The sequence below is a fragment of the Pelecanus crispus genome, chromosome 2 (assembly GCF_030463565.1).
Source record: "Pelecanus crispus isolate bPelCri1 chromosome 2, bPelCri1.pri, whole genome shotgun sequence".
NCBI classification, from domain to species: domain Eukaryota; kingdom Metazoa; phylum Chordata; class Aves; order Pelecaniformes; family Pelecanidae; genus Pelecanus; species Pelecanus crispus.
Genome location: NC_134644.1, coordinates 11772359 through 11844447, shown reverse-complemented (window position 1 = coordinate 11844447; position 72089 = coordinate 11772359). Strand labels below are relative to the sequence as shown.

Genomic DNA, 72089 nt, shown 5'->3' with positions numbered 1-72089 from the left:
TGGCTGTACTGACACTCCAGCAGACTTACTGCTTCTGATGTGTTTGAGAAAGACTTTACGATTAGTACTGATGCCATCTGGAAGCTCATCTCCTGTCCTATTCTGCTTTTTCACGTGTAATACATGGAGTTTTATCATTTTTCTCGTTTTCCTCATTTGGGCACATATTCAGCTTTGGCAAGGTTCTTTCTTTCTTCTAATAACCTCCCCTACCCTTCTGTTCAGCCATGCTGGATTTCTTTTTATCTTTCTTGTCGTGGTTTAGCCCCAGCCAGCAACTCAGCACCACGCAGCCACTCGCTCACTCCCCCTGCCCCGATGGGATGGGGGAGAGAATCGGAGGAGTAAGAGTGAGAAACACTCCTGGGTTGAGATAAGAACAGTTTAATAATTGAAATAAAATAAAGTAAAATAATAATAATAATAACAATATAATAATAATAGTAATAACAATATACAAAGCAAGTGATGCACAATGCAATTGCTCACCACCCGCTGACCGATACCCAGACAGTTCCCGAGCAGCAGTCGCAGCTCCCCGCCCAACCCCCCCCAGTTTCTATACTGAGCATGACGCCATATGGTATGGAATAGCCCTTTGGTCAGTTTGGATCAACTGTCCGGGCTGTGCCCCCTCCCAGTTTCTTGTGCACCCAGCAGAGCATGGGAAGCTGAAAAGTCCTTGACTAGCATAAGCAGTACTGAGCAACAACTAAAAACATCAGCGTGTTATCAACATCAGCGTGTTATCAACATTCTTCTCCTATTAAATCCAAAACAGAGCACTGTGCCTGCTACTAGGAAGAAAATTAACTCTATCCCAGCCGAAACCAGGACATTTCTAAAATGGAATGCACTTGCCCTGAATTCCTATATGGTGTCTTTGAATAGCCTCTTTGCTGCTTGCCAGAGCTTCACCCTTTGACTATTGAGCTTCCTCCTCTTTATGTAATTCTTCTTTTTGAAAAAAAAAAAAAAAAAAAAAAAAAAGACTGGCATTCTTGTTTATGCATCTCCTACCACAACTGAAAATGAAACCAGTATCTGGGCCTTACCCAGAGACATCACTTATCCTTTAACCCAAGAGGCTCAGGGGCATCACACTGCATAGGAAGTGACTGTTGAATATCATGCTACAACCTTTCCATACTTTATCATTCCATGAACATTTATTGCATTTCTTCATTCCATGAGCAACCATCTATTTCTTCAACTTTGTGCTACCTCCTTGAATTTGATTATTCCCTTATGCATCCTTTCTGCAGTGTCATGTCTGCATCTTTCTTCCCATCAGCATTAACATAATCAATGCACTCAGCCCTTGGCAGAATGGGACGCCCTTCGTATTTCAGAGTTGCTACAAGCAAACAGAAAAACATACCATTCACTTTCAGAAACACATAATTCTTTTCAGAAATAACAGAAAGGTTATTAATTTCAAATTCAGTTAGATAAGTGACCTCTATGACCAATATATTAAAAATGAAGAAGTAATGAAGTTGCTGTGGCTACTGCGGTCCAAATCATAGCCACTAGGTATCTTCAAATCCAGATACTGACCAAACATTGCACTCCTCAGGTAAGCCAGCATCATGGCTTGACAAGTGGGAGTTGGCAAATGACCTTAAGAAGCTGCTGCGGAAAAAAAGAGTAAAATTACTACCATATGCTATCTAGCATCCAGCCAGTACAAGGTGGATAGACAGCAGCGCAGAAAGGCCCGATAACAAAATAACAAACAGTGGAACATGAGTAGATGACACTTTGAATCTGAGCCCTGTAATTGATCATCATAATACAACCAAAATGCAGATCAGCAGCATAGGGTGATGACTGTGGGACAGAACTACAGCAAAGACTTATGGGATGTGTGAGTTGGGGGCTGTTTCAGTAATAGAGAAGTAAATGAGTAACTTCAACATATAAGTTTAGTATTGCTTGAAAGCTGGTGTTAGTATTTGATCTTACAGTCTTTCATGTCTTCCTGTGCCACTATGGACTGAGATACTTCTAGTGAATAGGTGCACTTAGTTCAAGTATAATGTAATTTGGAGCTCATTTACTTTAGGGCAGTCCATGTAATCAAAGCTCTGTGATGAAGGCTGTTTTTCAAATAAAAAACATCAACATTAAAGGTTTGTTACCAACTGGCATATGCAAATGCATTAAGAAAAAGGGGAAAAAGTGGAATGACTAGGAAGGGAAACTGGAAACTGCACTTTGTATGCTCTTGCTATGCTCTATTTGGACAGAACTTCAACATTTCAATCCAGCCTAAAAAAAAAAAAAAGTAAACCTTAAAATCTCTGCAGACAATTGCTCATAATCATATCCTAGGACATTCTGAGCTTGTTCCTTTGGTTTGGGCTCTTGTCTTGTTTTAACTGCTTTGTGCCCTGTGACTTCGCTAACAACTGTGGAAGGAATATGTAAAATACCATCAAATTTGGAAAAATAGGATATTACAACCACTCCAGTCATTTTGCACCAATGTAAATCACTACATAAGGTGCAAGGCAATAAAGACTGAGCACCATTGTATTTCCATAGCCTGACCTTAATATTAAATCCTATGACTGGTGAGTCAGTTTCTGTCTGGTATTTTGACATTTGCCTCTCACTAATCATTCTGCACAATTCTAATAAAAACAGTATATATTAAAGCAGGGAAATTACATCTCTTAGGATTAATTTCTAAGTTTCCAATCCAAAATAGTATTGCGACTGGGGAAAAGTTGAATTGGCATTTCAGTTCAGGAGACCTGGTTAGCTAATTGCTGGCATATATAGTTAGTGCATATCATTCCACAACATATGAGGTGCACGACACTATAGCTGCCATATTTGAAAAAGGAGGAGACTGTGCCATCATTTCTCTGATGATCATAAGCCCAGCCAGCTACGTGCTCACCTCAAAAAGAGCAGTGTGATTTACAGAAATTTTAGGTTTGTGCAGTATTCACATGGTTTCACAGCTACGTGCTTGATTGTGTTCCCAGCTGAAGCCAATGGGGCTGTTGTCATAGTTCTCAAGGTGAACAGGGTTGGGCGAGAAATGCAGGATTAAGGCTGACAAGGCAATACTCAGTTTCTCTTGAGGGTTCAGTGATTCCAGTCTGAGCTTCCTCAATATCCACTGCAGCTACACAAACCCAAGGACACTCAACACCTCTCTAGAATCAGAGCAAGAGATTTTGGAGCTAGATTCTCAGGCCTTAGTCAGCACTTGCTAAAGAATGATTCAGGAAATATGGGGCAAGATCCAGCCCACAGACATACATATTTCCAGCTTAATCATAGAATCATAGAACTGTTTAGGTTGGAAAAGACCCTTAAGATCATCCAGTAGTAAGCATCTAGGGCCTACAGGCACTTTATTACATCTATTCAAAGCCATAGTTGGCAATACCCATCTTTTTTGTAATACCACAGCAATAAATGCACTTTCCTGGGAAGTGGAAAATGTGGGTTTCCAGAGTCACGTAAGCCTGAGAGGGTTTGAACCTATGACTCCTAGCTGTCCAGTCTACCAGGCTCTCTGCTCAAAGATGTCCTTCATGTGTCCTCTTGAAGCTGGGCCATTATGCAGCCATGAATTTGGCTGTCATTTTCTAACCATCTATTTCTAACATCTCTCAAATGAGTTAGCTCATCTCAACCAAAGAGAAAGTATCAAAGATGTAATTTTCCTCCGTATTTCGTGAAAATGGATGACCAAACAGAAGAGAGGCTTGTCTGTCACCACCACCAAGTGACAAAGAACAGCACAATCTCAACCCTCTTCTGGTCTCAGCGTGCCTCTGGGTTGGTAATCGGGGCACACTCCTGCTCATTCACAACGAGGCCTTGATTCAGACTGAACTAGGGAAGAGGTGGAAATGAAGTCCTTAGCAACCCTGAGGCTACTGGGCCATGAGGGTTCATAGCTACTTTCTCCTACTTTAATGCTGCTTTTTGGTTTTGGGGTGGGTTTTTTAAGGAATTAATTCTGCTCAACTAGGCCTTTGTTTTTCACAAAGCTTACCGGATCCTGAAGGACAAAGGCATCTAATCTCTAGAGAAGGACAGAGCATACATCTGCTCCTGATATTTAATTTTGCAGACAGATGCCTGCTCACTCAAATGCCCGTCTTTCTTCACCCGCTAACACTGGCAGCCTGTGTCACAATTGCCCTGCCTTTTCCTGCTTTTCAGACGTTTTCTGTTTAACTTGGGCACCTGAAGTGGGTGGTATTGATTTTGTCTATGGAACATTCCTGTGGATTATAGGGGCTTGTTTTGTCAACATGTATTTCTTTTACCCTCCTGTTACATTGGAAAATTCTTCATACAACCTGCAGTAAATTCTTCATATTCTTCCATTCTTGACTAGTGTCACTCAAATCATATTACACTGGATGATTAGGCTGCACGTACCACCTTATGCTGTTGAATTTTTCTCTTAATGGAGACAGCCATTTTAGAGTGTTTAAAAGTTTGATTACACTAAAGATGAAGTTTCTCCTTTCATATCTCCTGGGTAGACTTGAGCTAAGCAATAGAAATCAAGCCCTATATTGATAACTACGCTGAAATCTCATCTCTCTTCTTTCTAAAATTCTTGCTTTATTTATATCCCGTTAGGTTGATGGTTATTCAAAGTTTTTGACAGAATGATGTTCTGAATTTCTAAAGTATGCAGAGCTTCAGTCTTCTTCCTGAAGTTTTGAAAAAAAACCCCATGGTGTAAACAATATTCTATCCTAAAGATACAAAAAGTTAACAGTCAAACCAACCTCAAGGTGTAACTTACTCTAACTAAAAATTCACTATATATTTACTTGGCTCTATTTCAAGATTTAAAATAATGCAAAATTAGCACTCAATCTTTTGACTGTATTAATGTAATTTCTCTCTCTCTCCCTTTACCAAGACTAGGGGTGGTTTGGATTTTTCATCGCTTTTTTAATCATCCTTTAGTACAAGTCTTAACATTTCATTTTCCCATTTCTGAAGAAGAGCCCAGTACAGGGTTGCTGATACAAATACTCCCAGATTACCAAGAAATGAAGATCCAGATCCAGCTTTTGTAAATTGGCCTAAAATCTGCTTTGTACCAAGAAAAGGTTCCACTGAACAAAAAAAATCTCCAGAAAGTAGAGCCTGGTAGAGACTTTTTTCCCCTATAGCAAAATTTATGGTTGTTTTGAGAAGCCCCAAATGGAAAAACTTATCCAAAAGCTAAATATTTGTATTTCTGCCAAAAATAGTCATATTTTTGATGGAAAATAGAAATTTTCTACAAAGGTAGGCACAGAAAACTACTTTTTCTGTGTAAAAAGACAAAAAATCCAGCAACCAATTTTCTGTAGAACAGTGATTTTGATGGAAAAGTTTGGAAAGGGCTTGGAAAAGACCTCTAGAAAACCCTGGTCTAATATTGGTGCACAGAGCTACATTATAGAATCATAGAATGTTTTGCATTGGAAGGGACCTTAAAGATCATCGAGTTCCAACCTCCCTGCTATGGGCAGGGACACCTTCCACTAGACCAGGCTGCTCAAAGCACCATCCAACCTTGCCTTGAACACTTCCAGGGAGGCGGCATCCACAACTTCTCTGGGCAACCTGTTCCGCTGTCTCACCACCCTCACAGTAAAGAATTTCTTCCTAATATCTTACCTAAATCTATCCTCTTTCTGTTTAAAACTGTTACCCCTTGTCCTATCACTACACTCCCTGATAAAGAGTCCCTCCCCATCTTTCCTGTAGGCCCTCTTAAGTACTGGAAGACTGCCACAAGGTCTCCCCAGAGCCTTCTCTTCTCTAGGCTAAACAACCTCAACTCTCTCAGCCTGTCCTCATATGGGAGGTGCTCCAGCCCCCTGATCTTCTCCATGGCCCTCCTCTGGACCCACTCAAGCCATGCCTTTCTTATGCTGGGGGCCCCAGAGCAGTACTCTAGGTGGGGTCTCTTGAGAGTGGAGTAGAAGGGGAGAATCACCTCCCTCGACCTACCAGCCACACTTCCTTTGATGCAGCCCAGGATGCGGCTGGCTTTGTGGGCTACAAGCACACATTGCCAGCTCATTTAGTTTTTCATCCACCAATACCCCCAAGTCTTTCTCCACAGGGCTGCTCTCTATCCACTCATCGCCCAGCCTGTATCCATGTTTGGGATTGCCTTGACCCAGGTGCAGAATTATAAAATCCTCTTCACTGACTGATCAAATTCTATCTTGAAAAACAATTTCTTTCTTTGCCCTCACTGTTAAAATAGTTGTCCAGAACAGCTACCTGGATATCAATCTATGCATTTACTCTCACCTAGGTTAATTCACCTGTTATTCTGCCAAATTTCCTTTAGTCTACATAGTTCCTTTCCTGGTGACATATTTAATCTCAGCTTATATTTTATCAGGCTACGGAACCAAGCATTCTCTAAAATCCTTAGGTCTTCATTTATTTGCTCTGCACCTGCTGAATTCATCTTACTTGACTGTGGATTGCTAAATTTATATGCAATGCTCCAGATAAGATCTGACCAGTCCTTTGCATGTTACCTAGCCTCATTATTTTTCTAACTCTATACCAAGTATCTCTCCAATATATCCTAAGATCACGTTTATTTTTCACAGTCATATCACATTAATACTCATATTTGCCACACACTGACATGTACACACAGGACTTCCTGCTATTGCCCTTTAGCTTATGGTGGAAACACCTGTTCATTGTTCATTAGCACATGACCTTCCATTTTGCTCTATTACATTTCCAACTTTTTTCTAGTGCTTAATTTTCAGTTGATCCAGTTCCGTAAGATATCCAGATACTGCTTACTGTTGACACCACCTTGAATCCTTAGCAAATTTTGTTTTGTCAAAAAAGAAAACAATTACTAAAAATAATAAAATAGGACCCCAGCCTGATCTCTGAGGAACTTCACTGTTTTATCCTCCTATTTGCACATCAGCATTATTTGTCAGGTTAATTTAACCACATTTTGGCCAAATAATTTTTTCATAAGCTCCATCATTTCAACTTTAACTAGCAATTTCTATGGCACTGTATCAAATGCTTTACTGACAGCTATCTAGAATAAAGCTAATGTCTTTTTGTTGTGTAGAAAATATGTCTTAGTAAAGAAAAGTATTGGATTATGCTGGTACTGACTCCTCTTGATAAATACTACTTTTATTTTATTCTATTTTTCATTTGCCTTCCCTCCTGTACCTACTCTTCTCTACTTTTCTAAAGCCTTGTCTGCCATTCTATCAGTTATGTTTTTCTGCCTTTTTTGAGTTTTGTCTCTACAGTTTTGTGGCAAAGCCTATCCTTTAGTTTAAGTTGTTAAAAAAGAATATAATCATAATAACTAACCACTACAAAACCCCTAAAACTAATGGGGACAATTTTTTCCTCTCATTGTATTGGAATAAAAAATACTTCAAATTTGCAGAAAAAAAAGATTTGATTTCTTCATGTCCAGTAAAAGACTCAAAAATCACTGATCAAACCTGGAGCTTTGTAGTAAATCATAGCTAAAATGACATTAGCCAAGTATTTTCCATTATGCCAGATACCCAAATTATTTATTTTAATTTATAAATTTAAAAGATCAGATTCTACTTCATCTGTACATGTGAATGTAACAGAATACCTATTAATTTAATGTGTTCAACAAGTATTAATGGAAGGACCTGCCTATAATGGAAATAAGAAAAATAGAATACCCTGGCCAAGAAATTGGAAAGGTTTATTATACTGAAGGGACTTTTCTCACTCTTTTGGAATTATAAAAGACCTGGGAGTCTTATAAGTTTGAGAGAGAACAAAACTGCATACTTTACACCAAGTATTATGGACTATACTCTGTGTCTTTGGTGAACAATGTCGCTGTGCCATATCCTGATGGAAGACTTCACAGTTAAAGACATCTCTTCAATCAAGCCATTTAAAAGTCTGTGAGTCCCAAGCTTAACATATGAAAAAGAAGTCTCTTTGTTTTCATAGAATTTCTTTGTGTGTCTAATCTGCAGAAACATACTTTTGAGTAGCCAAGCTACTTGCACATTATAGAAAGACCACTCTGAAGAGTTCTACATATCACTGTGTTGTTGGTTAGGAGTATGTGCTGTTTGGATGCACTTGGTATGCTGATGTTGGTAAACTGCCATTTCGCAGGCCACTGCAATAAAGCAGTTTGTGGAGCCGTTTGAGCATAATCACTAGATGATATGCTCTTAGCTACAGCATGAAGCTACTCTTCATGCCTAGAGACAGCAGGGCACTCCTGGAGGTGCTGAAACGGAAGAGAATGAAAAAGTTGAGGTGACACTTAATGACGGCCTTTCCTTAGAAAACTCTCCCTCTGCATGGTATTGCTTCTTTGTCTAAGAAACAAGCATAGGGTTCAAGAGATTATGTAGACATAAGACAACCAGTAACAACAGCAAAAGTTCGAAATAACTAGGAGGATTTTCTGAACACGTCCTGGAGCTGCAGATAAAATACATTGATGAGTTTCTTTTGTTTATTCAGAGAAGCTGCATTTCACCTTCTCCTCTTACTGCACCTACTACATTTGGTGCAGGAGGGTCAACTGTTGGACAGTAGCAACACTGTGCTGCTTCTCACGGGATGGTGTTGTAGCCATATGGCCCCTGGAGCCTATCCAAGGCCTGAATTCCCATTGTCATGAGTGGGACACAGATCATTTGCCCCACTCAGGCCTGGCACCTTCTTTGTTGTGATTCCATCTAATCATTGAAAGAGGCTCAATAAGGTCATCTATGTTAATAGTTACCAATGCTAAAATTTTGGGGAACTTTAATCTTCTCCAGTATAAAAGGTCCAAACAGCACGTACATTAAAGTTACAATTGCTTTTTCTTGGAAACTCTCTCTAACGTCTATTTCAATGGTTTGATAAAATCTTCCCTTAAGCATTTGGACTACAGTAAAAAAGCCTAATGGATGACAGTAGAGAGTGCCTTTGGGAGATTTAGGAATATCTGATGAAGACCTAGTATCTTTGCTAAGTGTGAAGACTTAGCATCCCTTTTGAAATGAGGCTTAGTACAGTGTTATGCATAAAGTGAAAGCAAAAAATCTCTCTGTGGTCTCAAAAGCAGGACTCAAAACATGTGAAATAGCTTGAGGAGTTCAAGAGACAGCCACCCTTGAAAGAGGCATGTTGTCCAAGACAGCTTGTACACACTCTTTGGGGGAATCCTTCTAAGTTTTTCATGTGGTTCAGGTAGTTCTGGCAACTGTATGCCATGCATTGTGTAAACAATAATTGTTAGATGATTGAACAAAAGAAAATCTTTTAAACAATGAAAGCAATGTTCTTTTAGTCTATACATGACAGGAACATGATTTGTGGCTAGAATACAAATTGTTACAACATCTTGAACTCCACAAACAAATAAGGATTCAGCTCAAAGGGGACTGATGTCGTTGTTTCAGTATGGAAAGCTGTCAGCCTCTTCTCCATGGGCCTGACCAAAATCACATCAGCTACTTATTCCCAACACTGTGTATCAGAGGACTCTGAAGAGACAGATGCCCAGGCAGAAGGTACTTGTTACTTATAACTCTACTAGCATGTACCTTTCCTTGGTAGGCAGACTTTTCCAACAGCTAGAATTGGAACAAACCTTTTGGCTCCTGCATGTGCCATGGGAGCAGAGAGCTTGAGTACCTAGGCATTGCTTGCCACTAGGTCCCTTACCTGCTGCTGAACTTTCAACTTTCACTGCCCCCTCTGTAACACCCAGGCTCTGCTGACTCAAAATAATACATATTTCAATCAAACTGCATTTACTTGCACTTGTATCAGGAATAACGTGGCCAGCAGGAGCAGGGAGGCAATTGTCCCCCTGTACTCGGCATTGGTGAAGCCGCACCTGGAATACTGTGTCCAGTTTTGGGCCCCTCAATACAAGAAAGACATTGAGGAGCTGGAGCGTGTCCAGAGAAAGGCAACGAAGCTGGTGAATGGTCTGGAGCACAGGTCTTGTGAGGAGTGGCTGAGGGAACTGAGGTTGTTTAGCCTAGAGAAGAGGAGGCTGAGGGGAGACCTTACCGCTCTCTACAACTACTTGGAAGGAGGCTGTAGTGAGGTGGGTGTTGGTCTCTTCTCCCGTGTAGTTAGCGATAGGACGAGAGGAAATGGGCTTAAGCTGCACCAGGGGAGGTTTAGGTTGGAAATGAGGAAAAATTTCTTTACGGAAAGGGTGGTCAAGAATTGGAACGGGCTGCCCAGAGAGGTGGTGGAGTCCCCATCCCTGGAAGTGTTCAAAAAACGGGTAGACGTGGCACCTGGGGACATGGTTTAGGGGGCATGGTGGTGTTGGGTTGATGGTTGGACTGCTGATCTTAGAGATCCTTTCCAACCTTAATGATTCCTAGTTTTTACTTTCATTAAAAATAATCCAGCCACCAAGCCAAGAAACATGAAATTGCTACTCTACCCTTAATTGGTTTAGTGGTGGACTTGGTAATGTTAGGTTAATGGTTGGACTGGATGATCTTAAAGGTCTTTTCCAACCTAAAAGATTCTACTTTTCTACAACCTCTATTGGGAAGAGGAGATGAATTTCTCTCTGTGTTTGGACTCCATCCTTTTCCTCCATGTCTGTGCAGTCCTTCTGTGCCTCATGGATACCTCCACAAAATGTCTCTGTTCTTTCCTTTGAATTTGACAGGACATTCTTGGAAATGGCATCAAATCTATACTGTCTACATTTATATGACTCCTTGGTTCCTTCATAACCCTGCCCATTCTTTGCTGCATAAGCATATCAGTCTCATTCGTATATATCTCTATATGTCAACAGCTGTTTTAGTTCCATTCTTGTTCTTTTTTCCCCTCTACATCTGCTCTAACAGGGCACTGAACTGTGCTATGTTTAGGTGAAAAGGACTTAAATCACATTTTCTGTGCTTCATCCATCAACAATTTGTATTCGTTTCAGGCAAAAAAACCCACTTAGCTACATCTAAACAAAAATTTGATGCATCTCTTTCATCTGGTGTTTCTTTCATGTCAAAGAGTCACTGGGAACAGCGACAGAAGAAATGGTTGAGAAATAACTGATGATTTTTCTTTTCACCTTAAAATGCTGACTAATTGAAAACAAAACATCACAAAAATCTGACTCTGGACAATCTTCTGATAGAACAGAAAGAAGTTTCAAAACTTCTTTGCCAGTTCTGGGACATGTGGACTGCCTACTACCCGAGATACTAGTTTCTGTCATTCCACAGAAAGAGTAATGATGCCAGTTCCCAAGACTGTTTCTACATAGAATGTTAACACTAATTTGTTAATTGGTTTCCCAGGCTACTCAGCTTCAACAGCTTAATGAATCATTTGCTCGAAGAATCAAACAGTGGGTTTTGGTGTCTGGCAACTCTTGTGTCCTCAGCTGCTGGGGCAGTCCAGCTGTTGGACAGTCTGCCTGAAGGCTCCTCTGCGAAGGGACTGCTGTTGGGTTTATTGCTGAACTGCTTGAAGAGCCTTGACATGCATGAATTTCACTCATGACACTGACTGGATTTAAAGACTGCTTTCTTAGCGGGATGCCAGTCATCACAAAGTGCAAGAAATAACTTCTAAAGGGAGAGAAGACAGAAAGGATTTTTCCAAAGCCTTGCAATAAGACATCAGATTCCTGTAAAATATGAGATTAGAGAAATGGTTTTGAGATTGTTATTTTGGAAAGACCTATAGCTCTTAAGAAATTGCTAGGAGCACCCCCAAACTGCGTGTGTCAATAGCCAGGAGCCCGAAGAGGAACCTTGGACACTGGTCTCGAGAATCAGGGGGGTTGCACTATGCAATTCTCCATTTCCAAGAGGTTTGACCTGAGAGTCTGCCCGGGAATCTCAGAACCAGCAGCATAACGAGGTTCTTCTCCAACCGAGATGCCACAGAAATAGGTGCAATTTGGCATTTCGGTCCACCTGTCACATACAGATCAAAGTCAATCCAAAGGGGTACTACTTTCTGTTACAATGAAAATATTTTCATTACTTGATCATATGCCATCCTACAAGAAGTTTTTCTTTCTACATTAATGTTTCCCTCTGCTCTCAGCATGCAGGTTATAACACTGCTCATTACGGTTTGTAATATTTCTTTTTAATATCACAGAGGTTATAATCAGGTCTTTCTTCTCTATATATGAAACGAATTTTTGCAAATGCAAAAAAAAATGAAAATTTTCTTCAGCTTTTTCCTAGAAGTGTCCTTGGTTTGCTTACAGCTGGTTATTTTGGGTGGCATAAGGCTATTTAGGAGAGTCTTAAGTTGCCCGCTCAGTCCCTTTTAATACATAGTACTTAAATTACAACACATACAAGACAGTGGAAAGACAACTCTAATTTATTTTCATTCTCAGCTAGAAGCCAGCATATAAACCCTGCTTTTTCTATAACAAAAGGCATGGGCTAACATAAATGTCACTCAATTATATATTTTATATGCCTTGTGAGGCAAAATCAAGATCCATGCCTGGTGTAAACTGCCCGGCAATAATACGGAGTTGCCTTAAACTGTTGGTCCTCTATTGAGACCTCGAAAAAAACAGCTTGGGGGGAAGAAAGATTTTGTGATACGGTTGCTGATCTGCCCAGCGACAAGACTGACCGCGCCAGGGATCACTTCGCTTACCCCACATCTGCGTGTGGGCTTTTGCGTGTGTCTGGCTTGGGGGACCGTGCTCGATCATCTTCATGGTTTCACGGGCAAAAGGCATCCATCCCAGTGCTGGCACCGGTACGCTGTCGGGACGGGCACCCGGGCCCCTCTGATGTGTCTGCCTGAGAAGAGGGGGCTGCTCCGGCACCCGGAGGCAGGCAGAGCGGGGTAAATGCCGCCCGTAAGCCGGCAGCAGCCCGGGATGGCGGGGGAGCGCCTGCGGGTCGCCGGGATGGGCGGGGGGCGTCCCGGCGGAGGGGAACGGCTCGCACCTCTTATGGGGGGAGCAACGGCGGCAGGGAGAGGGAGGAGGAGAAAAGGAAGCCGAGCAGAGGGGCTGAGGAGAAGCGGGAGGGAAGGGAGCCGGGGTCTAGAGGAGGAGCTGAGCGCAGACAGGCGGCGCGGGCAGGGACGCGCTCAGGCCGGGAGCTGACGGCCGCCGGCGCGGCGGGCGGGCGGGAGGCGGCGGGGGGCAGGTGCGGGAGCCGCCTACAGCCGCAGGGCGGCGGCCGCCCGCGGGGCGGGGGGCTCGGCGCGGCGCCCCGGCAGCGCGGCGGCGGCCCCCGGGCCCTATGGTGCCGCGGCGGCACCCGGCTCCTGCTCGTCGCCTTCCAGAGTGGCCCGCGGAGCGGCGCGGGGCAGCGGAGCCCGCCGGCCCCGGCACTCGGCTGGCATGAGGAACCTGCCGATCCTCCTCCTCTCCCTCTGCTGGAGCCTGGGGCGGGTAAGTCACCCCGCGCTCACCCCGGCCCTGCGGGGTGCCTCGCCCCTCCGGACGGCGGAGCGGGTGACCCCTGCGGCTCTCCCCGCACACCCTGTCCCGAGGTGCCTGTGCGGGCGCCCCCCGCCCCGGGCTGGCCGTCCCCTCACAGCCTCCCCCGTTCTCCGGAGCGGGGGCGCGGCTCCGCGGCAGCCGTGGCAGGTGCGGAGACTTCGGCCCCGCCGCACGCACTTCGGGGTTCGAGTGACTCCCGCCGCTCGGGTTACCGGCTGTCCCCGGCGGGGATCGCGCAGGGGAGGGCGCTCCTGCCCCGCCGGGACCCCCCCGCCCGTCTGCCCGCCGGCGCTGCTGGGGTCAGGCTCCCCGGCCGCGCAGGCAGCGGCGGGCCGGGCCGGGCCGGAGGCGCAGGCGGCGGGGGGCGCCGCCCCGCACCCCGGGCGCTCCTCAGGGGCCGCGACGGCTCCGCCCCGGCGGGGCAGCGCGGGCCGGGCCCCGTCCCCATCCCCGGCCGAGCGGCGCCGAGCGGGGCCGGCGCCGGGCCCTTGGTCGCCGAGTGACTTGCTCCCCGCTGTTTCCCCCCGGCAGCCGGTGGCCACCAGTAGTTTGCGAGGAGTTTTCACAGAGCGCTGCCCTGGTACGGTCTAGAGCGTCGTTAGCGATCGTAATTATAGCCTGGAGCACAGGAGGCTGAGGGGAGACCTTGCCGCTCTCTACAACTGCCTGAAAGGAGGCTGTAGCGAGGGGGGTGTTGGGCTCTCCTCCCAAGTAACGAGCGATAGGACGAGAGGAGACGGCCTCAGGTTGCGCCAGGGGAGGTTTAGATTGGGTTTTAGGAAAAACTTCTTCACCGAAAGGGTTGTCCAGCACTGGAACAGGCTGCCCGGGGAGGTGGTGGAGTCCCCATCCCTGGAGGTATTTAGAAGCCGTGTAGATGTGGTGCTTGGGGACATGGTTCAGTGGTGGACTTGGTAATGTTAGGTTAGCGGTTGGACTGGATGATCTCAAAGGTCTTTTCCAACCTAAGCGATTCTATGATAATATGGGGAAAAAACCCTGCATCATTAATATAATACATGCAACTGGATAACAACATACAAAGCATGCAGAATATTAAAGTCTCCAAATTTAGGGTGTCTGCTTGTAACATCTTTATATTTTTAAGCATTTCTTCAGTTGTTTGTAAAAGTCTATAAAATTGCTGGAAACAAGATTTAAAAAAAATAAAAAAGTGCCCTCTAAATCTTTCAATTTTTTGTTACTGTAAATTTAAACTAACAGATTATTTCCACCAAAAGTTTGGAAACCATGCTGAAGGGAAATGCAAGCTGCTTGTCAGAAGAAATGTTTTTCCAGTCAAACTGCTGTTCTGGATGCCTTAAAAATTGTTAAGCCACTAAAAACGCAGAGACACTCCTCAGCTGGATTTCCAGCTGCATACCTTTACAATGTGCAACACAGCGCACATGGTTCTGTAGTCAGTGGATACAAAGGGTAACCTACTCTGGGTAAAGCAGAGGGAAAGGTGGATGAGCACCAGCCCTGAAAGGTGGTGAGTGCACTCAAAATCCATTTTGGGGTTCTGGATGCGTTTCAGGATGTGATCAGTGCCACACAGTCTTGAACCTTAAATCTCATTAGCTTGGTGAAGTACATCTGAATGAAACCGGTGTATGTATTAGAATACAGTATATTACAGTTTGGCGTGCATCCCGGGTTTGAAAAGTAATGTTGTGTTACTTTTGGGTACTGGCAAGTTATGTTCTCAAAGTAACCTTCGTTATTAGATCACTGGTACTGAGAAACTTGTGGTTCTTTTGTAAGTGTGAGAGAAGTCACTTATTCGGCAGGTTTCTTAATTGCAGTAGCTGCTTTGATTTACCCCTCATTTTCTTAGTTTAGTTGATTTACCCCTCCATTTACTGGAACCTACCTTTCCAAGACCCAGTAATTATAATACTTTTTCATGAGTAGGAGATCTACTCTTAGTTACCAAATATTTGCAAGTGGAAAAAACAATATTAAAAATCTGTTACGTGAAAGAAAAATGCAATTAAAAACCTTATGTATACATGGGGCTTTATTTTACATGGGAGCTATCTGGAAAGTAGATAATACATAACAAAACACAGATATTTTCAATATGACGCTTGCACATCCTATTATAAGTGCTAGAAATCTTAATTTATGTTAAGGATCTGTACAAATTCACTTTAAAAAGAAAAAAAATCTGCCCTGAAAACATATAATTTCAATAGTCAATATAGAGAAAAGATCGGGAAAAGGAAGTAAGGTTCTGATGTTGTAGATGGTAAAATGAGACATTTGGAGAAGAGACAGATTTTCACAAGTTTTCATAACAGCTCCTGCTGTTATGCTTATGGCTATTATGCTGTATTTTTAGAAGCTGCGCAAGTGGCTTGCCCACAAGGAGACTGCAGAATAACCAGGTTCTCAGTCCTAACTCTGGGTCCTAGGTTCTGGGTCCATGATCACAGCTTAATTAATTAAGTATTGCCATTTAAAAATAATAGCGTCTCATGAATCAGATACTATTACCAGATTCTGCTATTAACTGTCTCCTAAAAAAAGAGAGAGGAAAGGGGAGAGAGAAGCTTGGAGAGAGTCCACCCTTTTCTTGATACTACAAGTGTGAGGATGACTGAAGTACAGCATAGTCACATTTTATTTCACTATGATGTTATTTTGTTTGAGCTAATCTCACTGCCCCTTCAGTTCCAGTGGCGATTCCAATTTTCCCATTTGTCATCTACTACAGTAATTTCTCCCATGCAGTCTCTTATGGACTCTGCATGTTTCTGTATTAGGCTCTGTCTGCTTCTGTAAATCCAGCTACTTTAGTACAACTTCCCGGTGTCTTGTTTCTCTCCCCAATACTGCTATATCCCTGTCTCTTCCCATGGACATAAATAACCCTTCTGAAAATCAAGGAACTGGGGCAGGTCTATAAACGAGTAACAGCAGTAGTGCATTCATTTTTAAAGGAGTGCGTTTTATTCCCGTGTAGCACTTGCTTGAATCATATAATCATGCTTTGGGGCCTTCAGGAGGTAAAATATACATGGTGGGAAAGGGAAGAAAAGCAAAATTTACCATGTCAAAGAGAATGCAGTTTGATCGGTTTTCGTGTTCCGTTATTTGTATTAAACTTTCAGCTTCCTAACTTACTACAAAAGCAAGAAAAGCAAATGTGTTGTTTACTTTCCTGCTTCAGTCTAACTTACAGTTTTTCTGGAGGAAAAAGTGAGGAAAAAGTCTCATGAAACAATATTGGTGAATGCACTAGAAAATTAAATATTTTCTTGTAAATGACAATTGGCCTTGAACTGCTACAGGAAGGAGCCAGTGAATGTTGTGGTAGATTATTTTAACATTTTGTTTTGAAAAGTCAATGTGTGAGAAGCTAAAATGGGCAGTGACTGTGTCTGTAAAATGCCTAGCACATACTTGGGCAAAACCAGTGCCAGTGAAAGTTGTGGATTTCATTATTGCTAGTTGCATCCTTTATAAAGCATTTTAATTCGTGTTTCAAGACCCTGGCCTGTTAATTTGACACAGGTGAATGGTGTCCATCCAGAATGTAGATTTCAGCTGGAGATTCACAAGGAGGAAACAAGGTGCATGGAACTTCTAAAGAATGCAAAGCCAGTGGACTACAAAGGTAAGAAAAGATAAGCTGTAATGTAGAGACAACTGGAGTATTCAAGATTTTCTCCCTTCACTTTCTTTGCTGTTGTGGTTGCAGTTACTGTATTTGTCTGTACTGTGCTTATAATTTTATGTATTTCAGAATTTACACAGATGTTGCATTAGAGGTACAGCTGCAGCAAGCATGTTGTGAGAGGTGTGCCAGGTGCTAGGCACGCACTGGGAGGGACACTACATGGGAGCAGATGCATTCTCATGTTTTAAGCTGTTGCTGCTGGTATTTTCCGACTGGCAGAGAAGCTGCAGGCTGGTGATGACAGGATCAGCAGAAAGAACAAGTCTGAGGAAAAGCTGAAAGCCTTGGATTCAAGCATCTCTCTCTAGCTACGGTTGACAGTAAAGTACTAGTGGCAGGAATGATCTCTGGGTTTCCCAGGCAGAAGATGTTTCAGACAGAAGATCAGATTCACACCCAGAGTACTGTAGAGTCATGAAAAGGAAAAATTGGACGGTAGTGTTACATTCAAAAACCAAATTCTCTCTGTCACTTTATTGTTTTTATTTTCTCTCTACTTAGAAAGATAAATATATAGATACAGATATGGCCTATTGTAATTTAATAGAAGAAAGAAGAGGAGATATAGTTTATTATTTTCTACTTTTAGATTTACTAGATTTCCTTGCTACATTTTCATGTGAGTAGAACATAAGATTATGAAAAAAAATTTTTTTTGTAAGTTGGAGCTGCTGATAAAGCCATTTGTTCAGCAAGCAAAATACAAAGGCGACAGATAAATCCAGACAGCTAAATGTAAAGCAAATCTGTAACATTAGAGTAGCTAGGGCAGAACTTGGTTAAAAGTTTTTTGCTTTTTAGGAAAGTTGGAAGTGTGTATTCTTTTTTTTTTTTATGACAAAGGTATTAATGTTTATGATTACTTATCTTTTGTAAACCGTATACCAGAACTTGTGAGCAGAAAGCAGTCTCTACGCACCTACTGGTGAAAAGGTAAAAGTGCTTCTTGGAGTGCTTCATTTGCATAGGTTACCTGCCCAGCACTCCTCTGGTAACATGTCAAATATTGAAGGGAAGGGTGGGCTTTCAGCGAGACTTAGAAAAAGGGGAAAGAGATTTTAGATCTAAAGGCAACTGAACATTTTTCAGTTCAAAATACAATTTTGATTTTTACAAAGTAATGTCACATCTAAAACGAATCATTATATTTCTGCTGTTAAATGATCTTTAAGTGGCTGGAAGTATTTAATTTCAAATTAATTCTGCAAAGCCATAAGCCTCACCAGTGTCCTGCCTTTTGATATGGTAGTCCAGGTATGTGTCATCTCAGAATAACTGGGCTCCTTGGAACAGCTCTTGCAGTGTCGTTTTTTTCCTTTGGCTGAACTAGGTGATACATAGTGTATTTGCTTTTTCATATTCAGTCCTTTCTGAATGTGCTGTGAAGATGATTATGATACCTCAGGGACCAGCCATCTGCAGTGCCCTTTGAGCAAAAACATGAGTCCCAACTCATGATGCTTTCTCCACCTCTTTTCTTGATTTGAATGTGTAACTCCCTCAGTGCGTACTTTAGTATCAATTTATATACAATAAAATAATTAAAAGGATCATCAACAGTTTGTATTTTACTATAATTTTTCCTTTTGATTAATCCAGATCAGTAATTAGAAAAATTATAATAACAGTGAATAGTTTACATGGGTATCTCTTCCAAGCAAAATCTTACTGGAATAATTGATCTACATTTAGATATTTATGTGAGTGGTGAAGAGAGACGGCTGTTACATAAATAATGCTACTGTGAAGCCAGATGGAGAAATAATTACTAGCACAGCTTAATGAATTAAATCTTGAATTAATAAATTCACTATTAGCTATTATACAGTTTTGAAAGTCAAGCTTTCTTCAAGATCCACTTTTGGGATCCAGATGCTGGGCTGCTGCAAGGGTATTCTTGTGATGCACACCAGTTTTATTTTGGGTTCCCTAGGGAAAGAAAGAAGTTTTCTGTCAATATTTTCTTCACAGCCTCTTCACTGGCAGAGGGGTGCCTCCTGAAGGCAAACTGCTGTGTACGAGCTTCATGTCTTGGAAGGAGACAGCATGTCTGATGGTGTTGATTAGTGATAAAAGAGCAGCGGAAGGATTTATACATTTAATTGAATGCCTGGCTGAAACAAAGTGAATATTCCATTTTGTAGGAGACTGGAATAAAGCCCCTGTGGTAATGAACCCTTTACATGTTTAATGTTATAGGATAATTCATCCTATGCTTCATGCTATGCACCTTTACCAAGAACCTGTTCAGAAGAGCCTATGTTAAATACATGCATTTGCATTTCCAAAAATATTCATTCTCTAGGTGTCCTTATTTTCCTAATAAACTGTCTCTATTCATACAAAGATGTAAGGATTATTTTGAACAGAGACTTGCAGGTTGTCACAGTGATACTCTGACTGCTGATAAAGAAGAATTGCTAATGAAAATTGGCAAGCTGGAACTAGTCCAAGTCCTAGCTCCACACCTAAAACTTGTAGTACATTTGAAACATAATTCATTACAATAAATTCACAAAACCTGTTTCACTTTTTCCTCAATGGGAAACATGGTTATACAGCCCTTGTCATGCCTTTCTAACTTTAGTATGTGCTACCTACCTCACAAGAGCTATAATGAAATCTAGTGGAAGGTCCTGTCTAGAATATGGAAACAAAGGTTCACTGAGGTTTTCCACAGAAGGCTTGGGCCTCCATTGTCAAAATCAGTGGGAATTTTTTCATTAACTTATTGGGCACCTGAGAAGCCTTCACAACTCCATGTAACGTGCTCCAGAATTTGGCTGGCATGTGTAGCTACTGAATTTTGGAGGATCCAAATTTTATGGGACAGGAAGTTTCTCTTTTGGCCTAGATGGCAATTATGTCTGGAATACCTTATCTAATACTTCTCAGCTCCCAGTTAGGGAGACATAAAGGAAAGATTTAAAGGCAACTGTGGTATGTTTTTTTACGTAATAAAATGATGTTATAGTCATCTTACCTGAGCTGCCTCATAACATGGGCTGAAGAATTTCACTGAGTAATTTTTGTAGTGCAGCTAAAATCGTTGACTGTGAAGTCTATGAAGGACTTGCTTACTTCATGGCTTAATAAAGCAACGTGTGTTTTGCAGGGAAACACTGTATAAATACTGTGTAAATATCCTCTGAACAATGCTAAGGATATATTAAAACCACAGGACCCAGTTTGTCTAAATTCTGCTCATTTGCCAATGTCAAACTGTTAAGACATCTGGACCTCCTGCTTTGCACCCTTTGGGGGATTTTCAGGTATTAGCACATACTCTTCCATTAGTAGAGAGCACTACACTCCATCTAGGGAAGTCACTCTCCAAAGATCTGTGGCAGTGCCTTGCTCTCTGTAGTGCTCTCCAGAAAATCTAGTTGTTTATTTTATAAAGACTGCATTGGCTTCCATCTGCATTTGTTTTCTTCTTTCCTCCTATAATTTGACACCCGAGGTATGGATGCACCTTAGCTGAAAGCCTAGGAGAGAATTTTTCTTTGCACTCTCATTTTTGGAGGGCAGATTCATTCCATTCTAAATAGTTCTTAATAGCTATAGGGTTTGAGGTCCATATGGGAAAACACTAATTTATCTTTTACCTACTACCCATGGCTTGTCTCTTAAAAAAATAGAAAGTTCCCAATAAAATACATAAAAAATGGCCAACTGCAAATTTCTGTCTTTATTCAGTATTTAGAATTTTACCTTATAAAGTAATTGATTCATTTCCGTTCACCTTTTAAAAGAAAAGTAAAATCTTACGGTCAAAAATATTAAAACTCAGTCAGTAGACTTTATAACAAGTTTCTACAACAAAAAGTTCTAAAAAGATCCCATTATGAAAAAAATGAAGCCTGGGGTTTGTTTTTTTTTCATTTTGGACTGAGTGGCTGCACAGTTAAATGAGTCTTTTTGGCTCTTACTTTCCAAAATGTGTTGTTGTGAGACCCATATGCCAGACAACATTTTTAATTTTAGATATGGCATCTTAACTTTGAAGAAGGGATGTAGACGGAAAGAGAAATGTCTTTGGAAAGAATTTCATAAACCTCTCAAAGAGAGGCTTCATAATGCAGCTAGTAATGGGAAATTAAACCAGACAGGACTACCAAAATGATACTCTCACTTATTCATAAATTTAAAGGAAGAGGGGCCAATGTCACCATGTAATCTAATCTCCCGAATTACAGTGTCAGTAGAATTTCGCTTAGTGATTCCAGTACTGAGCTCATGATCTTGTGGATGAAATAGAGCACATCTTTCTGAAAGCTCTTTAGAACAGTATATTCGAATGTTGGACCCATGGGAAGTTGTCCCAAAGTTAGTTTATCCAACTAACCTCTGCTGTTAAGGTTATTTCTTCAGTAAGAAAGGTGCCTATTTTGCATTCCAAACGCACCCATACACACACATATATCTCTGTATCGTGCAAAAGAAAGACTGACTGTAAGCGTAACTAAGCCAACTTGATGATCACTCTCTCCTCCACATCAGTAAATAGGAGACGTACACAAATCCAGATGAGGCCTTTCTTTTGCTATGGAAAGGGAATCTCCTCAGGGTTCCCCCTTGCTTAATCCTCCCAATTTCATCAAGGTCTTCCATCAGTTTTTGTTTGTTTTTGCAGCTGTTTTCTCTGTAAAATGAGTCAGTAGTTCACTCTGCAGTGTTGCTTGGAGTTATCCGAGTTAGCATTAAAGGTGGAATTAAATGACATAGTGGGATCATGGAACTTCCTTTCATGCAGCACCAGTAGCTCTTGGCTGAACTACTTTAGCTTTCTTGAATCTCTGCTGCTGCTTTTCTAGCTGTAGTATAGACATGCTGTTAGTTTTTGGTTCACGCATCTTTTTATGAGGAGAGCTGAAGGGGCTGCTTTGAATGTTTGTCTATTTTGGCTGCCATTAATTGAAGTGTCATTGTTAATGACACCACATAAAACTGATCATCCTTATGGTGTTAACAATGTCTGGCCTTTGTGGAAGCTATACTTAATTATTTGAGGGCAGAACAGAGGCAGAGCTGTCTCATCTTTTGAGGAGGCTGGGCGATAGGTGAGAAAGAACCTTGAATGAAAGGAGTTGCCGACTGAAAAATAACCAACAGGAAATAAACAGTGAAGACCAAGAAAATGTCCTGACCGGCCTCATTCAAAAATCTCACATAATGAAGATTACTAAGAGTGACAATAACAAACTTCTTTGGAAAGAAGAGAGGCAACATGTGGCCACAGATGCATTCTAGAATTTTGAAAGTCTGAAACTTCTACCCCCCCAAAAAAACGTAAATAGAAATTCAGCAGTAGACATTAATAAATGGCATTTGGAGCCCTGAAAAAGGAAAGTGCACAGCCATAAGTGAATTTGTTGTGTTTTTCAGAAGATTCTGAAAGAAATACTGCCCCACATAGTTTTGCGTTTGAGTCCTGATAAAGACAGCTGTGGCCATGGCAGTCTACTCTCCATGACATCGGAAGTCCAAATACCACAAGGAAGCAATCTTGAATATCAAAGCAGTAAAAAAGCTCCAACTAATACAACAAATAGCATGTGGGTTAGACATAATCCAAACTAGCAGAAATATATGGTCCCAATACTTTATAGAGACTTTAATATTTTGTGGTGGGGTTTATATGAACAGGAGATTGATATTTAATGATAGTTTTTGAAGAATGTACGGCGTGTCTAAATTGGGGCAACATGAAGATGAAACTCTTACAGCTTTGACTATACATCCATGAATACCTTTCCAGTATAATAGAAAATGGTGTTCTTATGGTAAAATTAGAGTGCTGTCCAGTCATAAAAAAACAAATGCTGTTGTCTCCAAAGAACATTGGACTGGGATGGCCGGGCAGGGCTATACTGGCGGCTTGGGGCCCAGGCAGAGGCAGGCGCAGGCACTGCTGTGACAAAGCTGAGGTCAGGTGCACCCACAAGATGGCTGAAGGCCCAGGCCTGAGCTTAGATGGGACCCTGGGCAGGGGCGTGAGGCTGATCAGGGCCATTAAGGCCTATTAGTGCACTCAGGGCCCTGGCAAAAGTAGACGACAAATAACTTTAGCAAAGTAGCTTGGAGCAACAGTGGTTTTGCTACTATCTTCTTCCTGTTACCTCTTTAAGCAGTTCTGCTGTGTGTTTCCTTTGCTTCCAGTTTGCTAGCTCGCTGTTTCTCCCGCGCCTCCTTTTCCTTTCTTTCTTATTGTGTGAAAATGCAGAAAGAATTTCAGTCCGTGTATGTTAATAAATTCTTATGCAGCCTAAATTACTTGCTGGGGCATTCAGACCTACAGTCTAGAAAACATTGCCCATAAGAGGTGAGATTGCTTATGCTTTGTTGAGTTAAGTACAAAAATCAAAACGTTTCCCTGTTTGAAAAATAAACCCTGGGCTAGCTGACAACTTTCTGGCTGATTTTCAAAGCACTTTCTCTTTGTTTCGTGTATCCTGCACGCCAAGACAGTTTAAAAAATGCTAAACCTCTCTTTGAATTGGCGATTTTTAATGTCCAAATGCAAAGTGCCACCTAGTGGTTAACATATGGATAAAATGTGTATGCAAACAAAACTTTACAGTACAAACTCAGCATTACATATTTTTATAGATGAAGAAGCACATGTAGGTAAGCAAACTTGTTGCTCACAGGCTGGATCTCAGATAGCAGTATGAGGAATGTGGAGGCAATACTTAAGTAACCTGAAAAAAATGAGAAACAAAATGTAGTTTATAGTCTGCTACATTTCCTTTCATTATAAAGTATCTGCAAATGCATCACAAGCATTAAAGACCAAACATTCAAATAAAGTAAGTGATCTCATTGAAACTAAGAATAGCATCTGCAATATCATCTGGAGGAACCAGAGGGAAGAGTCGTAGAGGAGTGACACTGTGGCCACACTTTTGAGTGAGTCATTGAGTAAAGGTTTTCTGGGAAGATTGCTTGTTTCCTTGGATATGCTGCAAATGACACACCAGAGAAATAAATGATGCAAATGAAGAGGGTGAAAAGAGATTGTTATATGTAGCATGCAGGGGAGTTATTCTAGACACCACAGAAATAGAGATGAAGAGCCTGTATTTTTTTTTCTTTGTTAGCTTTATTAATAGGTAAAGAAGGAGGCAAAGAGTAGAGTAGTAGAGATGCACAGGAAAAATCGGGGAGCTAAGACAGATCAAGAGCTGGGCTGGTTTTATATGTGTACATATCAGGGTGAAAGGACAAAAACATTCAAGGTTTCAGAATTTATTGAAGCTGGACGCAAACCAGAGACTAAATCAATGAATGAACATAAAAGCATGTAAAGGTACATTAAAATACTTTTGGGTACTTAGAAATTTTTTTTAATATAATAAAGAAAATTGCAGACATGAAAATTAACATTGGAGCAATTTAAGTTTTACTTAAAATGTGAGATATTTTCTATAGAATTATTGGTAGAATTGTTACTAGAACTAAAACTTAAAACCTTATTTAAAGCTACAAATAAATATGTTTGTATCTTAATATCCTTTGGAGATAGTAGGAAACAGTCTTATATATGCAGGAGATGGTTAAAACTTCCAGAGAATAAGAGCCTACATAATGATTTTATGAAATGCGGCAGTGGTGGATGACAGTCCAGAAACCCTAACACTGAATGAATTAATGGCTAGACAGAGAACAGTAGAGCGTAAGTGAGCAGAGAGTAGAATATCAAGCTTGATCAAGCTAGATATTCTATGTGCAGAGAGAGACACATTTAACATATGAACATAGCATTTATCGCACTTCCATTTTCCAACAGTGTAGGTATTCATAGCACCGCAGGCTGCTCTGTAGTCACTGGGGAGAAACAGTTGTTGGGAGCAATTAATCTGGCCTATTTTCATGTGTTTTAGGGTGAAGTGAATCATGTTCTGTCACCCTCTGACAATATTGCATATGTCGTTGTTGTAAAAGGATACTGTGGTGGTTAAAGAGCAATATCTACTTGAAGACCTGTGAAACTCACCAAGGTTTCCAGTTGTGCCACATCTTGAATTTCCAAGATCAATGGGAAATTAATTGCTAGTTTCAGTTGTGCACAGTTAAGCTTATGCTGTACAATAGAGATATGTTGTTGGGATGGAAGAGGTAAATTGATGCAAGTGTAGTAAGAACGGGCTTGTTAATTGTGTCCCACCTCTGCATAAGGGTGTGTTTTGCTGAGAGAGGACAAAGAAATATAACTGTAATATTGTCAAAAATCTGTAGTAATAGGCAGAAGGGAAAATGAGGAAAAGTGTGAGTTGAAAGCCCAGAAAAGTGCATATTTTTTAACAGTTGTACTTCTAACAGCCCCTAGTAGTGCACCAGTAACACCATCATCTCAGCATTAAGCCCTAGGCCAGTTTTCAGAAGCACACTGTAGTCATTCAGGAACTATAAATTTCAGCACTTTCCTCAGATTTCCTGTACCATAATAAATAAGCCTGTAAATATGCATAAATTGAGGCTTAATATTCTTCTTGGGATTCTGATGACACCCACTCAAGTTTCACTGTCATGGTTGTTGATGCATATGAATGTAGTCTAGATGTAGGAACTATGTCTTTTGTGTTATTTCATCTATTTGATTTAAGGAGTCTGAAAAAATATCATTCTCTCCTGTGCCATAGATACCTGTGAAGTCCTAAAATACTGGTGAAAAACTGAGGTAAAAAATACATTCCCCAGAAAACATTAGTGACTTGTAATGTTTTGAATGTCAAAAACTTGTATACTGATTTCCTTCCTGCAAGCTAGCTTTGAGATCTGATACAAATTGTGTTGATAATTTTTGGTGGGAATAGGACTTGGACCTCTGTTTTTCTGTATAATATTTCATGTAAGGGAAACTTGAATAAGAGTTTTGTGGTTTTTTGTGGTAAAGGTACTAGTGGAGCTCTGAAGTCCATGTTGTTCAGCTGCCTTTTTAGCAAAACATTAGCCCAGTCCATATAGCAGTGTAGCAAAAATTTATAAAGGCCTCTGAACTGTTTGCAGATTACTGTAGCAAATCCACCATTTTACAGAAAGTATACTGAACAAAAGGGAAAATTTGTGAAAGTCATCAGCTTTTATGGGTGTGCATGAACACTTTCATGACTCATCTCAGCTCTCACTTGTTAGTGGAAATGGGGATGAACTAAAAAGGTCTGAAGTCGCACAAGATGCTAATTATTCTTGTGTACTCCAGGGCTTGTTTATGCTGGCTCAGGCAGTACATCCATCAAAGCCAAAAGAGTTGTGTTTTGTCACTATAGTTCTGAGTGCTGGCAGATGAAGAAAATAGTTTCTTTGTCTGTCTTGTATGTCACGTTGTTGATGTTGTTTCTGGCTTAAAATCAATTGGGAAGGAAGCATGACCTGAATTGGCTGAAGTAAATATTCTTTTACTTTGCATAGGCCCTGGTGTTGCATCATAGAAGTGTAGGACTTGATTTTAATCCAGTACTGCAACTCAGGAAGCACCTAAGCACGTTTAAGTTCCATTGACTTCAAAGGATATGAGGATGACTTGCTGAGATGTAAACCTCTTAAATTATACACACATGGCCAAGTCAACATCACCTCAGAAATATCATTACTAACGCTAAAAGAAAAGCCACAAGTGCTGGAGGGAGTAGAAGGTAGTCAGGTAAAAGAGAGCATAGATAAAACCCATGAGTTAATTCTTAAAAAAATGTATGAACCAGCTGTAGGGGCAGATACGCTGGAAAGGACAAACTGCATCATCATCAGTAAAAAAGGAATGATTATGGAGTTTAAGGAGTATTACATTCTGAGTCAGTTGCTAAAAACACTCATTCAGGAGGTGAGGACCAGAAACCTGAAAAGAGTGAAAAGTCAGCGGGAACAGGAACTTCTCAGACAACTGTGGAATACAGATAAAAAGAACGCCACTCTCACAGTTCCTAGTCCTAAGTAAATCTCCCTTACCCTAAGGTAAGGCTAAAAGAAGGAATCCGATATATTGGTCTAGGAGTCAAAATAACTAAAGGAACCAAAACAATTAGTCCTCTTCAGGTAACTGGAGAACTTGACAAGCTGAGGTTAGTCACACAGTATTAAGCAAATAAGGGTGGGACTGATTAAAGACAGGTACCTACAGTCTAGATTCTGCAGCTGAATTAACAACTGAATTAACAACTGAATTAACAACTTCAGGCTCTCTTGGGAAGAAATAAGCATTTTTTAGGATTAAATTCTTCTTACCCATTTTAAGTGTTTGCTTTAGAAATATATTAATTTAAACATGAGTCAGCAGTGCACCCCTACAGAGATGAGGCTTACTGTGCTACATCAGCAAACTGGTAGATCAAGAGAAGCAATTGTCTGTCTCTATTTGGCTCTTGTGAGACTGCATCTCAGTGGAGTACTGTGTCCAGTTTTGGGCTCCTGTGTACAGGAAAGCCATTAATAGGCTCAGCAGAGAGCATGGAGATGCCACTTAGAATATGCAGCATATAACGATTGACTGAAAGCCAGGTTTGTTCAGCCAGATGAAGAGTGACTTGATTGCTGTCTTCATCTACCTGATGGGCTTATAGAGAGGATGAAGCCAGATTCTTCTCAGATGTGAACAGAAAAAAAACCAAACAAAAAAACAGAACAAGAAGCAATGGAAGCAGCCTGCAGCAAGGGAAATCCTAATTAGATGCATGGCAAAATTCTTCATGGAGGAAGTTGCGTGTGTGCAGGTTGCCCAGAGAGGTTCTGATAGGTTGGAGATTTGGAGATTCCAAATCTCCCTGGAGATTTTTGGTGCTTGACTGGAGAAGGCATTGAAGTGAGTATGGGTGAGTGTGTGAGGTAATGAACAGTAATAAATTTGTTGCATACCTCTTTGGAGGTTGATACAGCATACAAGGCAGTGAAGAATAAGGCATTACAGGTTATCTACACAGATAAACTTTGTGAAGTGTTCCCATTAGTAATCCCTTATTTTTGGCATCATCTTTCTGAATATAGAACAGATGCTGCATTTAGAGCTGTATAATCCTAAGAGGAGTGAAGAAAGCCCCAGTCCCCATGAACAAGTGACTCTGGAGAATAGCACTTCCTTGGGAAACTGTATAAAGATGACTCTACAGAATTGGTGACCAAATGCAGAATTTAGCCCATGATTCCCCTCTCATCTTCTTTTTTCATCTCCAAACCCTATTCTTGGTACAGCACAGAGGCTCCCTCCCGACTATAACACTTAAGATGTCTTCCAAAGGAAAGTAAGGTCCATGGGAACGCTATGCCACTGGCTTTCCTTCAAGCTGCAGCTAGGACATACACGCAGGGGCGAATCCAACTGCCCGTTCTGTAACAAACTCTTGGGTTCCCTAGTTTACATGTACTTTGAAAGTAACTTTAACTTTGAAAGTAGGATGGTAGACACTTTAAGTCAACACAAGCTGTCCAAGTTTAATTGCACTAAGATGGTTTAACACAAATACAGAACTTTTAAATGTTCCTTTTCCAGCTTCATTTTACTCAGGTGGCTTGATTTTGGGCATGACCTCACTAGCACAGAGTAAATGAATAGTAGATTGCTAACACTATAAACATTCTGAAGAACAGTATTACACATGGATGTGAGTAGTTCCTAATCCAAGTTTCATGTTCTCTACTGAAAGGAACAAACTGTCCCTTATACTTTCTAATAATCTTATGGAGATAATACTGGTAGGGTAAAAGTTTTGTTTCTCTCTTTAGCGTTAATTACAAATTTAAATTGTCCATTGTCAGTTGCCTTATTTGAAGACATAAATGCCCAGAATTTTGCACATGATGGTTTTTGTTTTTTTGGACAGAACTTGAACTGGGATAATATTAAGTAGCATTTCCTTACTTCTTTGTACTCTTCTTCATATGTAATTCTTCATAAGGCTTATACTCATAAACCTTCATAACTCTTAGAAAGCATGCATTATAAGTAGTCACCTTTAAACAAATAGAGCATGCTTGATCCAAGTGCCCATAGCAGGCTATAGGAAGATTTATGCCCATTCACAAGATACTGCTTTTGCGCCACATTTATAGAGACATCAGCATGGGCAAAACCATAACAAGTAGTTGCAATCTACTAGTAACAAGTTGCTACTAGTACTACCATAAAACATGCCTATAACACTTTATGACCCCCCTTCCTGAAATAAATGTACAGAAGCAGTCTTTGTTCAAATCTCTGTTATTTAGTTTAGACAATTTTGTTAATCCGTGCCCATTGTTCAAAAAATTCTCCAGTCATGATGCGTTCCCATTGTATTTGTGATGCTGAGTCCAATGAACTATTTTTACTTTTTTTAACGTTTTCTTATCTTTTCTTAGCATGATCCCATCAAAATGACATAGTTTTAATGAGCCATTTTGCAAACAATGTATTAACTGACTTAAAAGTAAGTTGATCAACAGTCTTACAGACCCTTAACATTTTCATAAAAAATGCCATCTTTGCAACTTTTTTGAAGGAGACTAGTCTTTCTTGAACTACTCATCCAAAGCTTCCACCAAGTCTTTATAAGATAAATACAGTAGGGTGATTCAGACCAGACTGAGCTTTCAAGTCTGTTACTGCTGGTTTTGTTTCAGGATGTGTTGGAGTTTGGGATAACATCACCTGTTGGCGTCCTGCGAAGATTGGAGAGACTGTCACTGTCCCTTGTCCAAAAATATTTAGCTTTTATTCTGGCAAACCAGGTATTTCATTTTAAGGTGTATTTTTGCTGGCTTCTCTTTGGTATTTTATAACGTAAGATGCTAAAATGAGGGTTTTTTTCAGTTTAAGTTTTTTATTTTCTTTTTAAAGAGATGAAATAATAGATTCTTAACATGATACATCATGAAAAGACCAAATAATTGTCTTTGTGGTCCATATGGTGTTCTTTGAGTCAGATACTAAATATATATTCTGATACAGTGACACTCATCAAGGCTGAAGACATTGCTTGCTCTTTTTGACCTATTTATGTTACTGGTTAAGGCAGCTGAGCCTGACTGACATCTTTAACTGTTGCCAGCAGGTCACATGCAGCTTGTTCCTTCTGTGCTTAGGAGGGAAGCTCTGCCTTGCCTTCATGAGAATAATGAGCCAACATTAACACATAATACCTAAAAATTATCACTATTGCAATTTAAGGTAGTTACTATGAAACCTTTTATTCTGTTTTTTTAATGGAACTTGAAAAGAGCTCATCAGTGGCTGAGACTGCTGAAACATTTAACTGTTTTAAGTCTACCATCTTCTGCACCATCCTGTCAATATATCATACTGTGGTTTAATTTTGCACTTTGGCTTGTTAGTGGGGTTTTAAAAATAGATGATACACGCATAGCATTTCACATATGTATCTCAAAATGCAGCAAGAAAAAACCTTATCCCCATTGCTCAGGTGAGAAGCCTTTGTCATGAAGAGCTGGTGAAAGATGCAAAATATCACAGTGATTTAATTCTGCTTTTGAGGTCTCTGTGGAGAGCTTTTTAATAACATTACTTTTAACATAGAGGCTAACCTGGGGTGTGACTAAAATACCTTTGTTCTCAAAACTGTTGATTAAGTCTTGCTCCAGTAAAAAATAGATAACTAAAACAATCTACAGATGAGCAAAGATTTTCTTCATTCCTGGAGCTGGTGAATCTTGATTAGATTATCGTGGATAGTCTAAACAGTTTATAAAGGGGAAAGTATGTGTAATCTTCACTAAATCTTATGAAATCTATAAAAGTATTCAGATGACTCAAACAAAGATATTAAGGTGTTGTCATGAGACAAGGGAAACTAATAAATATCAAAAATTCAAAATCTGAATTAAATCACACTGCTTCTGTCTATTTGCCAAAAGCTGGAGCATGCGCGCTCTCTCTGGAGTTTGGATGTTTGATATTTAACAACTGTTAGCATCTTATATTACAACAACATTTTAATTTGCCTATAAAACAACTGCAATAAATATTTAAGTTTGAAACCTTCACAATCCATTACAACTCTATCTCGCTTGGGCATGGCGTCATCAAGACTGAAAGATCACTTCCTTTTTATAGTTTGCTATAATTTTCCCGTATACAGCTTTTTTTATAGCTACCTGTTTACTTCTTACTTGTGGAGCTAACAGGGTGGTTTTTTAGAGGTACCTGTTCATTAAGAAGATTTTTTTAAATCTTATCTTTCTATAATTTCAGAGAAGGAAGACAGCAAATGTCTTGCATGGTTGATTCAATTAAGATCTAAGTATCTCAGCACCTTTGTAATTCGATTATGCTCAGGAATATGTAATTTATTTAATTCATACACAGCACATTTCAAATTCACTTGATTCTTTGACAGGAAATTATAAAAATATCTTTAAACAAGAAATATAACTCTTTTTATTTAGCCAGATTTGTGAGATGTATGTTTTAGTTTTTTCAGGGTTTAAGGGAATTAAAATTCTACTACAAGATGATCTAGACTGCTGTATTTTTTATGGAAGTATTCCAAATCATAAGTAGGCTTTTAAATACCATCAACTCTTTAAAAGATTTCTTAATTTAAATTGTGAACTAAAAACCACAATTGTCTTCCCATTTTTACAACTTCTGGAGAACTGGCTCTTAATTTCTTCTGTGATGGTCAAGGTTACAGTTTAAGCATACCACATAATTAATTCTCTATTGAATATTAGTAACTTTATATTAAATGACTTTTTACTGCAAAAGCAATCATATTATCCTATAATGTTTTTACTGTATTGTACATGACAATGTAAGCATATGAGTATCAGAAAATGACTCTGTGAACTTTTTATTCAAATCTATGTGTCAAGTTACAGGTTTTAAATGAAGTTTCCATCTGAAATATTTAATTGCATGCAATGATGGTGTAGAAATAAACAATGTCTTCCATAGAACATTGCCTAACTGTCTCTAAGTTAGAAGGCCTTACAGTACTTATAGTAGAAAATGCTCCATCATCTTGAGTACACAGTCTTTTTCTTGCAAAACTGGCTTTGACGTAATTTGTGATTCTGTTAACACATTCCTCTGCTCTGCCTAGTCAGAGAAGCTTGATGTACTTTTAAATGGAAGACTCTTCAGAGTGTATAAATAGGTTACATTTTCTTTAAAAAATGGCATGTCTGTGCCAAATGGCAGAAGTGGTCCTGTTGCTTGAGAAGACACCGTGGTTTGAGGTCAAGGCCTTGTTCTAAGCTAGAAAGATTCCGTTGTTGGTTGGTCAACCATTTGTAGGATATTTACAGCTTTCCACTGAAGACTTTATACAAAGAAGAAATTCCAGTAACCAATCAGCAAGATAAAAATCACAAAAGCTTTAGTTTGGAGTGTATATAAACATGTTTGGTTATTCTTGGCCAAAGTTGATCTGTGACACATAAATTTCTTCTTGTGTGGTGAAAACCAGGCATCTTTAAGTCAGTTAAAGACCAGTGGTAAACTCCAAACCAAAGCAGTATGTCATTATAGATTTCAAGTATCATGGATATAAATTGCTGTAAGAAAGGTGAGGGGAAGTTGCTTATGATTTAACATTGTAAGAGTAAGTTATAATAATTTTAATGACTATTCTTTATTCTGACATCAAACTCTTCAGTTTTCTCCTGTTGAAGCTGTTCAATATTTTATGAACATTAGTTCATATTAATTAGATTAAGGAGTAAAATCATGAGTTGCCCCTATCTCATCTGTGTGACTTCATCTGGGAAAAGAGTCAACTTCTCTCAGTTCCAACCAAAAAATCCTTTCTGAAATTAATAGATGTTCAAAATTCCTTTCCAACCGTACTTGCACATCTCCTGTATGTTCCTTGGACTATACTGTTTCTGTGATTGGTTCAAAGAGTGAGATTCAGCAAGCATATTTATTTCCTCGTTCTTAACCTATCACATAATTTGGCCTTTAAAGTGCATTACCAACTCTACCAATATTTGCTGTAGCAGTAATTCATCACTATAATATCTGAGAGCTTTTATAACTCTTCAGTAGATCATTTGGTATTACCTTCTCAGAAAAGCTTAAATAGGAGGTTAGAACAACTCTCACTTAAATTACTTTTCTATCAAATTACTTTACCTACAAATTATCCCCCTTATAGAGTGAGCTGAAAGACTCCTTCCAGAATACTTTAGATAAAACAGCAAAATATTTCAGGCTTTTGCAGATGTAACAGAAATAGCTGTTATACGAGAGCAGAAGCCTGCCATCACAGCTTGGAATTACTTTTGTTTTTCTTTAGTGCAAAGGCAACTCAGAGCAAGAGTAAAACCCAAAGTAACATCAATGAAGAGCGCATGAAAGGAAATGGCTGGGTTGCTTTAACAGGAGTGCCAGGAAATACAGCATGTTAACAGAGAATGACAAAGTTAGGTTGTCTAAAGATTCATTGGTGAGGAGACTTTTGAATCTTTCTGATTTAAACTCTCAAATTTTGCTTTACAGGAAATATTAGCAAAAATTGTACAACTAATGGATGGTCAGATATTTTTCCTGACATCTTTAGTACTTGTGGATATAATGACTATGAGGATGATTATAAGGTAGGAAAAATATTTTTTCTTTTCATTTAGATGGTGGTGTTCGATACAACTATCAGACATATTCTGCTCCTAAATAATTCCCGGTTTACTCTATCAGAATTAATGGAAATCTGTAGTAATTTTTGGTAGCACTGATTGCCATATGCTTCGATTGCAAATGCCATATAAGATAAAATCAGAAATGTAGAATTCAGTAACTGAAACTCAAGGCTATATACTGTTGGTAACTGTAGTAATGCATCTATATTTCTAATATTGCAGTTATTGGGCTTAGGCACAGTATGCTTTTCATTGTGTTATTTCTAGAAGTTTCTATTGTAACAAATCCTAATACTGTAATAATCTGTTAATAATACATGCACCACTGGTACATGCTGGTATGTGTTTAAGTTACAAGTAAAACAGAATGAATTGAGGTCATTGGAATTATGGTGAATTTATATTGGACTTGAAATTGTGTTAGCAATTAGAAGTGGTTCAAAAAGCTATCAAGGTATCTTAAATACAGTATAAATGGAAAAACAAATTTGTCCCCTTTGCAGATGCTATTTCTTGTTCTTTTTGTTGAGGGAAGTACTTTTTCCATCACATGTTTTACCTATTTTTTATCTGTTTTTCTGCTAACAGAGCAAGATTTTGTTTACAAGGATGAGCTCAAAGTGTTAGTAAAACTCTTGTTATCATGAACAGATGAAGTCCTCTCATGAATAAAGATACTCGGCTGGTTGGGTTTTTCTGGATTTTCAATGTGTGGAATAGCTCTAGCAGACTTGTTCTGTCTGGTTTGCAGAGATGTGCTGGCATTCTGGCTAAGACATGCAGTTCTTGCCATCTCTTTCTGTATTTAAAAGCCCAGCCATTACTGTAGTTGAAAATAGATAATAAATAGAATGGATAGAGTATGTTGTTTTCCCAGCTTTTCTGAAGACACATTCTAAAACATTGGTATCATCTGACAGCTTGGGGACACACATGCATTACTGCTAAAACAGCCATTTTAAAACACTGTCATTCAACCCTGACATTGTCATGTAGAGTGAAAATGGATCAAGACTTAAAAATTCAAACTAACAAAAGATAACATTTCAAGTAGTGAGAAGTACTTAATTAGCAGATAAACTAGAATAATAGAAAAGCAGTTCTTGTTTGACATTCATTAGTAATTTGAAGGACAAGAATGAAATGCAAGTTGACTATACTTGCAGAAATGAACCTAGAGAAACTGGAAATAGGAAGTAGTAGCAACATTTACAAAAGCCTGGAAAAGAGCAAATAATAAACCAGTGAGGATAAAAATCAGAAGAGAGATGTGGAAAGCAGGTACTGAAAAAATTATTAACAAAAGTACAATAGATAGATAGAATATCATAGAAATCTAACATAGATAGTGTACAGAATAAATGCATAGCATGTTGCAGGGAGGGAAAGGGGAAATGCAAGCACTGATTGCATTTCAAGCGACATGGCCTGATGGCCCTGTCCTTTTTTCTCAAGTACCAGTGTCATGGCTCAGGGAATATTCTTTGCCTGAAGATCATAAACTGGTTATTTCAGCTGGACAAGGCAATAATTCTTTTCTAACCTTCAAGCTGACAAGTCAAAAAGTGGATACAATAATGCTGGCCTATTAGAAGATAACTGTTCCTGTGCAAATATTATGTATTTTGTAGTTAAAGAAAGGGCAAAAATTATCAGAAGAAAATCTGAAAAGGGAAACAGGAAAGCATATGTTTAAATCTCTCTCTTCATGGGAGACAATATAAAAAATGCAAGTATCATGCAGTTGTGAGATTTCAGGAGGCATTTAAGGTCCTGCATCAGCCAACTGTTACATGGAAAGAAGATGTTTTCTTGAATTTGGATCTTAGCACTCAGTGGTAGCACCTCAAAACAAAAAATGCTTACTCAATGTAAGTCAGTATAGTTCATTTTTATTTGACCTAGAATTTCAACAAAAAGAACTCAAAATGAAATCCTAAGTATTTGGATACAAAATATTTTGGACACAAAAATATGCAACAATATGCTTTGCAGGTGATGTGTGAGGTTGCCCTCAAAGTTACAGTAACTAAGGAGATCATATTTTAGGGAAGGTGGCAAAATACTTTTCTTGTGGTAAGTCTTAAATTTTCTTCTGTATGCTTTTTTCTGAAGACAATGTTAAAGGAGTAGGTACAAACTGTCTTCGGTGTCATTTTGGTGCCTGCATCTTCACTGCTGAATGAGTTTCCATTATAGAGCCAATTAAATATTTATTCCTTTTTTTTTTTTTCTGTCTTTTAGGATTTGGACTTGTATCTTTACTTCAAAGGGGACTTATTTCCATACCTATTTTTTAAAAAAAAAAAAAAAAAATATGCATGCATACAGACATATATATATGTATCTCCAAATATGCATCTATTTTGGGCAGTTTTGAATATTCTACAGAAGGATTAAATGATAGAGATTGATAAGCAAATATTGAAGAGGCAATTTATTAATAGGTACCAATTTTTTATGCTGAAAATGCACTGAAATGAGAAAGCTTATTTAAAAATACCATAAGCATGTCATTTATTATTTCTCTGCCAAGTTCACTGATATTGTTCAGGGTATGAAAGAACTTGTCTGCTTCCACAATTTGCATTGATTTTACTCTTCAGAGTTAAAATGTTCAATTTTCATTCCATGTCAAATGGTATATTAGCAGGTTCTATAAAAAGAAATTATTTGCTTAACATTTTGAAATGAACTAGAAGTTCCTGATACAGCACTCTTAAATAGAAAGTTTTATTTTATGTTAGATCTTCTGTTGGTATTCTTAGTGCTTCTGTCTGTATTTATAGGGGACCAATTTGACAAGTATGACAGTGTCTGAACAAACTATCTGTATGTTGTTATCATATCAAATTGTATATCTAAGCCTTTATTATATGCTTCCAGTCTCTTTCCTATAAGTAAACTAGCTACTGCTAACCTTCAAGATCGAGTTTTAGATTCATCAAATGTCTTTTTTTTCCTTTTATTTTTCTGTTGAGGTATGGCATCACAATGGGAAAATGAATAGCTTGATTTGACCATGCTAGAAAAACACGTCAGGGTGTGTTAACCCAATCCAAGCCTCACCGCAATCTTTCCTTTCATGTGGACATATTTAGACATCTTCTATCTAGACTGAACATGCTAGAGATGTGTCCTAGCTGTCCTCAGAGGGTATTAAACTCTCTGTCAATATTATTAATATACAGCAAGATGCCTGGTGAATGTAAAGGACTGAAATGTGTCCACTTTACTTAAAATAATGACTGGGTCACTTAGCACAGTGTTGTCTAATCATAGTGTGAATTGGCCCAAGGCTTATTAGATCACACAAAACCCAATATATACAAGTTACAGCCTATGTGATTTGAATGCATAGGGTCATACAAAGACAAATTCGTGGAAAGATCCTCAGGGCTGTTAAATGTGGTGATACTACTGCAGCTTGTGCATAAGTAGAAGCATCATCTATGGAAGAAGTATTCCTCTATGTGGCCAGTTTCCTGAAGCATTCACTCTTAGGCTGCTGTCAGAGATAACATCCTGGGTGTGCTACCCACTATCCAATACAGATACACTACCCAAGACAAGTGGAGTCAAGGCAGTGATGTCAGGACTGACACGAACAAACACTGTCTTGAATGTCTGTAGCTACCTTTAGAAAACAGATGCATTACTACTGTCTGTGAAGTGGATCATTGCACTGGACTAATGGATTGTTTTTATTGAGTCTAAATTGAATCCTTCCCTCTCAACAAAATGTAATGCAGGGCAGCCATCTACCAATACTTTTTCTGTGTGCCTATTAGTCATGCTGTATTTATTTACATTACATTCTGCATTTTTCATTACTTAATGATGCTGTGATTATTAAGAGATACTTAAGGCAATGCTGGTGTCATCTTTTTTGGATGTTGTTTAAGGCTTAAGGTGCATTGAAGGAGAAGCATGTCAGAAAAGGGATAGCATTAATTACTTGCATAAAGATTATTAAATTCCATGAAGAATACAAATTTTATTACATATATTTTTAGTAAATTCTATTTTGCTCTGCACCATTTATAAAGCATTGAAGTACCTGATAAGAAAAAAGTAAATTGTCCACAACGTGTGATCCATCTCTTTATCTCAGTTTATATTTATTCTCTTATAAATAAGTACTACAAGATTTTAGAAATGGCTACTGTGTTGTTGAATTTCATTTTGCAGAAGGAAATAACTCGGGTTCTTTATTGCAATTCTATTTGCATTTACTTGTTTCAGTGTTTCTAAAGCACTGAACTCATCTGCTAGGCCCAGTTCTGATTTTACAGTGTTTGTACAGTTTAAGGTTTTCTGATATGTTCTTCTAGTATGAATATTTGGATACTATGGAATGTACTCTGACACACATATCATGAAAATGTAAGCCACAAATTTTAATATACTTGTAAGTAATCATACCTGTGAATACTAGACCCTATTACATACAGTATTACAGGACTATACTAGCCCACAGAATAAACAAAATGAAGAATCACTTGAGATGATAATGATCATAAATACTTTAGTAGTGATCCATTATATTTTTGGTTAAATGAATAAAGAGGTGTGGGTTTTTCTTTAACGTTAAGGGTGACATCTAGTCAATAGTAAAAGTCCTTTGGAAAAAGAATCAAGCCCTAAACTTTCTTCAGAGCATTTTGTCCTTCAGCATTGAATTACTCTCTCACCCCTAGAGGTCCTTCCAAACCAAGGCTGAGGTTGAAGATCCACTGGGTAACTGTCAACTTTGCCTAGGAAGCTTCTGTGCTATGTCTATTCTGTAAATAAACAGAAGACTTCTGTCTCCTGAACTTAGTAAAAATAGCATGAAACTAACTTTAAAGGAAACATCAGCAGAAAAAGGTGGCTGTTCTAAGAAAACAAAAGACAAGGGTGTGTAAGAATAGATTTTATAAAAAAGTGTATTGAAGATAGCACTAATTACACAAACTTGTACTAATCCAATTTATTTTTATATGTGTGTTTTTTCATACTCTTTTAAAACCTGTTAACGTTAGGTAGCCAAAAAAAAGGAGGAAACATCTTAGGATTAGGTCTTTATAGTCTAGAAAGCAGTTACGGATTCTGTAAACGTTTCCATAAAATTGTTCTGAAGATCATAAGCCACTGATTTTTGCTGTGCCTAACTACCTATTGAGTTTAGCTCAGTGACTGTAATTTGAATATTTTCCTCAAAACTTTAAAAGTAAATTGTTGGATTTCAGTTTTGGAATCAGTATTACTCAGATAATCATGTGAATATTTTGCAGAGGCCAGCTGTAGTAAGTACTGTTGCAAAAGTACTATTTTTGTTAGACATGCAGAAAATTTCATGTCATTTCAATTTTAATTTCATAATGGCATTTCAATTTCATATGCATGACAAATCAGTTTATGCTTTGAATACAGTTACAAAATCTATGCTATATATTCTGTGTTAAAATCTTTAAAAATATAATTTAGTTTTAAATTCTGTTTGGGTCAATCCATACCTTCTTTGTACTCATTTCACTCCTGCCAGCCTTGCAGACTTTTTATTAAGTTCAGAGGCTAAAGCTAAAGTTTGAATGAGAACTGGCTAATTATGGTTCACACAGAGTAGTAAATAAGGAATAAGATATGCCCATCTTACACAAAAGACATTGATTTTTATGTGCTATCAGATTTGATATTGCTTTGTCTGTTTCTTTTGCAGTGATATAAGACAAAAAGTTTGTTTCTAAATGGTACCATGTAACATACAGAGTAGTGACAAATATTTAATAGCTATAACTAAAGCAATATTAATCTAAAGTAATTTCCTGGTTTCAACTACCACAACAAAATGCAGAATTTAATTATTTGTCTTTATTGGGGTCATGTGTATATTTAATAAACATATAATTTCAGAACACCATTTGCCAATTTTTTTGTTGATTCACTATGAGTTATAGAGGTATTACAGGCAAATTAAGACACTTTTATTTATGCTCATACAGGAAATTTCAGTAGCAGTGTGATTGCATCCTCTTTGATGCTGAGTCTGATAAAGTGCTTCATGCTAATCATCTAAAATTTTTGCTTGTTTTTGAAAATCATAACACATGAATTTAATTCTAATATTTGATGAAATAGATTCAAAATGTAGTAGTTTACTTAACTTTCCAATAGTTTGAGAAGCAGGGTTAATTTTTAATCAGTAGAAAATTTTAAAACATTTAAGATTTCTGACCATTATAATACTAGACCAGTAAAATGGCCTGAAAGAAAGAAATGCACTCAGTAGCCACAATTTCAAGTGTAGAATAGAGAATAATTAAAAATTGATGTCGTATGATAATATAATTTCAATTCTGTAATTATTTCTTATTTGCTTGTACATAATTTGAACAAAATTACCATGGTTGTTATTAAGCTAATGTCAAAGTACTCTTGGCTGATTAGCTTCAGTCCTGACTTACACCTCCATGTAGCTATTTCATGTTCGTCTGTTTGGCAGATGAATGGCCAGCAGATAGATTCGGTCCTGCTGACACTGACAGCTATTGTGCTGGACTAAAAGTACACAGGATTCTTGTTTTGATTTTATTCAGACTATTTGTTGTAGGGGTCATTCATGTGTACAGAATGCCAGAAACATTATTTTAAACAATATGGGTTTTTTCTGGAGGAAGACAACCTCTTCTGTTCTCCCTAGTGGGTGGAAGTGACGGGAGTCATTTTAACATCCAGGCTGCCTGACAGTTACTGTCAAGCTTAGAGTACATAGCTAGAGGATAAATTAGAGACACAGTTACATCAGTGTGGCTGGGCAACTGATGCTTTGTTAGAAAGGTCCTGCAGGGTTTTACCTTTTTTTCCTTCATTTAAGAATTCTGAAATCAGATACAAGCAAGATGGGTCCAATTTCAAAAGATTCAGTCAATGGAGTTTTTCTGAAATCAAATCGAGACAGATTTTTCAAGATGGTACAGCATGATAAAAAAATGAAACAAGTCCATCTTTTTTGTTGGGCATGTTTCAGTTGACCCAATGCTGTTTGAACCACAGCTACTTTCTTCATGCCAAAGTACAAACCACTCTCTTATTATATAGTCTAATGGCTGAAAAATATTTAAAGTAATATTTTCAATTCTGTAATATCAACACCTGCCATGCACGTTTGTTTATAGACAGTAGTAATTTTAGTAAGTTTATGCAGTTGAATGCAATTTAGGCATCTACATCCACAGGTAGAGTTATTAGACAATAGTCCAGCTCCCAACTTGAATAATGGGGTTTTATGATGCCTTCAAAAATTGGCAAGGTGAAGAATCTTTCAGCTTTCAGTTCTATGAACTTAGTGAATATAGCTGGTATAGTTCCATCTACTTCAAGAGGTGACATATGGCTTATGTAGACAGGGCATGACTCTTGGGAGAATGTAAATGTAATGGCTCCTGTATTTCTTGCCAGCGCTATAGAATTGGCCATTAGATGCTTTCCAAGGACTGAGATCATCTCTGTTGCAAGTTGATAATAGCTGAAGCATGAGAGAACTGGAGTAAAGGATGTCTCTAGTGAGAATCCTTTATTGCCTTCAGGGGATTTCTGGACCATTCACCATTCCCTTTAGCAGATGCTTTTACTACTGACTTTGGAAATTTACTCCTTACACATAAAAATAATCTCCAAAATGCTGTTAGAGAAATTTGTGTTGCATTCTGAGACTGCCTGCAAATCCATTTAAGCTGATTCCCTTCTCTTTGAATGTTTATGAACAATTTTTTTAAAATAACATCCTTCATTTTTTTCTTCATATATTATTCCTTTTGTCTGACAGCCAAACTGACAGCCTCCAAAGCTGGTTAACTTGGCAGCATGATGGCAGATCATAGTCTAGCCAGACCAGTCAAGAGCAGACACAAAAGGAACAATTTGTCCACTTAACCATGAGCACCAAAGGGTTATGAATTAGATATAAGCTCTCCAGGACTTTGTGGAGGCGTTATTACAAACAGGTCAGTCAAGAACTTTGTGCAGTATACTTTATTGGTAAAAACAGCAGATAGTATTTTATTCATAAGGGAAGGAATCCATCAGGAAAAAAATACCTTTCAATGATATTTTTCTCTCTCCCTCTCCCTGTTTGAGTTTAGATTCACATCTCAGGAAACAGAGGGTACAAGTCAAAAAGGCAGGTTATACAGTGAGGTATTAAGAGGAGACATAGCTCTAAGGCATTGATTATAAGATAAAAATGTGTTAGAGAAGGGCTTTTAACTCAATGTTTTTATCAAAACTTTTCCTCAAACAAATGCAACATAGGGATGTTGTTAAAAAACAACAAATTTGAAAGGAACATCTTGGTTTTCTTTAACATACTATAAAATCATTCTGCAGTACTGTCTTCCGCAAGATATCCTGTAAGAGAAAAGCACAGGATATTTTGAACAAAAATAGCATCTGCAGTTTACAGCAGCTAGAGTTGGAGCTGTGCTCACTACGTGCTCTGTGCTCATTTTAGATCTGGCAAGAATGACAACTCCTTTTGACCAGTGTCTTGCTTTGAATGAATGTAAATTATAACAGAAGAAATGAATTAAAAGACTAAGGCACAAACTGTGGCTAGCCAAAAACTTTAATCAGTTTAACTATGTGGTTTTGAAGTAAGCTGAATTGATGAACATTGTATTTAATTTTCGTTAAATTAGGTTTACTTGAATTACCTTAATTTTTAACTGACTTAGAAAGTATACGTCATTTGCGTGCATACATAGCTGTATATACGTATTGCAGCCTATCGTGAGAATGGTGCAACACAAGATTAAAATCCACAATTTTTATATATTTCTGTGGGAAAACATTATTTAAAGCATAGCTTAATCAGTAGCTTCTGACACCTGACCTTCTAGTAAATTACCCTTCAAAAATACCTCCTTCCTCACTTCCCTGTAATATCTCTGTACCAAGCACTACTGGTTTCTTTTTCATTAGTCTTTAGCAACTTTGAGATACATGCTCATTATGTTATGCATTGGCATCAATAGGACTGTGTGTAGTTACCAGTAATAGTATGATGGCTGCTAATGTAAGGACACATCACAAAACTGAGGTTTTTGAACAGTAAGCAAAAAATATGTACTTTTGCATGACTAGAATTACAGGTCAGGTGACTGTCATCTGACTAGATTGTACAATGTACTCATCTGCATTTAATCCAGACAGCCTGTGCCTTCTCTACAGTCAAAGGAGATCTAGTCTTTGGAGCCTGGATGGAAATCATATCATCCTTATTTCTTTGAATTGCTACAACCCTAACAAAGCACATGAATCATAGCGTAGAAGAGTCTGTTCTCCATTGATTCCCCACCTCTTGGGAGACAATTACTAATTCTGCTGAGTTGCCTACCTTTTAGAAAGATTATATCCCACTGTTACATATATTAAGCTAAATGAGTCTTACCTTATTCATTTCACCTAGTCACTGGTAGTTATTTGAAAGGTTTTAAAAGAATATGTTATGGTTTTTCTTCATGGTATTATTACTGAGAAAACAAACTTGTGGTATCAGGAATCCCATGAGAGTTGGACCTCAGTTGGAAGAATTCCAAATAAAACCAAAACCAAATGCCAGACTTCAAATGCTGGCCTTCAAAGCAAGATGGAGAAAAAGAATAAAGGAAAAAATATTAATGGAAATAAACCCCAAAGTTTTGTACTGCTTTTACTGCCCAATGGAGAGCTGACCAAATCAGTGGAGAAACTCCTGGGACAGTCATGTTGTCTGACTTGAGACATCTGTCATCTGCATCTGCACTAGTCTCTCTAGGTTCCATTTGTATTTAATGAAGAAAAAGTAGGTGTTTTTACTTCACTATCCTTCTAAATTATTTTAAATGCCTGTCTTAAGATGACATGAATAGCACTCTGCTGCTTGTATTCATTGGTTATAAAGAGAATCTTGATACCTACCTCAGATGGCCTCATCCCTGCAAAATTCAGTGGCTATTAGTGCATCTGTTTCTTTACTGTACTGTCCTGCACTTTATTCTAACTTGTTTTGAGGAAGTGAACAGGAGCTCTGCATTCCAGGCACGGAAATCATTTACAGGAAGGCAAAATTGCTTATCCTAAAATCAACTTTATAGAGATCTCAAAAAAATTATTCTACAAAAAATGGAAAAAAATACTCAGTTGAATTACATAAACCAGATAAATTTCAGTGTTGTTACTCATTGTAATGGATTCCAAGAAAAGGGGAAGTAAAAGATACATTGAGTTCAAATCATTCTTGACGTGAAGCAATGCAGAATATATAAGCAGAATCAAGGCTTTCCCATGGGAACATTGGTCTGACTGCAATTTCCCAACAATGACTTCTGGTCCAGAATCATTCCTATAAAAATTTTAATGCATGCCATCTAAAGACTATAGTGACTGTGGATCGTTAATCTGTAACTCAGTTGATTCTGTGTTCTTAATTTATGAAAGTGTAATGGGTGCTGTGTCTAGGACAGGAATGAGGGGAGGAAAAGAATGTAGGAGCAGTGCAATTCATTCTGAAATGAAGATGGGCAAAAATATGGAAAGAGTGAGCAAAGACAATGCAGACTAAACATAGATATAAATTTGATATACTTGGCACCAAACCATTTACATATTTCCTAAACAAAAACTTCCAAGACAAGACAAAAATTAAGAAGAATATACAGTCTCTGTCCAGATCTGGTATGTTTGGGCCTTTTAAAGGATTATTAACATCATAAAAATACAATACATAGATGAGATAATTATATGACAACAAAAGTGGTTACTGTTTTATAAGCAGCTTGTTGAATTGCAAATAATTTCATCAGAAGAAGTGATCAAAAGACAAGAGTTTTGTTCTTAGCCATTCAGAGTAGAAGCCAAATGTGAAACCTTTCACCTTATGCATCAGGTTTTCTTATCTGGTGGGCACTGACTCGGCTGTGTTCAGAACATCAGGGCAGGTGCTGGAACAAATTTCTCAGTCATGGTCTCTCAGTCATGTCTGTGCCAACACAGTCAACCACATCACATTCTTTCCAGTCATTTACATTCACATACTTACCACATATTTTAAAATCTGGAAGGCTCAAATTTAACTTGCAAATCAAAATTCCTGAAGTTAGATGTTTACTTGAGGTGTAGGTGTCTAATCACTAGTGTTTGGAAACAGGGCTTGATGTGATTGCCTAAACATAGGTATCTAGTGACATTTGACTCACCACTGCCATTCCAGCAAAGAGGTCCTTTGTCACATCTGCCATGCAGGTGTCTCGGATACCCGAGGGCATCTCCAGTAGTACTAGATGACTACATTTAGGCAAGTAGGTACAGTTTGTTCATTATGTCAGTGGAACTTGTGTTGACCAAACAGTGATGTCTGCTTAAGGGTGAACTGAATGTCTCTCTTGACTGCATTTTTTCAGGTCTTGATTCTGTAATCAGTATCTCTGGCTGTGTAAGGCGGGGAGCTAGTATAGCTGTTGCTGTGAAAGTCAGAAAGTTGGGCAAACCTTTTGAGAATGTAAATTGTTGCAAGTGGGATCTTGGCAGATGAGAACAGATCTCTATCCTCTCTTACTTGGTAATAAATTATCATCCATGATAGCCAGCCAAAGCTGTTCTTATCTCATGTACTGATCTGAAATCAGCTGGTGCTAAATCTGGCATGTTCATTTCAGTGTAGTGAGTTTGTAGCTTCACTTTATTTTGTCCAGCCAGCAAAAAAAGGCAATTTGATAATGGGGCTTTATTGCTTAGATATTTTATAGCTAGAATGATGTTATTCTCTATTTGGTGTTCCTTTATGTATTTGAAAGAAGAGAATGAATATCAATGAGTTGAGGTATTCTATACTGATGGGCTGAATGCACACTTTTGACTGGGATTTACAGCAATTAATACATTAAATATAAAGGTGCTGATACAGCTTAACTGAATCATTATATGTGATAGTAAGATGTGTAATATGTTTGCGTTTGTGTATGTTGTACAGCCTGGATTAGTCACTCAGAACAATAAAGACATATTGCCATAGTACAGTCTTTGAAATCCACCCTTTGGACGAATTAATAGTAAAGGATGTTATGACTCATTTTTGAGAAACTAATGTTATATTGCGTCAGGTAGAAGCTAAAGACTTGAGTAACGGGTTTTCAAAAATGTCAAACATGTTCAGGAATAGCTACTTTCTATTGTCAAAAGGAAACGTGCAAGTTGAAATTACTTCTTATAGTTGCTGGACTATGATCTCTCATGTAAATATGGGATAAGAAGTCACTAGCAACAGAATTCTACAATCAAAATTGCCAATATCTTTACTGTAAGCTAAATGTATTTTATTAATTCAAATATTTTTAAGGATCCCTGCATCAAAATAACAATGTTGCTAGTACTGTCAGCTTCCTAATAATTCCTGGGTATCATATGTGTGCAGAGTTCTTTACAAGATCTGCAGGAAAAGGGGTTCAAGGCTGTTATGGGTGAATCCCAGACAGCAGCTCAGCCTCACACAGCTGCTCACTCACTCCCCCACAGTGGGATGGGGGAGAGGATCGGAAGGGTAAAAGTGACAAAACTCATGGGTTCAGATAAAGACAGTTTAATAGGTAAAGCCAAAGGTGCATGTGCAAGCAAAGTGAAACAAGGCATTCATTCACTGCTTCCCACCAGCAGGCAGGTGTTCAGCCATCTCCAGGAAAGCAGGAATCCATCACACGTAATGGTGACTTGGGAAGACAAATGCCATAACTCCAAACCCCAGCTTTATATGCTGAGCATGATGTCGTATGGTATGTGATACCTCTTTGGTCAGTTGGGGTCAGCTGTCCCAGCTGTGTCCCCTCCCAACTTCTTGTGCCTTCCCAGCCTACTCGCTGGCATGGTGGCGTGAGAAGCAGAGAAGGCCTTGACACTGTGTAAGCACTGCTCAGCAATAGCTAAAATATCCCTGTGTTATCAACACTGTTTTCATCACAAATCCTATGAGCTACTGTGAAGAAAATCAATTCTATCCCAGCCAAAACCAGTACAAAGGCCTAATCCAAATGTCAGCAGTGAGAAGGTTAGCACAAGAGAGTTTTTGAATGAAGCAAGGAGGTGACGGGATGAAGTTTAATGTCTAGCCAGAGGGAACTAAACTTAAGTCTGGACTATAAAGACCATGGTACTTACAGAAAAGTATACAGCTGGGCCAGTTTAGTCATCTGTTTAACAGCAAATGCATGAGTTGGCATGTGTCAAACACACACTTCTTGTCTCAGAGTTATTTCTGCTCCTTAGGCAAACATAAGACTGTCTTTGGAGCAGATCTTGTAACCAACTCATAGCACACTTTGGCTTCCGTGCAGCAGAAAGAGACCTTACAGCTGCTTTAAGATTTTCCAGCACAATAAGAAACCTGAATAGGAGGGAAGAAGTAATTTCTACTGGGCGCTGTGAGGGGCCAGGACACAATTTACATCAGAAGTCCTGTTTTAAGTGCTTTACTTTTGAACACTGTTAACAAATACAAATTACAGGAAGCCAGTGGTTACTTTAACGTATTAGGATTTGTTAAACTACTTGGTAGTTTCCAGGATTAGAAGACCGAGTGATGTAAAGTTGTCCCTGTGTGCACTTTTACCAGGTGTTGTGTTATATGGCTTTAGCATCCCTGGGGAGACCCCTGTCTCTGCTCTGCAGTAATGTGATGTTGAACATCACTGTTACTATTAAAAGGGTATCTCTGCTAATCATTTTTTTTGTGAAAGTGAACAGGAAAACTTCCACTCAGTATTTAAACACCACAGATTCAATGTCATTGCAACTTATTTTGCAACTGACATTTCTCTCCCTCAAATTTACATGGTGGATGTTAACAATTTTTGATTTAGAGACAACTGAGGCTTCTATTTGTACATTCAGTAGAATGTTTTAGGAGTTTCTGCAAATGCCAACAAGTTGATAACAAATAGAACATATTGTGCAAGTGCTGTGCATCATTTCTAAGCTTTATGCTATATTTGCAACTCCTGACATGCACAAGGTCAGGAAATAAAATTCATTTTCTTCCATAATACTGATGATGGGAACATGAGGCTGCCAAATTAAGTTATTAAGTCATTTATCGGAGCATCCTTTTTCCATGATTTTGCAGAGCAGGTCAGGTTGAATGAATGATGGTGGGTGCCCAAAGAATTTGCAGTGTTCTTGGTGTCACAGGCTGTTGTAATTGCTGCTGAGAAACTGTTTATCTCTCTATTCCCAGAAAATTGCCTGGAGACTGGCTGATGTTCCTTTTGCTATGACAGAAGCCAAATTAAAGAAGCTAGGGGTGCTCTACGGTGCTTGTCTGTAGGCATAGTTTTTAGAGCTGTCCAAAAATGAGCCAGACTGGGGAGTATAATTCTGCCATTCTAGCAGGGAATTGAATGACAGTTCTTCAGAACTGATTTTATATGAAATTATGTTAATTTTGAAAAAATATTTTTATAATTGTATTTGAAAACAATTTTAGAAACATTGTTCAAGAAACATGTCCTGGTTTCAGCTGGGATAGAGTTAATTTTCTTCCTAGTAGCAGGCATAGTGCTGTGGTTTGGATTTAGTAGGAGAAGAATGTTGATAACACACTGATGTTTTAGTTGTTGCTGAGTACTGCTTATGCTAGTCAAGGACTTTTCAGCTTCCCATGCTCTGCCAGGTGCACAAGAAACTGGGAGGGGGCACAGCCAGAATAGTTGATCCAAACTGGCCAAAGGGCTATTCCATACCATATGGCGTCATGCTCAGTATAGAAACTGGGTGGGGGTTGGCTGGGGGTCAGCGATTGCTGCTCGGGAACTGGCTGGGTATCGGTCGGCGGGTGGTGAGCAACTGCATTGTGCATCACTTGCTTTGTATATTCTTATTGCTATTATTATTATATTGTTATTATTATCATTACCATTTTACCTTATTTCAATTATTAAACTGTTCTTCTCTCAACCCAGGAGTGTTTCTCACTCTTACTCCTCCGATTCTCTCCCCCATCCCATCAGGGTAGGGGGAGTGAGCGAGCGGCTGCGTGGTGCTTAGTTGCTGGCTGGGGCTAAACCATGACAAAACATTAGACTACTTAGAGTCCTATCTAGCAAACACAGGATTCATGTGGAAAACCAGGATGGTTTTGGGGCATCCATCTAAGTGCAAGCATCTGTACACGCTGGGTGGCTACACTCAAATTAGTCACTGTGGGGCCTCTTCATTGCCTGTAGAAATATATCCAATATATCCAATGAAGTCCATGTTGACTGCTTACATAGATACAAGAAGTGCTTCCTAGAAGGCCCTATGAAGAGACCGTACATTGCCTTAGATGTTTATATTTGCAGTGTAGACACCTAATGCTAGGTGAAATAGAGCCTATGATTTATGCCCACAGAGAGTCCCTAGGAATGCAGTGGTGCCCTGCAAATATACAGCAGAATCTATAGAGAGCAATAAAGTAATACTTTAGGTTTTACCATTTTAACCACCCAGGGACACCAATTTAGAAAAAAAAAAAGGCAATATTTATTCAGGATTTTAACTGAGGAACTTTCTTATGGTCATTCTAATGGCACTGGAAACATCATTAAGTCCGTATTTTCCTTCTTTATCTCTGCAGTAAATGAATATTATGTAAAGCAAACAAAACATTAAAATGTCGGGACTGTTGTCAAAAAGGCCATCACAGCTTACTTCTCTAATTAAAAATGAGAATCCTGTTTCCTGTCGCACCTTGTATACCACTTTTAGTTCCTAACCAGTGTGACAGTTGTTATGAATACACTTAAGATCTATGGCAGTTTCCCTTATTTTTCCCCTTTAACCATAACTACGATAGTGCTGTTTCAAGATTCTTCATTTCATTTAACATTTCATTTAGTCTTTTCTGTATCTGTATCATATTTGCTAAGTGAATGTCCACCTAATTTCATCCTGAATTAGGATTGCTAAAGTTACCTTTTTACTTGGCCTTTTAAATGCTATAAAAATAAATATATTAAGTGATTTCCTTTTCCTTTTGCTATCTTAGTTTATTTAAAGTATTGCTTCCTTGCTACTTTTTACAAACATTGTTTGAGAAGGTGAGTGATATAACCACGTGCACTAAATATTGAAACTCTGTCTGTTATACATAGCACATTCTATACTGCTATTAAAAACTTTAATTTCATAACATAATAAAAAACTTTACAATTTTAATATTTTATCTAAGTTCAGTGGAAAATAATGTCAGTCTAATGACTTTGTTGTAGGCATAAATGAAGAACCAGCTTAATTCTGAGAGTATTTAGCATTATTTTTCTTTATGTCATTCAGAATAGGATTTAATGTAATATGTAGCTGGTAAATTTACATATAACTGCAGTTAATCAGCGGACTGTGGACTTCAGTCCGCTTTCCCTCTGTTGAAAATTTTCCTTTCCAAGTTTTAGCAAATAACTTTACTAAAGAGAGAAAGGGTTGTTTGGGTCACAATTTAATAAAGTATTTGAACATTTAGATTAGGAAATTAATGAGACTTAAATACGTCTTTAAAATTAAACTCACATATAAATGCATTACGAAGTACACTGGAGCCGAAGGACTGGGAGAGATTCTCTCTTTCAGAGATAATGCATTCTATCAAATTGTGGCACATTCTTCCCAGTTTGATTGTGTTTATGGAAGTTGATGAATCTGGTATTTTCCTTGACCTCATTGACATGGAATAATCAGCTGGAATTATACCAGCTTGTGTGTCTAAGTTTTGAGTTCCTGAGGCTGAATTTTCTACTGAGGTCAATTGGCTTGAGATGTTGCATTGCAAAAATATGTTGGAATAAAGATATAAGATTCCCATCACATACTGTAGAGCAAAGAGTGAAAATAATGCTATTTATTTAGCCTTCAGAGCTATTTAATGGAAGATTGTATCATTTCACAGTCAGTTTTACATATCAGTAAGTGGTTTCTGCATATGTATTTTTCTGTGGTGCAGGTCAACTTCTATGTAAGGGTGAAGGCAATTTATACCCTTGGACACAGCGTATCTCTGATTGCTCTTACAACAGGAAGTATAATTCTTTGCCTTTTCAGGTATGTATTTTTTATGAGTAAATACAAACAATAATGAGATGGTTTTAACTGTTGTCTGGTTGCTCAGATATTTAGAAAATGCATTGGTTTTACACTTTTCTCAATTAAACCGCTGACAATAATGTAATGCTAACTTGCTTTTTGCTAGCACCAGTCATATTAAAAAATTTCAAAGCACTTTACAAATTTACAGACATTACAGCCCATGTAAGAAAGAACAGTCATTTAGGAATGGATTATATAAAGCATTTTATATTTGATTGTTAAAATCGACACCTTGAATTGCTCTTGAAAATTAGTAGGATGCTGCTCTCAACATTGGACAAGAGGGCAGCCATATTTTGCAGAAGCTTCTGAGTGATCTTCAGGGGTACTATAATCAAAGGTAATCATTAGTTTGTCCAAGTGGGGTTGTAAAGGTATGGATAATTGTGCTGCAGGTTAGTGCTGGGTGTGCAATCTTTTTGTTAGGCAGTGTTAGGAAAGGCAGTACTGTCTGTTGGTTTTGCCTAATTTCTGGGAGTTTTCTGAGACTGAAAGCAATCTCCAATTGGTAAAAGAAATTGCAAAATGGTATTACCAGTATCATAGCTTTTCTCAGACTCTCCACCTTCATGCCTTTATGTATCACTTCCACCAGTTTAATAGAATAGCCTTTATATTCTCCATTATAAACTTCACACAGCTTTTCCATTCCACTCTGCACCAAAAAAGCCAAGAAGATGCAAGTCTCAGACTTGGTAGAAAAGAAGTACACGTAATATGTAGAGGACAGCATGTTGTTTGTCAGAGCCTCATTCCTCTAATGAACTATTCCTGTGGTGAGTTCTGTAAGCCTTTCAGTCTGCCATCAAATTTTGTCAATATTTAAATTCCGAGACTATTCAGAATAGGTTCATAACCCATAAATATGTTTTGGAATATCTTTGAAAAAAATTGAGTCACTCACGTTTATCTTCTTTCTACCAGCAAACACTACAGGCAGATTGTGCATTTTCAAAACTGCTAAAACCTAATAATGCATTTAAGACAGTGTTATAGACATCTGAATGTTGTCTGTCACCAGAAGTCAGTTATAACAAACGGATCAAGAATTTCAGAGGTGTACGCAAAACCTTCAACTTCCATTTAAATATCCAAGTTGAGAATTCCCCAATCTCTCTGTTGAGTCAGTGGAAAGACCCAGGCTTTTTTTCAGGGGGGAACATAGGATCTTCTAAGCCTCCCCCTAAAGAAGCCTGTTCCTCTGTTACCTACAGGGAGTGTAGGAGCCTCCTAACATAGTGAGTTGAATTAGGAACCCAAATAAGTTGTAAAAATACCCTGTTCAGTAGATAGTTTCCCAAGCACGTAGCAAGCAGCCAGTTACTATGGAAGGCTGCAGCTGAAGCAATTGTAAATTATCAATGAATGCAAATGGCTATATGTGTATGTCTGTTTGTCTCTCAAACATGTTGTAGGGCCTCCCATACATTATGGTCATTTTTAAGGACAGAGTTCGGAAGATAAGAATGTTTCTGTAAGTTTTAACTTTGCGCTACTCATCTGGTAGCACCTTCTATCCAAGAAACATATTTTGCCCTGAAAGGTCCCAGGGTTCTTCATAGAGAGGGTCAATATACTGTTTATAAAGATCAGTCACTCACCCCTGAAATGCATTCACCTTTGAATGTAACCAGTAAACTTTCACTTTGCTGTGTTTAAAAAGGAAAGGAAAGAACAACTCTTCTCAGTGAAACTATTAAAGGAGATTTGGTAGATAAGTAGTGAGTTAAAAATCAGAAGTTACTAACGCAGTAGGGTTGTCAAAATCCTGACTTCATCCAGCAGGATTAGGATTTGAACTCTGAATATTAGTAACACAAGAGATTATTAAAACTGTGCATTGCTGGATTTGTATGTGTATGCTTCAAATTACACTGCATTTAATCCTGAATATATGCATTATTTTTAATGAAAGAAAGCACGGTATATAATTTAATCGTAGGTAACGTGTTTATGACAAGGAAGTGGAAAGTCATTTTTAAGTATTACAACTTGATTTCTGCAGTCTGTTATATATTATGTACTGTGTGGCAGAACAGACACAGCCTCAGGACTTTGCCATTTTTCACAGTATCAGCTTATCGGCTATAAACACATGAAACGCAGAACTGTTGGGGTGGGGAAAGACGAGTTGTTTCTGAAAGTTTCCATGCAGTTGCAATATTCTGTTTTCCATTTCTTCCAAAGAACTGGACTTGATTTTAATCTTTACAGAAACATTATATGGGTTCCCATTATTAATATCTGTAAAGGACATATTTAGAAGCATTGTAAAAGGAAAGGATTTTATATCTGGCTAATCTTTTAATCTCAAAACAAAGACATAAAGCATGAATATATGTAAATACCTTGCCAGACTAAGCTGACAGCATTTTTCAAGTTACTATGGTGCCACTCCTCACACGCTTCTTTATGTACTTTTTATAATTAAACCTAATTGGTAACTTTCCGGCACAATATTTTCCTGTTGGAGGCTGCCAATTTGTCAGGCACATTCTTGCTTCTGCAAACTTAATTTATAAACAGCAAAGCTAATAATTTTGATTTAGTCAAAAGAAGTTGCTTTACCCTTCTCAGAATGCAAGTTGCTACTTCTTCATTTTGAATGTCTAAGTTTTAATATATCATAAAGTTTTAGAAAAGTGGACATCAAAATGTTTGAAAATAAATACTATTCTTCAGATATTTTAAAAAAGGTTGGTTTGTTCCAACTCCATGAGTAAAAATAAATTGTAGAACAGCATATTTCTACATAACACTGACATTCTAGATCTTACTACAGATCTTGCTATACTTCCTTTGGGGTTACTCCTGTATAACAAAACCTTCCAAAAAATTGTCAGTTTCTCTGATATGTGTTTTTTACCAAGGAGCAAAATATGAATCTCCATCATTTCTATACGATGTGCTCTCATGTGGCTGTCTGTAAACGTTCCTCGCATGGTAGTTTTGTATGATGAGGTAGTCATCAAAGGAATAAGCATGATCACTTTTGTTTCGTTGTAAAGAACAGCATTTCTTTGTTACTCTGAATCATCATACATATCCCAAATAAAAATACCTTCTTTTCCTCTACCTTCAAAATGTTGGTTTGACAGCCTTTATGTATCCAACATTTATTATATTGGCTACTGAATGGGATGAATAACTAATCATCTAAATTAGTTATTTAATACTATTTAATACTATATTAAATAAAATTTAAAGAAAAATATTTTCCTCCCATTTGCAGCTTGCATGTATCTCTGAATTCCATAGGAATATATGATGCAGTCCAACGTAATAGCAATATTTCAGTTTTTCTCAGAACCTGTTTCAGCAAAGGACATTCATAGCCACAAAAATTACTGGATTTTTGACAGCTGCTTTAGGTTCAGCCTAGTATTATGTCCCTTGCAAAACTCGGGGCTAGCAAGGTGGATCTGTTATTTATTTCCCTACACTCACAGTAACTATCCTTGCTTTAATAGTTCAGAATGGATTATTCAGTGTTCTTTGGTAAAAATAAAAACATGAAGACTATTTGGAAGCTGCCACTACACACCACCATAACATCCAATTGCATCTTCATTATTTCATTTCTTGTACTTGCTAAAATGCCCTGGCTTCTGGCTTATTTCCAGGTGCAGTTCAAGGTGTTGATTTTGACCAAAAAAACCTCTTAGCAGTTTTGATTCTGGGGATTTGCTGTAAAAGCAATCTTTAAATGGGAAGATCTTGAAGGGAATGTCTTTTAAGTGAAAAGCCCTCAACTTACAACTTGCTTCCTCTGAGCACTCATTCACATACTTGGAATATTTAATTTGCATTTGTTTGTCAGGCTTTCACATGTCTGCTGGACTAAAGAAGAGAAGTTTTACATCTCACTGGATAGAAAGGATAGGTGATCTAATGTTTTGAATGCATTTTGTAATTGTTCCTGCATACACTCACATCATAGAATGAAAAGCCATTATATAGCAAAATGCAGGAGATAAATGAAAAATGAAACCAGAAAATAATAGGCGAGGGCATGTCTGAAATATATCCAGGATAATCAAAGTTTTATTTGCAAGAAAAACAGCGGGATGAGTGCACACACAGAAAGATATAATAATCTATGTCTATTGTCAGCTTATCTTAAAGTGTGGGAGAAATACCACCGGGATCTTTTGGTCTATGATACTGAAAAGGAGTAAGAGATACTTTATTTGTATATTTCGGACAACGTATAATGATGATGAGGATGACGATGGTGATAAAAGAAAACAGCAAGGCAGCACTGACAATATGACAGAGGAGGAAAGGGTAGGCTCTTACTAAAGGTTCATATTACTAAGAAATGATGGGAGAATAATAGAAGTCTGTTCAAGAGCTTTCTGCCTCAAAATCTTAAATGCCTGTTTTTAAATCTCTTCTTAGAAAACTTCATTGCACTCGGAACTACATCCATCTGAACCTGTTCCTCTCTTTCATTCTAAGAGCAATCTCTGTTTTAGTCAAGGATGATATTCTCTATTCCAGCTCCAACACAGCTCACTGTCCAGAGGATCAAACCTCATGGGTAATAAACCTCATTTGCTACTTGGTGTATTACTGTTGTGTCACTAAATTTTCCTCCCTGATTCTTTTAAATATTTAGGAATACCAAGCTGTCAGTGTAGCCAGTTCTGTAGAAAACATAATGACTAGCAAACTAGTCTATTAGAAGGAGCCAGAGAAAGAAGGTTGCAGCACAAGTAAGAGAAGTTAATGTTGCTTTGCATGTCCGTGAAGGGACATGCCATCTGCCAAAACAAATCATGACCAGCTATAGCTCAGAATAAATATGGCCACTGTATTAATCAGCTGGGAGAGTTTAAGACAAACAGAAGTGCCATCAGCTGGGAACAATTAAAGGCTGCTTATCTGGAAGCGTTTCAGCAGCTTTATCAGGGGTTCAGGAATTGGACAGGTATCAATCATAGAATTATAGAATCATAGAACGGTATCAATAGGACAGGTATGAATGGAGGGAGAGAAATGAGTCAGGGAATTAAATATTTGCAGGAGTTGTCTTTATTAACTCCTCTGGAGCTATGATGGAAGTGTTGTCATCTGCATTCTTGGCAAGCTAATATGTTTACTGCATTTTCATGCACAGGGGTTAAAAAAATCTCAAGTCTTGTTGTTAAAAGACTAGATGATGTTCCCCATTCTCTGCCTCTGTTGTTTCAGTCAAAAGTGCTGCAGAAGAACCCTACAAATATTGCTGAATACCTTCTGAATTTAATTTACTGCAGTTTAAGCTTGTGAAAAGAAAAAAAAGGAAGGAAGATATTTTTATATTGATGAAGCCATATTGTCCCAAAGCATAAAGTTCTTAGCAGTGACTACCAAGCCATATGTATGAATTAGTAATCTGGGATATTTCTAATGAAGACAAATACGCTCTGAGTCTGTAGATCCAAAGTAGGCAAAGTAGTTAGTAGGTAGACTGTAGGCATAATCAAAAGTTCTCAGGTCCTTGAAGGACTAGTCAATGGACTCTCAAAATACTACTTGATTTCTGCAATTTCTTTTATCCCCCAATTATTCTTGGCTGCAAAGCCTCATATGCTCCTATTTGAATATGTCCAGTTTTCTGGACTGTTGGGTAATTTCTGTTGCATTATATGTGGGATGCACTGGCCCCAGCTTGGCAAGGCTGTTTTGTCTTGCACTGGCTGGGTGCTACTTTCTTACATAACAGCATGCGGGGTTTGCTGCTTTTGTCACGTGTGTGATGTTCTACAGTTCTGCTGCACTCACAGATGTCTAAAAACACACAATTCAAAATGCAGTGTAACTAGGTCCTGGATCTGAATGACGCAGAGCCATAATTTTGGCTAACTCTTTACTGACAGATATCTTACCTATGCAGCATCTGGAAATCCACCTGATACAGGATTAGCTGCAGGAGGAAGGGAAAATATTTTGATGCGGGGTTCTGGTATGTAAATTGAGAATATAATACCAGGGAGTATTTGACTTTAAAAGAGACTACAGAAATTTTAGAATGACTGCTAATCTGGTTGTAAGTAGTCATAAACATAAAAGTAAATTTCAACTGGCATTTTGAAATGTTTAATTTTCTCCATGTTAAATTTTCTGGTCTGCAATGGATATCCCTTCAGTGTATACAAAGTCCACAGGTAAGATTAGTCTTACCAAACAAGGTGACTGAACTAAGCTCTTTCTCTGAGCTTCTGTCTTTGTCGCTGGACAGTTTATCTCATCTGCTTTAAGACTTTCTCTGGACATGCCCATCTGTCTTCATGAGCTGTATAAGGAGCTAGTTGGCCTGTAGGTGGCTAGCTTTCACCAGAAACCTTGCTTGTAGGCAGCTGAAATTAGGTGAAATGAATTCAAGCCTTTGGGCTCTTACTTAGTTGTCTATATAGGCATGTACACAGCCATAAATATAGGCATGTGTATTGCTTGGGATGCGCTGACACCACAAGGGGCTGATGGATCTCTAGGAGGTCTGTGCCCTTCTGACTTAGCAGCTGGTGAGTGGGGTCCCTGAGGGCATCTCACTTCATAATAGACCCCTATGTTTAGACAGAGGAATCAATCACCACATGAGTAAGTTACCTACTTACATATTTGGTGTACTTGGAATTTTAACAGAAAGAGTGGAGGTATGAAGGGTATTTAAAATAGGGAAGGGAGTAAAGCAGGCAGAAACTAGAAGTTTTATTTAGTCCATTTGGTTTAGTCTGTTACATTCACCATATCGTCACATGTCTTAGCTCAGTCTCAGCAGAAACGTTTTTTATGTTCAATTCTTGCATCCCAAATTCCTGCTGGGAAGCACCAAAGTAGCAGCAGCCAGCACTGTGGAACATCAGCAGCACAGACACCTGAAAATTAATTCTGAAGAGCCACACACACACAATAAGTATATTGGGACTTCATTTTATGATGCATGCTTATGTGTTTTGTTAATTAAGAAACACTAAAGCATTTTCTAAAGGGAAAACATAATTTTTAAAAGTTCAGTCAACTTTTTCATCTAAGTCTACTTAGAGTATTCATCATGTAAAGTTATACTTTTCACTCAGTTTCCCATTTAGCTTGAAAAATTCATAAAGCAGTTTCTTTGTTAGTTTTTACTACGTTAGGAAGTCAGCTGTGATTTTAAGATATTTATTAGCCACCTAGTAGATGATCATTTAATCTAATAGCCGTTCATTAACTAACTATTGCAAATGTGTGCATTTATTGATAACCACCACCTTTTACAATATTTATGCTCTGAAGTTTTCAAAATTTCTGAGCTAATTTGCTATGAGAGCCATCTAAATAATTTTTTTATAATTCATTTTCTTTTTATATATACAGTAACATTTACAATGTCTCAATTTGCATGATTGAAGAAAAAAAATTTCTACTGGACCTGGGTTACTAGTATTGCATGGAGAGTTAAGACCTATAGGATATATTAATAACAGAATAATACGGCATCTTTCCTGCAACAACTTTGATCCCTATTCTCATATTTCAGGTGGGCTGCAAGGCTATTTTGGTGTTTTTTCAGTATGGTGTTATGGCAAACTTTTACTGGCTCTTAGTTGAAGGACTTTACCTCCACATCCTCCTTGTGCTAATATTCTCCCCCAACAGACACTTCACAATCTACCTGCTGATTGGATGGGGTAAGAACTTAAATAACTTCCAATAATATTCTTTTTTCTGTATGTATGTATTAGTCAGGTTCAATATTTCATACCAAGGTAGTCATGCTGTGTCTGTTGGATGACTCCTCAGACTCACTAGTTCCTCAGTTCAGCTCCAGCGTAGGTTACAGCTGCTGTACCATGGGAGAGGGTGGGCACAAAACAGCTGAAGCATAACTGCTAGCGTGCTCCTTGGCATGCCTCTGACCTGCGCCAATCGCACAGTGCCCAGGGGTTGTTCAGGATATAGCATGGTGCAAGAACCGCCACCGCAAAACATATGATTCAGGCTGTCCTAATTTGGGAGGAAAAAGAAAGTTTAGCTGCACAGCCACAGGCTATGCTATGCTATCTGCCTTTTTGAAAAGCCCAATAATATTTTCCATCTGGTTTTAAATACATGTATTCCTTTCATTTCCAGAAAGTGCAATGATATTTATATGGAGCACTTTAAAGCTTCCAGTAATAGGTGGTCATAAAACATTTAGGTATTGCTGGGAAATGGGAATAAACCAGTGTGTGGGAATGGTTCCTTATGAAATGATTTACACTTCGGTTTTGTGTTGTAGTCCTTGGAAGTGCATTGGGAATGCGTAACTTGCATCTGTCTCCCTGTAGGTCATTCTGACAGCTTGAAAGACACATATGAAAGGCATGTTCTTTGTGTATTCGTCATTATGGCTGCATTTTTATAAGAAATAAACCCACTTCCCTGCAGTCTTTGTTTGTAATAAATTGCTTGCATCATGAAGCTCATCAGATGGGCCTCTCCCTCCATTCACTAAACTGTTTACTATATGCTGTATATCTGGGGAATAATTTACTGGCAGGCTGAACCTTTTTTTTTTTTTTTGTGGACTTATATTTTTGTTATCACCCTCTAAATCTCTTGGGATTTTTCAGGAATTCCTACCATATTCATTATTACGTGGACAGTGACACGGATCATTTTAGAGGACACGGGGTAAGTGTGTTGGGGAGAGAAAGCTTAAAGCCTCCAACTGTGCCAATACAATCCTTGCCTTGGATATGGTGGTGTTCACACAAAGGTAGTTTGCTGTTCTGAAGGGGAAGGGCACAGAACTGAAATTTCAGATATGGCAATAAAGGGACAGGTGTTTAGGAGCTCTTCAGCATGCTGTTTATGCTTGCTGTTTATTTGAAAAACTTTAAGGGCAGGAGGGGGCACAGATAGGTTATGACTAATGTTACCCCATGACACCCACATGTAGAGCTATTTGCTTTGAAAGTCAAAATAATACTTAAAATAGCAGTGGGGGTCCTTGGGTTCAGTGATGCAATACAGTGCAATAAGATGGTGGGCATTCTAATTTGCTAACTAGCAACTCAAAACATTGAAATCTAGATAACATTGGGTATATGAAATTACATTCCCAGAAGTGAAGCAATGTGATGTAAACATATGTAAGATGCATGCAGTCAGATAAAACTGACTAACTAGAGCTAGGCCTGGCTCCTGGCATGTGAAAGGGAACTGAGATAAGAATTTTGTAGGAAGATCAGAGTTACTGCTCCTGCTGGCCCAAAGGAATGGGAGAGCATTCCTAGCTAGTGGGACAAACCATTTTCACACTCCTTTTTTTTCAACTTGACTAATATTTTTCAACTGATTCCATAATTAAACTGAAAAATCATGTCCTACATAATTTCTAAGTTTTCTTTGCAAGACCTCTAACATGTAAACCAAAGGCTAACGCCTTTTCCTTTGTCATTATGATTACAGTTAGAGAAACGCTGAAGAGTATTGCCCTTGCTTAAGATTAAACTGTCAGAGCACTTACTCTCAGAATATTTGGACCAAAAGTGAGCCTACAGTGATAATTAAATTTTCAGCTTTTCAGACAAAGTTTCAGGTTCAGTCTCACATCTTCCTAAACCAGTTCCAGCCATCTGTAGCCTACATATCCCACAAGGAATTATGTCATTTCAATTGTATCTGTCAGTTGCTATAGATCTTCCTGCTACCCAGAGGCTGGGGTTAAGTGCTTGTTGGAAAAGTGTCCTTACAGAAAGTGAAACTAAGCTTGCTTTCCCTGAAGGCCAATGTCCCCCATGATGTCTAATGGTACAGTCTAGTGTGCCTGATGTTTTAGCTAATTTGAATATGCATATTAAAACCAGGGAAATGAAATTAAAAGCAGAAAGAGATTGAATGCCGAATTCTAGGCTAGAACCGGAATTATTTTAGTGTGCTTTGACTTGTATATAAGAAATACTTCTCCTTATAGGTCTTGCTTGCCAGATGATATTAATGTCAACATCATTTTCTCTCTTTTTTTTTTTATAGTTGCTGGGATACAAATGAGCATGGTGGTCCCTGGTGGGTTATACGAATACCAATTTTAATTTCTATTATAGTAAGTAAACTTTGAAGCATGAATTATAGATCAGTTCAGCATTGTGCAGTGCATATAGCCATTATTCTTTACTGCTAGTTACAGATAGGCAAGAATTCTGTTTTAATGAAAAGAAATTGCGCTGGAGGAGAAATGTTAAACAGATGCCAAGGCCATTAAAATTTGTTGCCTTCAAAATTTATCTGCCTCCTATTAAATGAGCAGTTGCTTTTATTTATATGTTGTTCTTTCTTTAACATGTCTCCTGTTTATGAGCCTGGGGGAAGCAAAAATCTAATTATACTTTTCAATTAATTGCAGATTTGATTTTGTATGTAAATAGATAGCCTTGCAATTGAGAATCTGATATTATTGCAGACATAAAAAACTATGGCTGTGTATACCTTTCTTTAATTGGTAGCCCACTGAAATATGTATCAAACATGAAGTATTTGCAAAAGAATACCATTTGAGAATGTTTCATGGGGCTTTTCCTATGTGGAACTCATTAGAATTACTGGAGTAGCAAAATAAAATTCCTGTTCACTGTGATGATTGTGTAATTAACTTCAGGCATAATATACTATGGTTATATGTCCATTTCTGAAAACAGTCATGGTGCAAATTAATACATTTCAGGTATACTTCCTTTATTTTTAACATTGTAGTCAGAAAAATTAGGGCATTACTAGATTACACAAGATTTCAAGAGTCCACATTATGCTTGGGCTTGCCTTTCAATCTGTGCCTGCTGAAAATCATTTTGAGAGAACTTTCTATCATCTTCATCAAAATGAATTCTACAGTGTTTAAAGAGAAAGCAGAGTAGGCATATGTGTGAAATGACATAAGGTAAGGACTCACAGAAAAGATCTTTTATGATATGAAGAAATGGGCATGCAGCAGAACTACAGCATGAAGAGAATACGAGTACCTCAAAGGAGCTGGAGAATGGGGCATGGTCCAGAGCGAAGAAAAAATGCTCAAAGATAAAAGCAAAACAAAGCACCTGGTGTTTACAGAAAGATGAAAGTCTATTCTCTGGATGTTCAATTTAAACAGCTATCTGGTAGACAGCTGAGACTTCATGTGCCAGAAAGCAGTGCTTCTCCAAAGAAGTCCTAGACCTGGAAACAGAAGTTATCACCGGCAGACTTGCATTGCAGCTGGATCTTAGCAAAGACTGGGAAATGAGTTGTGAGTTAAGAAAATGGAGTACTAGTCAGTCAGCAAAAGTCCAGTATATCTTAAAACGTGGACCAGAATCACTGTTTGAGGCAAAGGAACAGTCGTTCTCCTTTTTTTTTTAATGGTTCTATTACTGATTTGATACAAGGTGTTGTAGGACATAGGGGAACATTTTGCAAATGACCTTTTTTGGCTTGCCGGGTGCACATGTTTAGGATCTGCTGTCTCCTTCCAGATATGTTTCTTCTCTTAAACAGCACGTTTTAGGGATGAGAGCAACTAAAGATGGCCAAGTGATTCTGCAGTGTGTACTGTGTGAAGCCACTTACTTCTCAGATTAGATGATTCTTCAGCTGTTTGATCAACTACGTTTTGCATTTGGGAAGTTAAGCTGTGAAAGGGAGTTATAAAAGCAATGACACTCACCCTTTCCTGCTGGATAAGTAAAGTATCTTGTTGGAGCATTGAACTACAACCAGCACGTTCATTGTGGCAGCTAGGATGCTGTGTAAACTTACTGCTGTGCAAAGTAGAGCGTGCATTCATAGAGCAAGAGGAGCTAATGAAACATCCAATAAAATTGGTCATTGATAAGTGACAAACACTACACTCATGAGAACATAATTTTCAATATACATACACCGTGATAAGCCTCAACATTTCCAGTTACCTTCTGGAAAAAATAGAAGTTGAAGATTCAAATCTTTGAGTAATGAGGTCAGTGCTGCCTGCCATTCAACAATGAAAATAGATCATTGCAAGTTCTTTGGATAGGTGTTGTGAAAGAGTCATGAAGTTTCTCGGTAAAAATATGTACTTACATCATTCTCACTCACACAGTGCCTTCAGTCTGCTTGAGAATGTAGAGAGACTGGAAGACTCACAGAGAATGTTGACAAGGATGACCAGCAATAACAAATGGCTTCAGTAGTAGGAAGGACATCTATGTAAGTAGTCAATGAGGTGAACACAGGAAAACTCTGAAAGAAGCTGAATTTCAGGAAAAGAAAGGAGAGCAGAACACCTGAGCTGACAACTCTCATTGACTGTCTTATGTAATGGCATGAAAGAAAGCCCAGAGTATGGCTACTGCAAATCTTTAAGAGGAGGAAAAGGAGTGAAAAAAAGAAGAGTAGAATAGAGCCTGATTGTGAGGATAATGCCATGAATATACTTTTGAAAGAAAGGAAATCAAGCAAAGTTTTTAAGGAACAATGGTTTAACTGCATTAGATTTAACAGGAAGTCCGCTCAGTCTTCATGCCATATTCACTTTCTTCCATCAATTTCTGTGTTAACTCCAAACATTTTCACTGCTTAGAAGATTATACTTTCTATAAGGTTATTATCCAACAACACTATTGTGAGAGCAAGTTCTGAAGTCACTTCTCAAAGTGGGAATGGCTTCAGTTAATTCAGTGTGTCAGAAACCTTTGCTGGTATCTCCTCCTGACAATTGTGGCTTCAGAAAAGTTATTTGGCAGGCTTCCATGCTTCATGCTGTACACATTTCAGAGTTATTTAATTGGGGTGACTATTCCAAACAGTTAATGTGGTGGTACCCGTATTCTCCATTTAGCAAATGCCTCCACAGCTGCCTTCTCCATACTTCCACTTGCACATACTGCTCTCATTTGAGAAGGAGCGGTGTTTGGGTGGAAACTACTGCTGTCACATCAAAGAAACTGAGAAATGTTTATCTTGTTATCTCACATTGCAGGTAGTGTAAGGGACTAAAGAGCAAGAAACAAGCAACATGAAGACAGTTTAAATGATACATGCTCAAGGAATGTGTTTAGACTCAAAAACTTGTTGTCAGAAATCAACCAGTAGAAGAGTACCAGCAGCATCTTGCTGTTACTCCAGTAAAGAGGCATCATTTGTCATCACTCTCTTGCATTCACATTATTTTGTCATTTTCCTGTTCTTAGATGTTCATTGAACAGTATACATACTCTGTTTTATTTAAAGACATTATGCTCAAACAATTTTTATGGGACTGAAAAGCTACAATACTAAAAGTAAAACTCCAGGACACTACTTGTTTCATATTTTATTGAAACTTACTATTCTAAATCATATATATACTTTAACAGATTTTAACAAATGATCAATTCAATAATAATCTTAGAGAAATTAATTTGCTCCACTGTAGTAAGTCAGGTGGCAGTTGCCACCTTTAGATCTTAATACCCAGTTTCAGCTGGCTGGATTTACAAGCTCAGTCATGCCAAGGACTGTTACAAACTCCAAACAAGAATGTGTGTTTTTCAGTAATCCAAGATTGTGTTTACAGACAGAAAGGTATGTGTTTGAAAACAGACTTAAAAGTAATACATGAATGTCAGTCAAGAACGTGTCACCTGAGTGTGGTTTTGCAGGTGATTTGATGTTTCAGAAACGAAATGGATGACAATTTATTCTGTTACAGTAGAAATTAGGGATGCCTGTGAAGAACAAGAAGTTATTCTGCCAATCCCTTTGCAAATACAGAATAAAGATTTTTCCTTTTCCTATTTTGTGGCTAACAAATATACAATGAAATGGAAGCTCTCTCCTTGTCCACTAATACTGCCTCCAGTGCATATGGCAAACTAAATGTCTATCCCTTGGTCTGTACACTCTGCTGTGGTAAGTCTGTAGATACAATCAGTAATAACAGGCTTCTGCCTGTTACTTTTATAGGAGACTTGCATCAAGGAAAACTTCTAAGTCATCATCTGCCTGAAAAATGTATGTTAAGTTCAGTAAAGGCCTATATTTTCTAACATTTCTTTTTTATTCTTCTTTTTTTCAAAAATATTAGATTTTATTTATTTAATTCCTGTCAGTTCCTGTCACTTCCCTTCACTTGTCATTTCAAGCAAACTATTAAATACAGAGGGGCAAGCAGTTGCTATGACCATAGTTTATTTATTAACATCACAAGTTGTACTGGGTATGTCAGAGAAGACACAGAAATTCATTGGATTTGAAAAGCTTACAGCCCGATGGTTAAGACTGGAAAAAGAAGAGTTCCAGCAATGCATTGAGGCAGAGACTGAATTTTTATAGCAGTGAGGCAGGCGCTGTCAGGTTGGGTACCCAACCTCCTGATTTTGGGCTTTGGGACGGGATTAGTTAAAAACAGTAAAATGCTCATTTTCAGAGGGATAGAAATTTTTCTCTAGGTTGATTTCTTCTAAAATGTGTGCATTTGATGCAGCTCTTTATGTAGCTGTTGCTGTAGTTTTTAGCTCATGTTGTTGCTATGAAGGTGTGGATTCCAAGTGTTCCCTCACTTTAGTACGGGCATGCTGTATTTAGTGTGCGGTTTTCTAGACCACACCAAACAATCCAGCACCAGATGTGGTGAACACAAGATGCCAAAAGACAAGAATGAAGAAATAATGGGAGTGAGACTTAGGATCTACTGAGTTTTATACTTCAATTTTCTAGATTGATCAGGATGTGATCAGAACTTTTTTTATGGAAGTGACTTTCTATGAAATAAAATATGAAATAAAATAATACTACTGTTCTATGTCACAGGGCTGTCATGAGAATTAGACTGCAAGGATTCAGTTCCTTCAGTGATAATGTCTGCATCAATACCCAAGACAGACAGATATTTGTGAGAGGCCCTTTCTGTGCTTGATTGGAGTGGACAGATCACCTGTGCAACAATCTTCTGTTCCCCTATTTCAGACAGAAATTATTAGAAGTCAAGGCAGGAGGCCAGAGAGGGTCAAAACTGTGTGTGGGACTCACATTTTCCTTTGGGCTTCCAGTCATGAATCCACATGACAATTTAGGACAATGCTTGATTGCGCCAAATCACATCCAATGTCCCATCCTGCTAGGAAACCTGTCTTCAGCTGAGATTTTGGAAGGATGGCATTTCTGACAAACAGAGCTTTCAAAGGCTTTTGCCAGGCGGACTAGAACTGGTGGCCATGCAGAGGTGTGCTGGACGTAACAAACCTAGTGAGGCAGAAAGCAGACAATAGGTTTGACAGTGAGGAGCTTGATGTGTTCTGGCAGAAGGTACGCAACACCCACTGCTGAGTTTATTTGTCTGACTTGATAAGCATTTCTTCGTGCTGTGTATTGAGTGGAGAAGTCAGAAATCACCATTATATTTGTTTTCTTTGCAGGTGAATTTTATACTTTTCATTAGTATTATAAGAATCTTACTGCAGAAGTTAAGATCTCCAGATGTTGGAGGAAATGACCAGTCACAGTACAAGTGAGTCATATTTTTAGATATTATATACAGAACCAAAATCTCTGTAAGATTTCCTCTGCTGAAACCTGCTACCAACAATTGCTGTAATACTATTGTTACATATAATTCAGAAGTACTTTTAGATGTGGTTCAATAAAGATCTTATCACTATGCTGAAATAGAGATTAACATAATTTTTTTGTCAAACACTAAGTTCAATAAAAAATATGCAATTTAATAAAGAACAACAAGCTATTCTTGAATTCGAGTTTAATCCATGAATGAATATGCTGGTACAGAAAATATGAAGAGTAATATCTTTCTTTTAATGTATAAATGTTTCACTTCCATCTAACACAAGTTTGAAGATCAAAACACTTTGCTTCAACCTCCTTAAAAACATTTTTAAAAAATTTTTCATTTCTAAAATACTTCTTGTTGTAATACTTGCATATATTTTAAGAGCTGGAAAGAAGTTATGTTGTTCCCAAAAAGTAAAAAATGAAATATAAAGTTTTATGTTGATTTAAAATAGCAGCTTTATTTTTCTAGAGGAAAACAAGTGTTTCTGATTTAGATCAGCTTCATTTCTGTTTAGGCTTTCTTCTTTTCTGTTATGGTTTGAACATCAAATCCTAACATCCATTGTTTCCACAACTTTAGAATCAAGGAATATTGGGGGGGACAATTGAAATACATTGCTAAAACTGGATTTGTTCTTTATTATATTGCCGTATCAGTTGTTTTTTATTATAATAGCTGCTGGATACTGTAATCCAGAAACAAGAGTTTGTTGTAATAGGCCTTATTTTAAAGCCCAGATATAGACACTGAGTTTGACACTTCAGGATGTTATTATGATATTTCAGTGACAAAACCTAATATGAATACTGCAAATTCAAAACCATGCAATTGGCCTTTGAAAATGTGCTCCTGGATAACACTTTTTCTGCATTTAAAAAAATACTGGATTCCTGTCCTAAAAGTAGATAAAGCATGGTGTGCTGAAGTAAAGCATATCTTTGAAGCCAAAAGAACTAGGACCTTACGTGTTTTGTAAACAACATGACACATCTGATGCAAAAAGTGAAGAATTCTGATGTGCCATGGAAAAGGCAACACAACTAGATTGCATAAGGCTTTGCTTCATAGAGCTACAAGAGTCCTTTTCTGTGTTCGCTGCTTGAATTAACTAAACGTGGGAGAACCAAATCAACCTAGATGAAATTATCCAGTTGCCACATTATCATTTAGCACAATGACAGAGCTATGGGCAGGAAATCCCGTCAAGTTTACTTCTTGTGACAGGAACTTTTGTTTGTTTCCGTGTGGTATATATATGTATTTCATGAAAACGAGGCATTCCCTTCCTATCATTCCCATCATTTTCCACAGATTACTGTAGTGCTTCATAGTATAAAATGTTCATTAATAGCAACCTTGTCCTTCATTATTCAGCCCTGTGAATTCTTTGCTTTTAGCATTTGATTACCTGATTAAGTTTGGATTGGATGGTCTTTAGCCGATACCTGTGGGAACAGTAGATTAACCTCCTCAAGAAATACTGCATCTACAGAGAAAATTAAAGGTCTGGAAGGCTCATTTTTCAAAATGCAAATGCATTTTCTAAAATACAGAGAAGAATAAGGATATTTTGTCTGTCCCTTTCTTTCACTAAAATGTAAGTGCAGTATAGGGAAAGTAACATCAGCTAGACAAAAATACTAAAACAAGAATGGCATGAAAGTGAAATATGAGTCCAAAATGAATACTATTCATGCAAGTCACCATTTTTCTTGCCTTCCTCTGTCCCACTTGTTTGTACCATGTCCCATTCTTTTTGTTGCTCATTTTACTTTTGCAGTGGGTAAGGTTAAGTTCAAATAAAACCAGTTTTCCCTTTCACTTGGGAAACCAGGAAATTTGCTGCCATTGTCATCTCCTCCAGTTGTAAATTAATTTCTTCTGCTAAGGAAATCCTATTTGTCCCGCTTACGGGTATCACCATTAGATGTGAGGGTTTTACTATTCTTGAGAGACTTTGCTGTCAGAACTGATTATCTCCACATAAACAGATGCAGCCTCTGGGACATTATGAACAAAGGAAGGCCATGAAGACTGACAAAGAAAAAATAAAACTGCTTGAAATACCTTGACTTTTCTGTTAAAATAGGTGAATTCACAACAGCATCTGTTCATTGTTGAATCAAGTTATATTCATCAAGACAGTGATGAATTATGGGACTCAACATTATAACTTCTTGAATTTTATCTGATACTGGACATCCATAATCATGCATGAGTGCGTCCGTATAATATATAGAACTGATGTTATCAGAGTGAAATAAGTGAGAGATAAGGGATAACTAGCAATTCATCATTTCAGTGGTTTCACAGGCAGTTTGTCAGAGCTGCTCTGCTTAATAATTTAAAGTTCTCCTTCCTTAACTTCAGTAGTGTCTTGTGCTGAAATGTATTATGTAATTGACAAGACTAAAAATTAGTTAATGGTGTATGCTTAATACCATCAGTATAGTTATGGATTTTAGTATTTGGGGGTAAATCTGAAATTGCTCATGAGAATCTCACGGTTGAGATTTTTCTGGATTACATTTCCTAGGTACTGTTTGCAAACTGTGTATGTGCAATGTACAGACTAGGCATACAGTTGCACATTTAAAGGAGATTAACATCAATTAATTTCAAGAGAGAGATTTTACCTTCCATACAAGAGGATCTGTCAGTATGGCTTTGCAGGAAGGCATTATTTCTTTCCACTCTGAATCCTTTATGCCAGGTAAAAAATATCTTGAGATATCTGATGGCAGCTTGTGACACTTTGTCGAATGTGGTCCTGTGGAATAATGCACTAAAACTGCACCCCAAAAAATGGTGCATGAAACCAGGCTGGGAACTGAACGTACGTCAAAGAGACGCAGCAGAGGGCAGGTCCTACACCCTGCTGCTGTCCAGAGGCAACTGAAAAAGGGTCTTTTGGTTTAGAGAGGCCCTGCAGCCTTTTGCCAGCTTTTGGAAGAGTGTGAGGTCAGCAAGATCAAGTATAACATGGAATTGCGCACATTAATTTATGAGGTTACTATGTGGCTAATCTCACAGCAAGCCTGAAAGGGAAACAAGTTGCAATAAATGATTCTTACTAAGACTGTTTATAAATCTGAAGTCATACAAGGTTTATGTAAACGACATTGCATCAGGTTCTTATCTTAGTAAAACAAGAGCTTATCATTAAACTCCAGCTTTTTCTCTTTTATTTACTCAGGAGGCTTGCAAAATCCACGTTGTTGCTTATTCCATTATTTGGAGTTCACTACACAGTGTTTGCTCTATTTCCTGACCGCAGTTCCAATAATTATAAAATAATCTTTGAGTTGTGTTTGGGATCTTTTCAGGTAAATTTAAACGTTTTTATTCAAAACATGTTTTATTGACCTAGGTTGGTGCTGCCTACTAACTAAGGAATATTGTCTCTTCCAGGGATTGATTGTTGCAGTCCTGTATTGTTTTTTGAACAGTGAAGTAAGTCACCTTTCCTACTGAGGATGTTCAATATTGTTTTCAGTAAATGTATAAGTGCCCCTATAATGCCACTCTGATACACGGAGCTGTTTTACAAGATGTTTGCATTCCTATTTATAGAATATGTATGTGGCAGTTTCAATGCAACAGGAGAAATTAGTGTATTTGGGTGAAGAGTTAAGAGCTGTTTGAAATCTCATTCCTTGCAAACCAAGGTGTTAGTAAGTGTGTCTTCTGTTATTTAACATGAACTAATTCTAGCTCTGTTACAAACAATGTGGATTGTGCAAGTGAGGTGCAACAAGTCTAGAAATGTAACAAAAACTGGAAACACCATTTAATAAGTATTTGGGGGTAATCTTCTGACAGAATCTAACCCCCAGAACAGCAGCAGATTTTTCAGAAGTGCTCAGCTTGTAGCAGCTTTCCTAATCTCAACTGAGGAAGATGCAAGGAATTTCTTTTGAAGTCAGCCACTTTTTAAGGTAGAATATACATTAAACAGCATGCAGTGTCTTGACAGGAGGAATCTGTCTGAAGACGACAGCTGCTTGCACAGGGAATTGACATTCAGGTCTCCTGAGTGCTATTCTGGTCTTTGATATTCATGAGATGCCTGATTTTGGGTTAATCATTTGATTCTATGCTTTAAGTATGTGTGATTAATAGCTAGATACCAAAAGCTAATGTTGCAGCACAAGTGATACAAAACTGATTTTGAAAGTGGCCTTGGGGCATCTCCTCACAGGCAGTATAGACACAGTCTTCACCTGTTTTGTAATCTTTGTAAAAACAGATTTGATACTGTAGAGGGAAGGGATGCCACCCAGAGGGACCTTGACAGGCTTGTGGAGTGGGCTCATGCAAACCTCATGAAGTTCAACAAGGCCAAGTGCAAGGTCCTGAAACTGGGTCGGGCAGTCCCCAATATCAATACAAACTGAGGGATGAATGGATTGAGAGCAGTCTGGCAGAGAAGGACTTGGGGATACTGGGGGATGAAAAATTTGACAGGAGCCAGCAATGTGCACTTGCAGCTGAGAAAGCCAATTGTATTCTGCATCAAAAGAAGCGTGGCCAGCAGGTCAAGAGAGGTTATTGTCCTCAGTACAAGAAGGATATGGACCTCTTAGAGTGAGTCCAAAGGAGGGCCACAAAATTATCGGAAGGCTGGAACAACTCTCCTATGAAGAGAGGCTGAGAGAGCTGGGGTTGTTCAGCCTGGAGAAGAGAAGGCTTTGGGGAGACCTTATTGTGGGCTTTCAGTATAAAAAGGAGGGATTACAAGGAAGATGGAGAAAGACTTTTTGGCAGGACCTGTAGTGACAAGACAAGGGGTAATGGTTTTAAACTGAAAGAGGGTAGATTTAGATTGCATGTAAGGAAGAAATTTTTTCTATGAGGGTGGTGGAGACCCTGGAACAGGTTGCCCAGTGAAGTCGCGCATGCTCCATCACTGCAAGTGTTCAAGGCCAGGTTGGATGGGGCTTTCAGCAACCTGATCTACTGCAAGATGTCCCTGCCCATGGCAGGGGAGTTGGAACTAAATGATCTTTAAAAGTCCCTACCAGCCCAAACCATTCTATGAGGTCCCCATTTGACAACCAATAAACATGGAAAATTTCCTCACGTAAAAGAACATTTTCAGCTCATCTCGTTGATTTTCTTTTTAATACAGGTGCAAGGGGAGCTGAAAAGAAAATGGCGGAGTTTGTGCTGGAAGCAGACAGCAGGCAGAGATTATAGACTCCACAGCTCTTCGATTTCTCGGAATGGATCAGAAAGCATTTCTCAGCTTCACCGGAATTCAAGGGCTCAGTCATTTATGCAGACAGAGACCACCATGATATAAATCAGCTAGGTCCCCCAAAACATGAAAAACTGTGGGATATATCATTCATTATGCAGCTTGATGTGATATTTTATAAAATGTACAGTTTAGTGCTTTGCTTTTCTACATGTTGGTATTTGGGAAATTGGTTTGTGCAGCCAACCAGTTAATAACAGAGACACCTGCCCTGTGGATGCTTTCTGGTTTTTTTAAATGGTATTCATATTAATTCTGATGTTCTCTTGCCATCTACTAGCCGTAACTCTTCAAAAACTCATTTACTATAATGGTCCCTTTACCCTCCAACGTGTATACAAGATAGATGTATGGTATCCTGTTCAATGCAGACTGCTTTGGTACATGTTGAAAAGGTTAAGATGGGAAGCAAGAAAATTTCTTAGACTTTATTTATACTTAAGGAAACATGTCTTTCCTTAAGTATTAG

At 38.3% G+C, this 72089-nt stretch overlaps 1 protein-coding gene across 1 annotated transcript; it reads left to right on the top strand.

Annotated features, from left to right (window-relative positions):
• The first annotated feature begins 13363 nt into the window (after nt 1–13363).
• Nucleotides 13364–71665, top strand: VIPR2 (vasoactive intestinal peptide receptor 2). The gene is made up of 13 exons (XM_075705189.1): nt 13364–13414; nt 16988–17090; nt 29745–29852; nt 33586–33683; nt 50704–50801; nt 55248–55389; nt 58354–58504; nt 59429–59489; nt 60834–60903; nt 66206–66297; nt 69557–69686; nt 69772–69813; nt 71492–71665. Exons 1-13 carry the CDS (start codon nt 13364–13366, stop codon nt 71663–71665), a joined length of 1320 nt encoding a protein of 439 aa, XP_075561304.1.
• The last annotated feature ends 424 nt before the right edge of the window (nt 71666–72089 follow it).

What these genes read in the sequence shown, in the direction of transcription:
- VIPR2 (XM_075705189.1), top strand. Translation starts at nt 13,364, where the DNA reads ATGAGGAACCTGCCGATCCTCCTCCTCTCCCTCTGCTGGAGCCTGGGG. An exon ending in AAAGCCAGTGGACTACAAAG is followed by an intron (nt 17,091 to 29,744) that starts GTAAGAAAAGAT and finishes GTTTTGTTTCAG; the next exon opens with GATGTGTTGGAGTTTGGGAT. An exon ending in CTACCTGCTGATTGGATGGG is followed by an intron (nt 58,505 to 59,428) that starts GTAAGAACTTAA and finishes GGGATTTTTCAG; the next exon opens with GAATTCCTACCATATTCATT.